At 33.7% G+C, this 56,579-nt stretch overlaps 4 protein-coding genes across 6 annotated transcripts in view; 2 read left to right on the top strand and 2 right to left on the bottom strand.

Annotated features, from left to right (window-relative positions):
• Positions 1-4,214: 4,214 nt before the first annotated feature.
• On the bottom strand, positions 4,215-26,169 carry LOC25497184 (uncharacterized). Of its 3 annotated transcripts, none has more exons than XM_039827193.1 (14): positions 25,927-26,169; positions 25,711-25,806; positions 21,386-24,228; positions 20,599-20,847; positions 19,784-20,506; positions 18,707-19,519; positions 14,558-15,298; positions 13,667-14,485; positions 9,610-10,350; positions 8,717-9,535; positions 7,786-8,529; positions 6,868-7,698; positions 6,280-6,349; positions 4,215-4,525 (listed from the first exon to the last, which is right to left on the bottom strand). In XM_039827193.1, exons 3-13 carry the CDS (start codon positions 24,182-24,184, stop codon positions 6,329-6,331), a joined length of 9,300 nt encoding a protein of 3,099 aa, XP_039683127.1. In that variant the 5' UTR covers positions 24,185-24,228; positions 25,711-25,806; positions 25,927-26,169; the 3' UTR covers positions 4,215-4,525; positions 6,280-6,328. The 3 variants fall into 3 exon arrangements, with proteins under 3 accessions (XP_039683127.1, XP_039683126.1, XP_039683128.1); XM_039827192.1 differs by having other exon boundaries at positions 25,931-26,169; XM_039827194.1 differs by having other exon boundaries at positions 9,898-10,350; positions 25,931-26,169.
• Positions 26,170-35,055: 8,886 nt separating this feature from the next.
• On the bottom strand, positions 35,056-37,044 carry LOC112422822 (titin homolog). Its single transcript, XM_039827050.1, has 2 exons — positions 35,775-37,044; positions 35,056-35,729 (listed from the first exon to the last, which is right to left on the bottom strand). Exons 1-2 carry the CDS (start codon positions 37,042-37,044, stop codon positions 35,056-35,058), a joined length of 1,944 nt encoding a protein of 647 aa, XP_039682984.1.
• Positions 37,045-47,607: 10,563 nt separating this feature from the next.
• LOC120576078 (replication protein A 70 kDa DNA-binding subunit B) lies at positions 47,608-51,804 on the top strand. The gene is made up of 12 exons (XM_039827049.1): positions 47,608-47,748; positions 48,384-48,654; positions 48,746-48,836; positions 48,921-49,045; positions 49,140-49,230; positions 49,472-49,604; positions 49,692-49,849; positions 49,956-50,076; positions 50,176-50,364; positions 50,476-50,565; positions 51,031-51,120; positions 51,461-51,804. The coding sequence occupies exons 1-12, from the start codon at positions 47,608-47,610 to the stop codon at positions 51,626-51,628; spliced, it is 1,668 nt and encodes a 555-aa protein (XP_039682983.1). The 3' UTR covers positions 51,629-51,804.
• Positions 51,805-52,906: 1,102 nt separating this feature from the next.
• LOC112422823 (uncharacterized) overlaps positions 52,907-56,579 on the top strand; it is a 6,068-nt gene continuing 2,395 nt past the window's right edge. Inside the window, exons 1-6 of the mRNA XM_024786502.2 lie at positions 52,907-53,039; positions 53,190-53,408; positions 53,496-53,585; positions 53,671-54,112; positions 54,295-55,223; positions 55,311-56,396. Coding sequence (XP_024642270.2) covers positions 52,907-53,039; positions 53,190-53,408; positions 53,496-53,585; positions 53,671-54,112; positions 54,295-55,223; positions 55,311-56,396 — 2,899 coding nt within the window. The remainder of the gene's footprint in view (positions 53,040-53,189; positions 53,409-53,495; positions 53,586-53,670; positions 54,113-54,294; positions 55,224-55,310; positions 56,397-56,579) is intronic.

Here is a 56,579-nt window from a genome sequence, read left to right as displayed (position 1 = left end):
GTAAGACCCGTTGTTTTATTGTATTTACGGTTAGGGCTTGCTATGTATTTCTTCTTCTGTTGATTGTAAAAAAAATTAAAGTGTTTGCTATGAAATATGCTTCAGAATGATTTTTTTTTTTTTTTTTTTAATGTTATACTAGTTTTAAAATTGATGTATACATGATAAGAAGTTGTAAGAATTTCAAAAATAATTTTATCCTATTTTTTATGAAAATGAACTAAATATACACATGTTTAAGTTTTCGACTCACTCAGATTGTCACAGGGTAATTAAACTACAATTTCTTATAATGAGGGTGGTGAGAATTTGAGCTAAATATACCCGTCATCTTCCTCTATCTGATTCTCTCTTATGTGGATCGGTAGGTTGAGTATAACGGGTAGGAAAATCGACTATCTCATTGAAGACCTGTTATGCCTCACGGGACCTCTAAAAGTTTTCCCTTTGTTAGCAAGGAACAACTTGTTGTTCCCTACGCTTCATCTTTGCGGAATTTGCACGAGTATTCTCCATCTTTGCAGACCGTATTTAGTCTTTACAACCAATTTCTTCTGTGTTTCTCATGTACGATTTTGTCCTTTGCCGCAAAAAGTCTTCCTTCCATTTAACAAATTTTAATTAGGTGTTCTAAACTAGTTGAAAGTTTTCCCTTCACATCTGCATCCCAACTGCTAGGAGGTACATGGTGACCTACGTTAGGGTTTGCGATTACTACCATGGAGGAGTCTGCCTTCGAACCTTCATATATATCTTCGATCTTATGTGGTATGTCAAAAACTTATTTGACCCCTTTGAAGAGTCAATAAAAAATTTCAAATATCATTATTGTTTGGTCAGGCCCCCTACGACCTCAACAGTGAGAATATTTTTTAACACCTTGATGTCCCTGCTGATGAGATTATGCCCCGACCCGGAATGTAAAGTATTCGTCGCATGTATGGTCCCTTGACCACAAATGGCCTACGAAAAGTGTTTGTCTAGTGGAATGATATTTCGACCCCCCAATAATATTTTTTTGTCAGAAAATCAATAGGTTTATCTAGACTTTTGAACCGGGCATGGTTATTTAAAACATAACTGGAGAAGTCAAACTTAACTAATGGGGTATTGACACAAAACACTCTTTGACTTTAGCAGCCGTGAGGAGGCCAAAGTTCCTCTTTATCTTCTCGCTAATTGTTATTTGCTTTATGTTTTAACATGTTTCTTTTACTTTGTAGAAAATATTTTGTCCCTCATCTTATTGGTGAATATGATTAGGATGTTATATCCCCTACAAAAAAATAATGACTAAGATGTTATTATATCCCCTAAAAGAAATGATTGTGAAGCTATATTATTTAAAATGGTCCTCTCCATACATCATAATTAAATGAAAAAATCTATAGAAAATAATGAACCAGAACATAAAATAAAAAAGGGACTGCCTTGAAACATAAACTATAGATAAGTGAATATATAAACATAATTTATATTGGATTATTATTATGTTTTTGCATGATACACATACAATTTATTGATATCTTAAATAAATAAATAAAACAAAAGTATAAAAAAAATTACAAGGGATTAATAAAATAATCAAAATTGATAAAATAACAAAGCTACACTCTTCATCATACAACACACAAAATCCTTGACACACCCGATGATCATGAAGAAGAACAAGTTTTTGTAATCGGAAATCCCTACGACTACGGTTGTCTTTTCGCCAATAAAAAACTGTCGGCTTGTAAATGTCTATGTTCCATGTCCGTATCCCGGTGCTTTATTGAGAGACCCAAAATATGAAAGAGAGCTATTAATCCAAAATACACTCAAACATAATTAATCAAAGAAATTACACTCGATCCATGAAACTATTTGTTTATGAATCCTTTAGACGGCATCGGATATGACAAAGATATATAGGTCACTATTGACCATCTTTGTAGCATCAGATGTCTAACAGATGCACTGATGCGGCATGGATTTGGTGCCTGGCTCATCATTTCAATCATAAGTAGGAAAAACAGATACATTAGCATGAGAAAAGTTGTGAGGATGAGATGAGAAGTGAAATTGCAGAGCAACTTTTGGTTACATATATAGGAGCAGTGGTGGCTAATGAAAGGGTTGGAGTGTGTAACCTGTGTGAGAAAGAGATAGTATATATAAGAGTGGGAGTGAGTGATGTAGGTTTGTGAAAATAGGGTTTGTTGATGTAACGTGTGTGATGATATTGTTTTGACAGAACTCCACGTAAGAATATAATATAATTTTTTATTGAAATCGAAATTGCACAATAAATAAGACGAGTGAATGAAATGAGATAATTTTATTCTTGTCTAAAAAAATAAGAATATATCTCATGCCCTTATACATTAATGTCATTTGTAAATAGTTGTTAGTACTGTTTTTGTGGGAGTCAAGTTTTCACATAAATTGTGTTTTTGAGGCACTTGATTCGATTCATATAACTCTAAATCATAGCATCCTTTGTCTCTAGTTGTTTGTGGTATTTTTACAATTTCAATCGATTCAGATATTCATTGAATATTTTGAATCGTATCATTTAACCTTTCAGTTATGTGTCCTCATTAAAATCGTATCATTGTTTTTTAAATCGTATCAATCTTCATCTAGACTTCATGATTTGATTCAAACTCTTGCCCATAGAGTTTTGAATGGAATCAATATTCAACTAGAGAAATTCTTGAATCAATTAAAATTACTTTTGAATCGTATCACACTTCATAGTTTCAGATGTCCTCTTTTTACAGTAGTTGAATCAATTCAAACTTATTACGATTCGATTCAAGTTTGTGATTTAGTGTCAAAATTGAATCCTTTCACTCACACCTATATATACCCTCTTATAATTTTTTTTTTTCATTATTGAAACAATTTGCAAATAGGCTATGAAATCTCCAAACTCTCTCTCTCTCTCTCTCACTACATCTTTTTTAGATTAAACACTTTTTCTAAGATCTTTGTAGAGCATGAGGTCTAGATTGTTAGAGTGTTATAGGAGTTGTTAGATTTGTTTCTCTCAAGGGTCTTGGTGGTGGATCAAGGACCTAATAAGAATAAGACACTTTTCACCTCCAAAGGGTTTTGGGGGGTTGTTACTCAATTACTCAAGGTTCAAGAGGATCACAGCTTCCGACATAGCAAATACGAATTCTCAGAGTAGCAATTCAAGGGATTGCATGGAAGCTTGAGATTCGAAGACCTTGTGACTGTTCAGTTTCAAGAGGACTTGAAGATTGGATCTTTAGTAATTGCTTAACATAAAAGATGAGGGAATCAAAGGAATCTTTATAATCATACACTTGAAAACATTTTCATGACAAAGGAATACCGTGATAGAGACTTTTTCTATCACCAAGAGAGGACATATCCCTAGTGAGAACAAAAAGGGAAAACCTTTATAAATCTCCGTGTCTTTATTGCCCTTAACTTTTAAATTTCTGCATTTTGAGAGAGAGAGAGAGAGAGAGATATGACATTATTGCTTCCACTGATGGAAATTCTTACCATCTTCACTTCACCTCTTTTGGGAATAGAACACAAACTGTGTTGCAACTCCAATGATGCCATTTCAATGCAAAGTTGAAGAGTACAATCAGAGCACTATCATTGTTTCCCTTCTGCGCATGACCGGTGATCAACGTCTCATATATACTCACATTTGGATCCAACAGTCGGCCTTTCATAATCCTTAAATATCTCTCCGCATCATCTCCCTGAACCCCACACATAACCATGTATCAAATGAGAATAAGTAACATCACTCAGCAAAAGAAAACCCACACTCAACATTTCCTCAATAACCTGAAGACTCAACAAGATAACCTTCTTACATACAGACAGAATCCAAGGAATCTGCGAGACCCAACTCTAGAGAGCAAGCCAATACAACACTAACGTGTGGAAAAAACATTTATCGAGTCTTTTTAAGATACGGTTTTCCTTGTATATGCTTATGTTTTTTATTAGGATTGATATAAGATTTAGTCTAGATTTATTTCCTCAATTAAGGATTCCTAATTTTGACATGTATGGAATGAATTATCATTAGATGCAGTTTGGAAGACATGGTGTAAATGCTCCATCTAAAATTGTTGTGATTGTTTTGAATTATATAGTTCCACTGATTCTAAACCCAAGTAATGTCTCCAATAGAAACTTTTAAAAAATATTTTACGAAACACTAACACATAGTCTAGTACATAGCATGTCCAACTAGAAATGTTCAATTTTTCAAAATAAAATTTTTCAAAATAAAAAGAGTGATCCATCAAACACTTAGGAACACCCCTAAAATGTCATGGTTGAATTTGACAATTAAACAAATTAGATAATAACACAATAAAAGAATCCCTCGACGTAACCTACCACAACAATGAGAATAAAATTACAATACAAGGTCCTTGACATGAAACCAATCAAATTACAACATAAATAATAAATAAAAGAAAGTCTTCCAAATACCAATATAAATAGCTCCTTGGAACTACTACTCACATGTTTCTTGCACCTGTGCGTCGTCGCAATCGTCAAACACGAATACATGAAAGGGTAAGTAATCAAGTTTCGTAAAGTATAAATAACAAATTAGACAAACATGTATAAATAACATCAATTTAATTCTTTTACAAGGCATAAGTTTTCTTCCAAGCGACACATTATCACTCACATGAATAAACATTTAAGAGTACATTACACTTCCCTTCCCTCAAAGAAGCTTGAATTACACTCTCCTCCCCTCTTATGTTAAAATTTACACTTTACTCCCTCAATATTTTATTTATTTATAATAATCTAGCAAGAAAATAATAATTTAACACACTTAAAAAAATAGTATTGCGGATCTATTTTAATATAATAAAAAATTGAATACATATTTTTCACTGTTTTTAAACCCTATTATAAAATATGAAACAACCCAAAATAAAATTAAAATATGTGAAAAATTACTAAAGACAATAAAACATGCTTATTTAAAATTTAATTTTATACTCTAAATTATAAAATCAATAGCATAATATTTAAATTTAATTATCATTGACATTTAAATTATAATAAAATGAATTGATTTTTCTTAAATGATGATTCAAAATTAATATATATCATAAAAATATTTATTTATGTTAAAATTGATTAAAGTATAGTGCATGTTTAATTATTAAGGGAGAGAGTTGTAATTCAATCACATCTTATAAGGGAGAGGAGTATAAATTGTACTTTTCCAGAGAGGGGAATGTATATTTTAACCTAAGAGGGAAGAGAAATGTAATTCAAGCATCTTTAAGATGGGAAGGGGAGTGTAATTTACTCAACATTTAATCACAATACACATGCATGCACAATTCCTGAACACTTTTATTTCAAATGGTACCATCTATCTAACTACAAACAAATGGCATGGAGCGTGGCACTATGCTCTTAGTAGCTCATGCTCATTTGGGACTCTACGGAGTGGCACTATATGAAAGTAATATTGTTATTATTCGTTTATTGAGAGGGTTGATCGTATCAATAATTGTGTTATCTTACTCGAAGGACAAAAAACAATAAGATATATATTTGGAGGACTAAAAATTATATAAAAAAAAATGGCTAAACTGCACTTTTCGTCCTCTAAGTTTCAAAATATTGCGATTTTGGCCCTCTATTAAAAAATGGCAAAAGTGACCCCTATGTTTAGGGAAATATGTTCTTTTGACCCTTAACATAAGGGAAATATGTTTTTTGACCCCTTATCTTTACAAAAAGTTGTGTTTATGGCCCCTTTTTTGGGACACGTGGCGTCTTCTCAACAATTTTGAGACGAAAGGGGCCAAATTTTCATTTTTTTTTAATAGGGGACAAAAATCACAACATTTTGAAACTTATGGAGCGAAAAATGTAGTTAAACAAAAGAAAATATAGTATTTTTTTTGTCAAGTAGGCTAGTGGCTAGAAAGTCACCCCTTAAGATGAATAAATAGGTGTTTGGGGTTCGAACCTCAACACCTACATATATTATACAATGTCCCTACCAACTAAACTTAAGGAACAAATAAAAAGTACTTTTATAGATATTAAAAGGAAAGAAATAGTATACTTCCAAGAACTAAAAATATTTCAACCTTAATAATATTGATGACCGATGATTTAAAAGAGAAGGAAAAATAAACAAAATGTATTCCAAAATATTTCAGTCAAGAATAAATAAAACACTCCACAATCAAATGATACTTTCCTATTGAAAAAATAAAATGTTTGAAAAGAGAATTTGGTGTTGGGTACCTTGCAAATGTGACGATAGATGATAGTCTGGTCATTCAAAATGTGTAACTTAACTAGAATGTGGGACTTCCTGTTCAAAAAATGTTAACATTAATTAATTAATAAATATATCAGCCACTAACTATTTGGTAACGTTTGCTCAAAAAATTCACTATTCACTCTTTTAATTTCGAAGCACTTAAAACAATTGCAACCGTAAATCGAAAATTATAAATTGATTTATATTTTTAAAATGCCTTAACAATTTATAGTTTGATTATCATAATCATACCCTCAGTTTTTTTTTTTTTTTTTTTTTTTTTTTTTTATAAATTAAAATAACTTATTTAGTGTAAATATAGAAGGCAATATCTGTTTCTCATATGTCATAGTATGTTTCATTAGACTTTGTTTATTTTTTAAACAGAAAATGAGGTATTTAGTTTAGCGAATTAGATCTCAACCTATTTAGTGCTAAACTTTGTAGTAAATCCATAACTAATTTCAAAGTCACTGTCCAAACATGCAACAAATTAATATTGTGAGCCTTGTTTAATTATATGAATAAAAAAGTAAACAATTCTCATCAATAATAACGACATTGTGTACCTTTTCTATGAACATTTGTTCAATAGTTGTGTTAAGATCACCTTTCCATCGCATGTTTTCTTCTTCCACCTCAATTGATGTGAGACACGGTGCTACTGTGAGTGCAGATGAGAAGATTTTCATTTGAGGGCATCCTTTAACAACGAAGTCTAGCAACGATGGGAATACGATTGCTTGTTTCCCACAGCAGAAGCTTCTCAAACATGACAATGAAGTTAATTCCAAGAATTCCAGGTTTTCAAATAGGATGTTTTCCTCTACTTTTTCTTCGTGATCAATTTTCACAACATCCAACATCTTCTCACAATTCTTTATTTTTAATGTTTTGAGTTGAACTAGACTTTTTGCTGTTGTAGATGTTATCAAACAGATTAGCTCTATGCAGTTGTCCACTACCAAATATGTTAAATTTGTGAAAGATGTTGACGATGATGGTACCAAGCTTATCAAACTTGGACAATTCACTACACATAAGTTTTCAAGATATTGTAACAGAGGATGATCCAATGGAAAGTCTACCTGCCATACGTGCTTGAGATTTTCCAAATCAAAAAGCCACAACTTTCTTATTTGCCTTGAAAGTTGCATACTGAGATGATCAGTGGTTCCTTTAGTGGGGAACAATATTTCAAAGGAACTATTACGCACTTGAAATGTTTCAAGATTAGGAAATATTGTATGGAAATCATTCAAAAGAATAGTTGGAGTTTCAACGAAGCATTGTAAACGAAGAAATCTGACTTTATGAAAGATATTTTCTTGACCATAACCATTCAATATCCCCAACATATCTGTGCCATTTACTGCACATTCCTCCACGATGGGACTCAACTGAAAAATAAACATACAAAATGAAAATAAATACTAGCGTATTACTACACTGATAAATAAAGAAAAACAAGGTATGTTGGGATTTACCTTTTCAATACAAAACAGGGCTTGTTGGAACTGTATATCATGATTTTCGTCCACCGAGTAAGGTTGTTGCAAGTCTATATTATTCAAAGAAAACATTCTTAATGCTTCACAATGATATACATTCAAAGTCTTCAATGAAGGGCACTCTAAAGTATGTTTTCCTTGATAGAAACTCTTAAAATTTGTCAAATGGTACAACTTCATAACTTTCAACCGGGGGAAATTAAAATTAATTTCCATGGACCCAGTTTCTTCCATTGCAACAATTTCTTTGACTCTGCAAGACTCTATCTTAAGCGTTTCAAGATGTCGAAGATCTGGGCATAGTGAATATGGAAAGATATATAACAAGCTTTGGCACATAGAAACATCCACCTTGCATAAGTTTCCAAAGCTGATAATTTCATGAGGATCCTCCTTCCATATGTGCGTCAATTTAGGTAAGTTAGACAAAGTCAATCTTTTCAGCTGAGTTCTTTGTTTAATCAATATTTCTTGTGACTTCATACCTTTCACCTCAAAAACTGCTTCTAGGGAATCACAATCTTTTACTTCTAGTTCTTCCAATGCAAGTAGAACTTGCATTACATTTGATGGAAAAAGTACATGTGATAAAAAATCACATTTTTGCACCAAAAGATGTTTCAAATTGCAGAACACATTTCGATGAAGTTGGCCATACCACAAATTCTTTAGCTCAGGATAGTCAGATAAGGCTAAGTATTTGAGTTTAGGAAATGCAACCTGATCAATAAAATTAGTATATCAACAGACACATCGTAATTATTTTAAAAAATTACTTAAATATCATATATAATGTTGTAATCAATTACACTACAATTTTCCACCTTCAAAATGATCACGAGAAAAAACGACATTTTAAAGATACCTTGGTGGAGGAAATAACTTGGTGAATGAAAGTAAAACATACCTTGTCATCAAACAGTCTCTTTACGGTTCTGTTGAGGTCACCCTCCCAATGATTTCCTTCATCAGTTTGTACATGTTGAAGATTTGTTGTTTTGGTCACTCCAAACGAAAAAAGTTCCATTCGAGGACATTCTTTGACAACTACAACTTCCAGCAACGGAAACATGATGGTGCATGAGCATGAGCAAAATCGAGAGAGCCTTTCTAAAGAAATTAGTTCTAGAGTTTGTAAACTACAAAACTCAATCTCGTTTGTCTCATCTTCTTTACCATTCACTATATCCTCAAGCCAATTACACATTTTAATCTTCATTGTTATGAGTTTGACAAGACTCTTTGCTGTTGAGTGTGTTATCAAATTATTCAACCCATTGCAGTTTGTTACCTCCAAAAAGGTCATATAACAAAAGGTAACAGAAGATGGAACCAACATTGTCAGACTGGAACACTGATAAACATAAATGCTTTCAAGAAACTGTAGAACTGGATCCATTTGAAATCCTTCTTTGCATATACATTGAAGCTTGCTCAGGTGCCGTAATTTCAACTGTTTGAGGCGCGGGCTAATTTGAGTTTCCTTTTCTCCTCTTATGATTTCTTCGCCTTGGAATATCTCTGTGAATAAACTGCATTCGACCAACCAGCTTTCTGAATTAGGAACATTTTTCAAGAACCAATATGGAAAATTAGCTTCTTCATTGTAGAATTCGCACACGGTAATGTGTTTGATGTTGTTGAATTGAACCCCTGAAAATTGGCTCTGTAGAATCATGCCAAAATCTTTATTGTTCAAGTTTAAGTTCTCCACATTGGCAAGTACCTGTAGCAAAAAGTAAATTAAAACAAAACACTCTTGAGTACGTATTAGGATAATATATTTAACGCTGCCCTTACCTCTTCAATCACAAAAAGAGGTTGATATTTTGAAATATTGAGCTCATCATTTCTAGTGCATACTTCGTGATTCAAAGGTTCTGCCTTAAAAAGCTCTATATTTGGACATGCAAAGAGATCGATCGTTTTCAATGATTTACATTGAAAAGAATGGACCCCAACAAAGAATGCCTTAAGTTTGGTCAAATAATTAAGTGTGATGGATGTTAAATGTGGAAACAGAAATTTAACTATCTCATCTGTTCCTTCTTCCTTGACAACAATTTCTTGAATCCCACACCGACTTACCCGAAGACTTTGAAGTTGCATCATATCTCTAGCCACTGAGAGTGGAAAGAGGCTCATCAAGCATTCACATTCCACAACAGATACATCACTTAAATTTTGAAACCTCATAGTGTAATGTGGATCCTCCTTCCATACATGCTTCAGTTTTGGAAGATTAGATAGTTTTAATTTCTTCAATAGAGTAGAATTCTGCAAAACAATTTCTTTTGCAAATTCACCTTTCAAATCAAAAACTGCTTCTAATGAATTACAGTCTTTGATATCTAATTCTTCCAAGTTGATTAGCACTTCTAGCAACTTTGGTTGAAAGAGCACATCGGATAAAAAATCACATTTATGAACCACTAGATACTTCAAACTCCTAAATGTGTTATGCTGAAAATGACCATACCACAACTCTTTTAACTCAGGATATTCAGATAGTTTTAAATGCTTGAAACTACCAAATGCCACCTGTAATAACAATAGTATTGCTAGTTAGTACAAACAAAAGTAGTAATAAAATGTAGTTAATTTAGAAAATCTATATTCATAGGTAATTATTTTGTTGAACTATCCTATTAAAAACTTAACTAGAGACTATTTATTTGGTTTGGCTGATGTAGGCTTTATTTGAGCTTATCAACTAACATAAGTTACTAAAATTTGTTACAAGCAATTCTTTATTATTTGGACAATTTGTTAATAAAATTTTGGTCGAGCCGTTATATGCAAGGTAGACAGGAACGAGTCCCAGCACGTAGGAATGTCCGCTCCTGCGTGCTTCCCACACAAAAACGTGCCTCGTTCTTACCTGGGTTCGTTTTTTGCGTCTTCACAGTCAGGAACGAGTTCCTGATACAGGAACGTAAGTTTAAAACGTGTTGGGCTTAGCTTAAGTGATTTGGGCTTAACGAACTGGGTCGGGTCAAAATATAACCCGATTTTATATAAAATATAAAACCTAGAAAATTTTCATTCTTCTGTTTCTTCTTCACCCAAACCCTAAACGCGAATGGCGGCCACTCCTCTTTTCCGGCGAATTTCTCGCCGTCGTTCTCTCTCTACCCTCACCTAAACGTGTTTTCTGTCGTTCTCTCTCTCTACCCTCACCTAATACTTTGTTTTCGTGTTTTCTCTCCATACCCTTATCAAGAATTTCCTCCTGGCATGGGAATGAATGATGTCTTAAACTTAGATGGGTAGTCTAGTTTCTATGATTTGTCCATTTAGAAACTTATTTTGAACTTGGTAGTTTCTATGGGTTGTCCATTTAGAAACTTATTTTGAACATGGTGGTTAACATGGTAGTTTCTTTTTGTTGTTACTTGTGAACTTGTATTTTGAGTACTTTTTTTTTTTTTTTTAGTACCTTGATGATTATGACTTATTAATTAAGTTTGATGTACTTATGATTTCAATGTTTTTTTTTTTTTTTTTTGTATTATCTTATATATTAAAGTTAACCCGGAAGAATATTTTAGCCCTAATTTTAACCTAAACACTATTGCATTAATTTACTGTTTTAACCTTAATGCTTAATTTCTTCTTATCTTCTTATATATTAAAGTTAACCCGAAGCATATTTTAGCCCTAATTTTAACCTAAACCCTATTGCATTAATTTATTGTTTTAACCTTAATGTTTAATTTCTTCTTATCTTCTTATATATTAAAGTTAACCCGAAAGCATATTTTAGTCCTAATTTTAACTTAAACTCTATTGCATTAATTTACTGTCTTAACCTTAATGCTTAATTTCTTCTTATCTTCTTATATATTAAAGTTAACCCCGAAGCATATTTTAGGCCTAATTTTAACCTAAACCCTATTGCATTAATTTACTGTTTTAACCTTAATGTTTAATTTCTTCTTATCTTCTTATATATTAAAGTTAATCCAGAAGCATATTTTAGCCCTAATTTTAACCTAAATCCTATTGCATTAATTTACTGTTTTAACCTTAATGCTTAATTTCTTCTTATCTTCTTATATATTAAAGTTAACCCGAAAGCATATTTTAACCCTAATTTTAAGCTAAACCCTATTGCATTAATTTATTGTTTTAACCTTAATGCTTAATTTCTTCTTTAATATATATATATATATTCTTATATATTAAAGTTAACCCGGAAGCATATTTTAGCCCTACTTTTAACCTAAACCCTATTGCATAATTTTACTGTTTTAACCCTAATGCTCACACCTAATCTCCTATTTTCATGAACAACCTTAATGCTCACACCTAATCTCCTATTTTTATGAACAAAGCAAATCGGCATCGCTTTATTTCCCCTATTTCTTCAAAACAAATCGCCCTATTTATTCAACAAAACAAATCACCCTATTGGAATAAAAGGGTTTTGAAAGATTATAGCAACATTTTTTTTGTTAATATTACACTTTTCATCCAAATTAGAACTAAACTCTCTTTGTTAAATATCTACCACAAAATGCACCTGAATTTTGCAATCTATATAAACAGGTGGAAGAAACATTTCAACAAACAGTTAAAGGGTATCATTTACGGTAAAGGTCAATTTTATTTATTACTTTTATAGTTAAACATAAAAAATTAATGCAGTTCATGGTTCCTAACAAATTATTTAAGGTAGCCGAGTTTGCATAGAAATTATGGGAACAAATTATTTAAGGTAGCCGAGTTTGCATGGAAATTATGGTATTTTGTTTGTAAATGTATTAAATAAGTGTACAACTATTTGTCAAAAAAAATAAAAAAAATCTACAGAAACAATAAGTTAAGTTGCTGCAGACCTAATAAAATTAATAAATAATAAGGATAAGGTCTAAGATATCTATTAAATTAAAAAAAAAATATCTACAGAAACAATAGGTTGCTACATACCTAATAAAATTAATAAATAATATGGATAAGGATTAAGATATCTATTAAATTTTTGCTTTGAAAAATATTCACGGTTATTAGAGAGAGAAATGAAAAACATATATGATGCAAATTTAGAGCCAAAATTTTAGGATAGAGTTGTTGGAAACCTAATAAGGAATTAGTGGAGGCAAAAATTAGGTTAAGTTGCTGCAAACCTAACAAAATTAATAAATAAGGATTTTCAAAAAAATAGCATATAATAAGATATGACATTTTGCATAAATTAAATCTAGGGTTAATATAGTAAAGTCACGCGAAAAAATTAGGTTAAATATAAGGTTGATATTGCGTCACGGGTTAACATTTAGAAATAAGAATAGTAAAGTCACGTGAAAAAATTAGGTTAAATCTAGGGTTAATATTGCGTCACGGGTTGAAATAAGATATGACATTTTGCATAAATTAAATCTAGGGTTAATATAGTAAAGTCACGCAAAAAAAATAGGTTAAATTTAGGGTTAATATTGCGTCACGGGTTAACATTAGAAATAAGATATGACATTTTGCATAAATTAAGTCTATGGTTCACGCGAAAAAATTAGGTTAAATTTGATTTCTGATGCATTTAAAAATAACATTTTGATTAAATTAAATAGGGTAATACAGTAAAATTAATCATTAAAGTTAGGTTAAATCTATGGCAACATCTAGCTTTCGGGTTACCTTTAAGGTATAAGTGAAAATATGACATTTTGCATAAATTAAATTTAGGGTTAATATAGTAAAGTCATGCGAAAAAATTAGGTTAAATTTAGGGTTAATATTGCGTCACGAGTTAACATTTAGAAATAAGATATAAGATATGACATTTTGCATAAATTAAGTCTACGGTTCAAGCGAAGAAATTATGTTAAATAACTTGGTAGATGAAAGTAAAACATACCTTGTCATCAAACAGTCTCTTTACGGTTCTGTTGAGGTCACCCTCCCAATGATTTCCTTCATCAGTTTGTACATGTTGAAGATTTGTTGTTTTGGTCACTCCAAACGAAAAAAGTTCCATTCGAGGACATTCTTTGACAACTACAACTTCCAGCAACGGAAACATGATGGTGCATGAGCATGAGCAAAATCGAGAGAGCCTTTCTAAAGAAATTAGTTCTAGAGTTTGTAAACTACAAAACTCAATCTCGTTTGTCTCATCTTCTTTACCATTCACTATATCCTCAAGCCAATTACACATTTTAATCTTCATTGTTATGAGTTTGACAAGACTCTTTGCTGTTGAGTGTGTTATCAAATTATTCAACCCATTGCAGTTTGTTACCTCCAAAAAGGTCATATAACAAAAGGTAACAGAAGATGGAACCAACATTGTCAGACTGGAACACTGATAAACATAAATGCTTTCAAGAAACTGTAGAACTGGATCCATTTGAAATCCTTCTTTGCATATACATTGAAGCTTGCTCAGGTGCCGTAATTTCAACTGTTTGAGTCGCGGGCTAATTTGAGTTTCCTTTTCTCCTCTTATGATTTCTTCGCCTTGGAATATCTCTGTGAATAAACTCCATTCGACCAACCAGCTTTCTGAATTAGGAACATTTTTCAAGAACCAATATGGAAAATTAGCTTCTTCATTGTAGAATTCGCACACGGTAATGTGTTTGATGTTGTTGAATTGAACCCCTGAAAATTGGCTCAGTAAAATCATGCCAAAATCTTTATTGTTCAAGTTTAAGTTCTCCACATTGGCAAGTACCTGTAGCAAAATGTAAATTAAAACAAAACACTCTTGAGTACGTATTAGGATAATATTTAAGGCTGCCCTTACCTCTTCAATCACAAAAAGAGGTTGATATTTTGAAATATTGAGCTCATCATTTCTAATGCTTTCTTCGTGTTTCAAAGGTTCTGCCTTAAAAAGCTCTATATTTGGACATGCAAAGAGATCGATCGTTTTCAATGATTTACATTGAAGAGAATGGACCCCAACAAAGAATGCCTTAAGTTTGGTCAAATAATTAAGTGTGATGGATGTTAAATGAGGAAACACAAATTTAACTATCTCATCTGTTCCATCTTCCTTGGCAACAATTTCTTGGATGCCGCATTTACTTACTCGAAGACTTTGAATTTTCATCATATCACTAGCCACTGAGAGTGGAAAGAGGCTTATCAAGCTTCTGCATCCCACAACAGATACATCATTTAAATTTTGAAACCTCACAGTGTTATGTGGATCCTCCTTCCATACATGCTTCAGTTTTGGAAGATTAGATAGTTTTAATTTTTGCAATTGAGTAGAATTATGCAAAACAATTTCTTTTGCAAATTCACCTGTCAAATCAAAAACTGCTTCTAATGAATTACAGTCTTTGATATCTAATTCTTCCAAGTTGATTAGCACTTCTAGCAACTTCTGTTGAAAGAGCACATCGGATAAAAAATCACATTTATGAACCACTAGATACTTCAAACTCCTAAATGTGTTATGCTGAAGATGACCATACCACAACTCTTTTAACTCGGGATATTCAGATAGTTTTAAATGCTTGAAACTACCAAATGCCACCTGTAATAACAATAGTATTGCTAGTTAGTACAAACAAAAGTAGTAATAAAATGTAGTTAATTTAGAAAATCTATATTCATAGGTAATTATTTTGTTGAACTATCCTATTAAAAACTTAACTAGGGACTATTTGTTTGGGTTTGGTTGATGTAGGCTTTATTTGAGCTTATCAACTAACATAAGTGCTTATAAAACTATCTGGGAGATAATATAATCAGAGTTTATGAGCTCCCATTAGCTGACCCAAACCACAAGTACTGAAGCAAATATCGTAAGATCCTAAAAACAACTCTCATGATCTCGCAACTTTAGTTCTTGCATCATGCTTCTTGTTTTCTATATCTTTACTCTTCAACCGAGGTATTCATCCATGTCTTTTGTTAGTAATAAATCTCATGTTGGGGAACTGCTAAACCGGACAGCTTTCACCAAGTTTCTCGGTTTCATTGGTTGAATGGCAATTAAAATGAATTTTCAATTCAAGTTCACAACCAGACAGGGATCTTCTTCCCGGTTAAACTGGTCAAACTTGTAGGTTTGGTCCAGGTAAATTTCACACTGATCTTTCCTTTTTTTTTTTTGCTTAATTGCACTTTTGGACTCCTATCTTTCCAAAAGTTGCGGTTATGGACCCCTAACTAATTTAAATACTAAACAGCCCGCTATGTTTTGATTCTTTGGCAGTTTTGGACCCCCAAGGCAAAAAAAAAAAAAAACTTGACACGTGGCACCTCACTTAGGATGCCACGTCAGCATTGACCGAGTCAACAATGGACTGGGGGTCCAAAACTGCCAAAGAATCAAAACATAGGGGGCTGTTTTGTATTTAAATTAGTTAGGAGTCCATAACCGCAATTTTTGAAAAGATAGGGGTTCAAAAGTGCAATTAACCCTTTTTTTTTTTTCTTTCATTTAAATTTGGCAGTATCCTTTTCACACATAACTATTAACTTTAAAGGTAAGTTATGTTTTTATCCTCTTAATAAGTTAATATGGTCACTTTTTGTTCTTAGTCATTTGAAAATTTGTTTTTTAAATTTTGTTATGGTAATATTAAGATTCTCATTTAGTCCTTGATGAAATCTTTTCCATGATAGATGATGTAGCACGATGACATGGAATGCCACATCAGATTTTGGGGTCACGTGGCATTATGATGCCTCTCCGGCATCCAATGGGTGGCTACCACATTGCAGAAACAAAAATCCAAACCAAACATCTTCTAGCTCCTGTAGCATGAACAATGATGGATATTATGTGAAGCATTAGCCCATGGAATTTCTTGATCCAGACAAGCATCAAGCTTTACCCCCTCCCCCCAACCTCTATTCCTTTACCGCCTCCTAAAAAATATTTCTCCAATGTATTCATTGGATTTCTCAGAGATCACTTGGATCAAAGATGCTTGAAGGAAGAATCGATCTCCATTAAAATTTCAGAGGAAGAATACCTAAATGAAGTTAAAGGTTGTAAGAATAACCTTCATGAAAGGCTAATTTTTAACGAGAAGCTTAGACATCCCGACTAGGTCAGGACCCCCAAAAAACCCTATCCTCTACTACTCACACATATAAATATTATTCGAACAAGAGGGAAAATATGTACAAGAGAGGGGACCAAACCAAAACCCTCTAAAAACAACGGAGAAACAAAAGATGAAAATCAAACAAAATTATGGAAAACCCTCTAATCACTAATTAATTATTATTATTAATTATTCTCCTAAAAGTGTGGGTCAAACCACTAATTAACCATTACTTCTATAACCTTCTAGAAGGTGTAAGAGTGTAACGTGTGTGATTTGGACCCAATCATTAGCCATCAAACTCATGGGACCCTAGTGTCCTATCAATACCCTCCCCTACAAAATTAGCCTTGTCCTCAAGGCTATGATAAGAATATTGATTCTGCAATTGATTTCCAGGCTCTCAGCTGATGATCTCCTTGTTACCTTCCCACCTTGTGACTTTCCTTGACTGCAAGGTGCCCACAACAACCCTGTTAAATTGTTTCTCCCTATCGATCTTCTTTTCCTTAGGAAAAAGACTGTACAACTTTATTTTTTCTCCATTCCAAAAGAAGTTAATTGCCCTCTCATTCCAATCAAAACTAACATCGGCCATTCTGATCTGTAACCAAGTCACGCCTAATACCATATCACTACCTTATAACTCAAGGACATAGGCTTCCAGCATGGTTGAAAATTTCCCAAATTGAACTTCGAACCTCTAACTCTTCCTCGTGAGCATGACACACCCTCCATTTCCCAGCTTTACACTCGTCGCCTTGCTCTTGTCTACCAAAAGGTGCAGATTTGCCGCCACATTTTCCGCCATTATAGGAGATATGAAATTGTGACTGGCCCCAGTGTCAACCAAGATCGTCAGATACATTCCCTTCACACTACCTGCTAGATGTAGAGGGCTAGGGAGAGCATTCTGGACTCTGTTTCCTCCCACTAACCCAGACAGCATCATAGAATTTAACCCAACTGTAATTTCTTCTTCACCTTTCTGCAGTTCCATTGCAAACGTACGTAGCTGCTTTTCTGCGCACTGATGGAGAGGTGTGTAACGTTCTCCACAACAGAAACACAATCCCTTTGTCTTGCGATGGATCAAGTCAGAGTAAGTGAGGTGTTTAACACCCCTATTGCATTCACTGGAACTTCCGCGTCGTTCGTCGTCACCATTTGCTCGTGAAATATGAATGAGCCTTCCCCATTCACTTACAATCGGGTTAGAACTTGACCGAGTTGGGTTAGCCCAAATTTCTGTTTCCTTTAGTTGGGCCTGGGTATTGGCCCGACCCGTTCCCTTCCTTTAGAGCATCCACAATAGAGACAATTTTTTAATAGTAGTACCTAATAAGCACTCAATCACTCCAACCTTGATCTCCCACAAAGTTCTTAAATGGGATTCACTAATCAACCATCAATAACTTTATATCATTATATTTCAATTTTTTAACATTAAAAGAGTGCGGGTGCCACTTAAAAGTGGGGGTCTTAAGTAAGACCCTAAAAAAAATTCTCTCCCCATTGGTATTTTTTTAACGGTATATATTTATTTATCAATGTTTTGCCATCCAAAAAAACAAAAAGACTACAAACTCTGGAAGTCATTGTTTGCCATTATAGCCTCAGTGTCCATTTCTATGATTTTCTTTCATTTGATACTATGCATCTCTTTTGCTTCCTGGTTTTTTTAGAATATATTGCGATATACTTCCAAAATCTCTAAATACTTATTTTTATAGAAAGTTTTTAACATTGTAAATTTAAAAATCAACAATTATGCATCCAAAGAAACACACAAAAATAGAAACGCAAATCATAATTTTTTTTATTTTGAGGGGCGCAAATCATGATATTGTTACACAGGAAATAAAGTGGTAAATCAAGCATACCTTATCTTCAAACATGTTGTATATTGTATCGTTCAGGTTTCCCTTCCAAAGCCATTCTTCATTTTCTGCAATTTTAACTTTTCGAAGAATTGGTGTACTTGTATTTCCTGCTGAAAAAATCTTCATCCGAGGACATTCCCTCACAAATACTTCCTCTAACGATAGAAACTTCAAGATGCACTTACTAGAGCAAAATTTGACGAGGCTTGGCAAACATTCCAACATCAAAGTTTCTAAATTAATAAAAGCAATGTCAAAAACATTTTCTACTCCAGTAATTATTTCTTCAAGTGAATTACAGTCTTTTATAATCAACACTGTGAGCTTGTCCAAACATCGTGCCGTAGGAGTTGTGATTAAATATTTTAGCCCATCACATTTTGTTACCTCTAAATATGTCAGACGATTAAGGGTGACAGAGGAAGGCATCAAATTTGTCAGACTAGAACAGTTACTAACATTTAAGTATTCAAGGAACTCAAGAACTGGGTCAATTTGGGATCCTTCCTCACATATATGTTGAAGTTTAGGTAATTCATTCAACATCAGGTTTTTTATTTGTGTTTGAGTCTTCTTCTCACTTATTTCTCCTTTATCTTGAAATATCTTCTTGAAGCAACTATCCTCAACAACTAATGACTCAAGAGTATGCACATTTTCAAGAAACCAATAAGGAAATCTAGCCTCTTCAGTGTTATAGCTAGCCAAACCAAGAAGGGTCATTTTGCAAAAGAGGGAACTTGAGTTTTGGATTTGCAATATCATGTCAGCATCTGCCTGTACGATCTTCAACTCCTCTATGTTTGGAATCACCTATAACATATTTAAACAACGTTAAAGAATTAAAAATTGTACTATTGAGTCAAATAATAATTACTATTGACTAAAATTTGTCTTTTCAATTTCTTTTAAACTCATATATATCCTTTACAGAAATTATCAAATACCTTTTTGAAATGGCCAATGTTGGTAATTTATGTTTTTTTTTTTTTTTGCTATAAAAATTATCAAGTACATCTATAAAAATAAAAAAAACAAGTTCTACGAACATGGTGTATATTTACATGATATGCATACCTCTTCAGCAATGAAAAGTGGTTGCTGCGTCAAAATAGAGTGTTTGTCATCTTGAAAATTGGAGCTTCTTGTAGATAGAGTTCTGAACAAATTCAACTTTGTACATTTGTAAACATCAATCTTCGTCAAAGATGGACATACTAGAGTGTGATTTCCAGCATAGAAGCTGTTGAGTTTATTTAAGCCCCAAAGCAATAAAGTAGTTAGTTGATTAAACTCAAATATGGGAGCTGCATTCACGCTAGATTCTTTCTCCTCTGCAACAATTTCCTTCATGTTCTGACAATCCTTTATATCAAGTTCCTTCAGATGTGAGCAACGAGTGGCTACGGAAAGTGGTAATAGATACTCCAAGCTTGGACATTCATTTACGATTGCACAATTAATAGCTTGAAAACTAAGAATTCCTTCAAGATCTCCACTCCATATCTTTTTCAACTTCAACAATCCATCTATAGTAACCTCTTTCAAATGTGTTGTAGCCTCTTCACTGTTATTTTCATTGAAATTCAATTCAAATATCTCTTCAACTAAAGCACAATTTGTAACCTCCAACTTCTCAAGATCATTATATGTGTTTTGCACTGAAGAAGGAAAAACAACCACAATTTTCTTACAATTGTTCACTTCCAACATCTTCAATGTTTTAAATTGGGGATGCCATATTGTCTTCAAGTTGTCCATATCCTTCAGTAAGATTTTCTCTAATTTCAAAAAATGAACCTATGAATTCATAAATACCACCATCAATATCAATAATTATTTAAATTGCAAGTTTAAAATTAAATTAATTAGAAGTATAAAATCATAAATACCTCTTTCAATGCATTGTTTCTGTCTTTTTTAGCTATTATCTCCTCCATCATAGGACAATTACTTATTTCAAGGTGTTTGAGGTTCATAAAACTTTCAACCAAAGTAGAGGGAAATAAATACTTCAATCCAACACAATTATCGACAATCAAGTTAGTCAAGTTGTACATAGATTGATGATTGTCATCCCAAACTTGATTCAAATTGAGAATTGAGCTCAATTTAACGGTATCCAATTTAGGAAATGCAACCTACGTAAAAACAAATTAACAGAAACATTATTGAAGGCTTATATATTTTCGAACTATTTGATTCAAAAATATTTAATATAGTTAGTTGAGTGAGTGTTCCACTAAATATCAAAAAGGACAATTTGGTAAATTTAAATTATATTTCACACAAAATCTAAAAAATTATTTGCTCTTAAATTAATTTTTTAATACATGTAAAATTAGTTTTTTTCCCTTATAATAGTAGCCGAATATAGTATATATTTGAAGATGCATTACACATTCCAAAATCAGTGCATGGTTTCTTGACATGTGCAAATTTGCACATGATAGAAAAACTCTTAATAATGTTGGGTCCATAATCAATCAAAACAAGGTAATAAAGGTTCAAATAGTTTTATTCATAATGTGAAATTAAAGAAAACCAGAGAGAGAATATGAGAGGTGATGAGCAATATGCTTCATCAAAATCTGAGAAATGATAATTTGTCTGGACATATCACAAAATAAAAAATTATATTATTTGTATCTAGAGAAGCTTAAAAACAAAGTAACATACCTGAGCATTGAAAAATGGTGTAGAAACATTCCGCTCTAAACCATGACAGTTTTGCTTACTTCTGGAATGTGTCAAACAATAAGAGAAGAAAGAATCAAGTGTCTCCAAATGTTCTAAAGTCAAAGAACGCAATAGAAGAAACTCAATTTTTTCATTAGTTATATCATTATTTGCACATGAATTGTTGTCTTCGAGCACTATCTCCTTCATAGAATTGCATTGACAAACTTCAATCTCACGAAGGTGAGAAAGTCCTTTTAGCATTGCAAAGGAGAAAAGATATTTTAACTGGACGCAGTTTTTTACTTTGACAACATTGAGACTTCCAAAAGAAGTAATTGAAAGTGGACCATGACATATATGCATCAAGTTTTTAAGATTAAGAAGTACTAGTGTTTCCAAGATGGGAAAGGACACATGAATTTGATTCCTCTCTTTAGAGTCAACAATGTGCTTCATGTTTGCATTATTTTGGACGTGGAGATGTTTCAGCAATGGAAATCCTTCCCCATTTAGTTGATAAAGCACATTTTGAATTCCATCTACATCATCTAAGTACAAGTTCTCAACACCTTTAACCAATGCTTTAATTCCATGCTCCAAATGTATGTTGGTACTAAGTTTGAGCATCAATGTTTTTAAGGTTCCATCCTTAATGTCAGACCAGTCCCATACATCTCCAATAGCTACTTTGTATCTTTCCAGCTTCTGAAACACCAATTGCAAGTCCCTTGGCAACATCCAAGTCTCACGAACTTGTAATTCCAAAGCTGTCAAGTGTGGTAGTTTTCGAAGCTCGGCAATGCTAGCATTTTCATTTTGAACTTTTGAATTCACATCTTTCCAATTAATAGAGGTATTGCCCATGTACAACTCCTCCAATTTAGTCAAGTTTGATATGATGTTGGGTGGGACTACTTCTATTCCTGAATGGCTCAAATCAAGCATTCTCAATTGAATCAATCTGCCTATTTCTCTTGGCAACTTGATCATTGAAGATTTCCATAGGCGAAGAATTTCTAAATTTTGCAAAGCTTCTATTGCATCCGTATTTCCCAAAACGCATTGATCCAAACACAATGTTTGAAGGTCTGTTAATAACCGAAACGATGTGGGTAATGATAGCAAGTTCAAGTGCGTTAAATCTAGCACTCTAAGGCTTCTCATACCCTCAAAAAAAGTATCAGGGATTTCTAAAGATTGATTCATACTGCCCAAATAGAAAAGCTTAATGTTTGGACAATCAATCATTTGAGGAAGCTCGTGAATACAACACCTATCGAGAATGATCTGCGTGCACCTTTTGAAAAAATCCTTGGTTGTCCATTCCTCATCAAATTGTTTTCTTAGAAACACATGTTTGTCCCTGCGTGCTATGGAGATGGCAAAATCACGAACAAAGTCATGCATTTGAATCCTTCCACCTGTTTTAACTTCAAGCAAAAGACAAGTCGCCTTCAAAGATTTGGTTATTGTGTAAAGTCTGTTTCTTGCATCATCAATGGCATTAATATGCTTCAATATGTCCAACCCCATTGCAACTTTGAGAAAGTACTCTATATCATTACCTAGCAGTAATGCAAAAAGCAAGAAGAGATCTTTCATTTCATCACTCTCCAAAGAGTTGTAACTCAATTCCAAAGCAGAATAAGTTATCGAATCCATCTCTGTATGATCAGTACTTTGTAATTTCCTTAGTGCGTCTTTCCAAGATTGGACATCCCTCTTATTTTTCATTGCACGTGCTACTGTCACTACCATAAGAGGCAAACCTTCACATTTTTTAGCAACTTGAACTGCTACATCTTTCAAATTTCTATCTTCAACCACATCTCCGGCCATAAATTGAAACAAGCTCCATGTCTCATTTTCACTCATAAGTTCAAGTTTGAAAGTGAACTCCATTGGAACATCCATTTTCAGTAACACATCTTGATTTCTACTAGTCATCAACAATTTGCAACCATTATGTTTATTTCCAAATGGAATTCCCACTTTCTTCAAATCAAGTATACTCCAAATATCATCTAAAATGACAAGGATATTTTTCTCCATCTTGATTCTCTGTCTTAGGCGATTTGCTCTGCCAAGAACAGTCTCCTCAACGAATTGCAAACCCAAAGAATCTGCAATCTCTCCTTGAATTGTTTTAAAGTCTGGGTTTTCAGATACATGTGTTGTAACCACTTTATCGAACATTTTGTTTTTCTTCGCTATTACAGCAACTTTCTCCACCAGAGTGGTCTTACCCACCCCACCCAACCCATAGACTCCAATGTTATGTGAATTAAGATCTGCTAGTGCCTTCACAATGTCATCCTTAAGCGACTCCCTTGTGTCATAATTTTCACCATCTCTTGGTGAGGAGGAGGCTAATACATCTAGAGGGGGAAGGTAACCAACTTGATCAAAAATCCCTTTTCCTTGAACTTGAACAACATCTTTCGCAATTTTTGTGGCTTTCCTACTTAGTTGATGACGTAAAATCAAGTTGGGGAACAACCATGTTGAGCACCTAACATTGGGACGACGAGGATCGTTTTGAAGCCCATTCGCCTTTTCAATGACCTCGTTCACTTTCTCCAACCAATTCAGAACATCTTTTTCAATTTCTCTACCATTTCCCCTTTCTCTTTCAACCGAATGGATCATTCTTTCTCTTGCAGCCTCAAGGTCTTTAACATGATCCTTTAACGTCTTGAAGTTACCTTTGTAGAATATCAAGTAACTTGCTTGACGTCCAATAGGCACAACAGTATATTCTGCTATTTTTGCAACAACAGAAATTAAAATTTCCATTGATTTTCGTTTCTTCTCCTCTTCCTTGTGACTTGAGTCAAAACCTGAAAGTGAAAGTAAAAGATACTATTTATGGATGAAGGCAAAAGAAACAAGGGAAACATTTGGAAATTAACACATTACTCTTATTTTCAACTTAAAACTGCAATTATTTAATAGAACATTTGCTTTGGTTTGAATTAGAAAAAAATGGATCGTAACTAATTCTCTCATGAGAGAGAGAGAGAGTTATGAAGTGAAAAATATAGTGTTATTACTTGAGTAATCAATGAGTACAAGGAGTTTATATAGCTTGCTGATGCTGTACACTAAGCAATCATAAGGTAGCAATCAGCATATCAAAAGTAAACTAAGCTAAGCTATGTTAATAAGAGTAACTTGTATGCTAAGCTATTCAGTCAACTGAATTGTTGACTTGATTATTGTGATCTGGTAATAAAAGGTAGACTCTGCAAATTGAATTTTATTACAATCATGTGTAACCTATAAAAAATATAAAAATGTTAACAGGTGTCCTTATGGCACTTCATAAGAAGTTTAATGAGAAATTTTATCTTAAGAATTGTGCATTCATTACATTGAAACTTTAAAAATTGACTTTGACTTCATTAAACTATTCAATTCTTTCTATTTTTATCTTCTTAATAAATGTCCTAAGCTCGGCTCGAACTTGTCTTAGCTCGGCTCAACTCGATTAGAATTGGTTCGGCTCGAAACTCGACTCGAGTTCGAAACAAACTTTTTTTCCGGCTCGAGTTCGGCTCATTTAAAATTCACGAGCAACTCGGTTCAGCTCGTTAGATTCATTTGCTCGAATCACATAATTTTAAAATTTATTTTTTTATTTAAAAATTGCATATTTTAGACCTATTAATATTTAAAAATAAAATAAAAACTAAGGCGAATAGGACTACATCAATGCCCCTTCTTTTATAGACAAGTATTGTTGTATCTACCTCAAATACTTTCCATGTGGGACAAAAACAAAGTAGTGTAGCTTTGCTAAAACACCATGGTACTACAAGCAACATATTTCCATTGCTAAAAACTATCCAGGTCTACTCTGTTACCATTGTTGTTTTATATTGCTTGTATTATTTTACTATTGCTATTAGTTAAATACTATATATATATGTATATATATATATATATATATTCGAGTCAGTTCATGAACCAAAAGAGTTGAACTATATATAACTCAAATTCAACACATTTACTTAACGAACTTAATCTTTAGCTCAAGTTCGGCTCGTTTGGTTCATGAACCAAGTTTAATAAACTAATTACTGAGTCGAGTTCCGAACTTTATTCAAGTTGTCTTGGTTCATTGGCAGCCCTACATCCAATTGATAGGTAGTCTAGCCCTATTAACAAAAAAAATTGAGATAAATTGTTGCTGACTCGAGGATTAGTTTCATTGCAGATACAATGGGCCTAAACAGTGGGCATACCTTGGAGTATCTATTGTGGGCAAAGATCCTAATGTGTTGAGCATGCATTAACATTGAAGAGCATGTACCTCTTACCTGAATTATGAAACAATGGAGAATCAATGGAACAACTCTGGTGCTACTGATGATGCGATCTACAAGACTAATGCAAATTGACTTCAAAAGAATGATCTGCAAAGAACAACAACAACAACAGCAAAATATTAAAACAAACTTCAATCTCAAATTGCAATGTTTTAGAGGATTTACTCTCTATTATTGAAGGAGAAAAAAAAATTAACTAATGCGTACCTACCTCTAACCACTGGTACAAAAATTCAGACAATTCCAACACTATTTTTGAGTTTTGATTTTTAGTATTTTTTATTTTTATTTTTTGCCACAGGAATGGGAAAATAACAAAAAAACTGAAAGACAATGAACAAAGCTCTTTTTTTTTTGTTTTGAGTTCAAAAGCAATAAACTTTGAGAAACTATGTTTGGATTTGGACTAGACTTTGTAGATACATGTTGGGAAGAGAAACTTGTGCTACTCTGCACGTTCTCCCACAAATATAATAACTAACCCATTGAAAAATCATCGGAAAAATAAATAATTAAATTTAGCCAGCGGAACTATACTACTGTACTTGTCGTTTTCACATCACATGATGCACATCTTCATATGAATATAATAGGAGTATTAATTTACTCAAAAAATAAAAATAGGAGTATTAAATTGATACACTAATAATCCCACAAAACATAATTGATGCATTAATAAATTAATAGAAAAATACTTCAAGATCTTTTATTTTATTTATTTGGAATCTATGAAGCTCGGATACAGGTACGGATGCGGATACCATACGATATAGGTACGTGGATACGCAATATTTTTTTTTTTTAAATTTAGGATATTCTACCGTAAGATACGTTAACAAAAAATTTATACTAAAACTTATACTCTTATGCATGTAAAATACTTGAAGAAAATGAACATTGATTACTCTTTATTGTTATATTATTATAAAAGTCGCAATTTTTAAAAAATAATACATGTGGGTGATCAAAATAAAATAAAAAAGTAAAGTTTTCTTTAAACCATATTATATTTTCATATGTTGGGATATCAAGATAAGCATTGTTAAAAGAACTCAACATAAATTTTATCTAATGTTGATTAACTGAATCACCTCTCTTGTTACCTTCATCTACAAAACATATCTAAAATTAAGTCATATACATCTCTATTGAATTTTTACAACGTTGTCTCACTTTTTTCCCTTCATCTTTTTTTATGATACGTTTCTGTGAAGTACGTTACAAGTATCCTTGTGTATATGTGGAGTATCATACAAATATCCGATAAAATATTTTTTTTTTAAATTAAAATAAGGGTCTTGTTAACCGGTACCCCTGAGGCACTGGTTAAAGAATTCAGAAGTAGAAAAATTGTCTTGAAAATATAAATCGTTACTTTTGACAAACTAATTATTACACCACTTTTAATAAAATTTTACTTCTTTTAGCTGCTTAACCAATGCCCCAGAGGCACTGGTTAACATTCTCTTTAAAATAATTAATTTCAATACTTCGTAAATTTCTATATGTAAGTATCCGTGAAATATCAATATTCTATGGTACATCTCCAATTTAAAGTGTATAAACTTCCTAGTTTAAAATACATAAGTTATTTATCGTCAATTCAGTCATTTATCTCATCAAATTTGTGCAACTTAACTTTTATTTTCAATTTCCTTCTAAAAAAGCATTTTTCTACGTGGAAAAGCCTTGTGTGTTTTCACCCCAAAAAAAAAAATCTGGATTTTTCTTCTCGTGTCATGAACCCAAAGCTACGGTTTATTTGCTAAATGGACAGTGTGAAACAGAGGAAGTAATTAACTAAATTATTATCAATTCATGATTTGCATGTGTAAGTTGTTTATCTTATCTTTAGATTTGTTTAATCCAATCTGTGTATCGGTTCCATGGGAACAGGATAATAAGTGACGTGCTTCTATAATTTAATCGGTCCTTATCTATCCATCCACGATACCCATGTCAAGTTTGAACAAACACTCAATTATTATTACCCATCAGCATGCAATGCGGATCCCACTTGGAGGTGGGAATAGGTCAGATCGTTCATCAGGAGCCTATAGCTCAGTCTATTGAAAGCTCGGTCCGACCTAACTTGTTTAATAAACAGGTCAGGTCGTTCTTCAGGAGCCTATAGCTCAGCCTATTGAAAGCTCGGTCCGACCTAACTTGTTTAATAAACAGGTCAAGCATGAGCTTTTCAAAAAGCTTATTAATTTAAATGGGCTAGGCATAGGTTTATAAAAAAGCCTATCAAACCTATCAGACCGACCTGTATATGAGTATATTACAATTTCCCATATTTATTATTTATATAGTAATATAAAAAAAAAAATAACAGTTACTTCAAATTTTCTTATTAAGTTGATAATTTTTTTATCACATTGAAGATTTTATGCATTTTTTTCTGTTAAAGTGCTGATTTTGTTTTTAGTTTCTTACTATTTGGAAACTTGTTAAATCATATCTAAATACTCATATTGTTATTTGATTTGTATGAACTTTTGAGGCTTGAGACTAATATGCCTAAGGTTAAGAATGATTATCAGATTAAGTTTGAAATCCTTCTTGTCATGAGACATGATTATTCTTGAGTTTCTATCCATCTTTAAATTTTACGATTGTACTTTATTAGTTTAATTTGTATCTAATTAATGTTTATCTCTACATTAAGTACCTTGCTCAAATTGAAAAGAAAGAAAAATGGATGAATAAACTCTATTTGAAATTTGTAACACAAACTAGACTTTTAGACAGGCTAATAGGCTAGACCAAGCTTTTAAAAAGGTCAGGCCAAACTTAAAATAAAGTATTTGACAGGTAAAAGGCCAAGGCTTAGGCCTTAGATTTTTCAACTAGGTCAGGCCTATTTAAGCAAAGTTCGGCTCGGCTCGGCTCATTCCCACCCCTAATCGAACTTCAGTGCCTTTAACGTGTGGAAAGGCATGTGACTTTGGATGTTTGTCGACCATTAGATCAATCATACACGTAATGTTTTGCCATGTGGTATCTTTTGTTAATAAAAAAGAAAAAGAAATTGCATTTTCATCTCCACGTGCACAATGGGTTCCTTCCACACACATCATCTTTCAAGTATTCACCAGACACCTTGGAATATGAACACTGCGGCCGGTTTGAAGGAGATTATGATTCTTCGACGGTAGGAACCCACCATAACCAAGATCGGCGTCGACGGGAGAATATGGGTGTATGAGAAATACCAATAAGACGGTGATGGAAGGAGATAGGTGTGATGACGAGGAAGGGGCAAAGTGCGGCAACGAGTCTGGATAGAGGTGGTCATCAGAGTAGATGACTAAGATTTGGTAGATGACCGGTGTTGGGAGGGAGAATACAACTTTTTGTAGTTTATAATCTTTTAATCTATACTTCTATAACTATTAATAAAGGCAATACTTGATTTTAGTGTAGCCTATTTTTTTACCTACTTTACCCTTACAATTTGATTGTTTTTCCTATACCACCCTTCATGGTTAATTAGCAGTAACCGTGACCGGTTGGTTAGACGGTTTACAATTAACTACTACCATCTCATCTAATTTGGTGTATATGTGATTCACAAAGAAAAAACTCATGAGAAGAGAGACGGAGAGAAGAATAAAGGAGTTTGGTAATCTTACTCATTCATCATCATTGTAAGGCCACAAATTGTAATTCTTTCCTACAAGAGTGAAAAACTCATCCTACAAGAGTGAAAAAGTCATACAATAAAAGTAAGGTCTATATATATTTTGATAAATTCATTCACACAAATATATACGTAGAAATTTTATTACAATTTGTAAAGTTATTTATTTATTTTTTGACAGAAATTTGTAAAGTTATTTTTTTTGTAAAGTTATTTTGAAGCCTAATTAACATGAAGTGTATATTGCATACACGACCATGCTTTTGTTGGTGTTGATGGCATGTCGCTTCTTTCTCTGCAACCTATCTTTTGTTCCTATCCTTGATACACAAATACTTTCAAATATGTTATTTTATTCTTGGTTCATTTGTATTTAATGTATTTTTTTTTTCTATATAAATTTATATGCATTCTTTTATACATAGCAAAGCAATGAAATGTGTAACCAAAAAAATACATAGCAATGTTAAAATATATGCACACATAGGACAGTGGCCGCAACAAGTTTTTCCTATCTCTTCTTGCTTTATAATTTGTTTCATTCTTGGTTTTCCCTTACCAATGTTATCCTTGGAAAGTGATCATTATTACACTTGGTTTTGAAGAGATGGAGAAAAGGTGAAGAAATAGGAAAGGGGTGGGGCATCAAGGACATTTTTTCATCTGCCAGTTTAATTTTGTTATAGGGAAATGGAGACATTTCGATGGCGCTTGAGAAGTTACAAATTCATCGGTGCAGGGGGAAATGGAGACATTTCGATGGCGCTTAAGAAGTTACAAATTCATCGGTGCAGGGGGACTAAGTCATCAATGGCGTGCTATGTCAACGTAGAGGAGCGAAATCTTCCATGTTCTTTCTTCTCTCTTTCAGGAAAGGTATATACTTCTATTCTCTCAATATGTAAATCTTTTTGTCTAGGTTACATTTTTTAACATGTTTATATTTGTTTTATTATGTCGGTGGTAGCAGACACGCCATTCTTGATGATGTCATAGGTATTGGGATCACATGGGCCAATGAAGATTTTATTGTGTCAACCTTCATATCAACTGTAGTGAAGGTAATTTTCATTTGGTAAATTGCAATGCTAATTTATGTAAATAAAAAGCATGAATATTAGAGTTCTCAAAAGCTTTTACTATTTTCTAGATTGATTCCACATCAGAAAAAAAATATCACCAGATTGACCTTCTTTTTTATATATACTTTTTGGGTGCCTTTGTTTAAATTGAACTAAAGTAGAGTAAAAATGGAGAAGATAAAGGCGTAAAAGAAAGCAAGTAGGTCGTTTGTAGCCTATGATTGAGAGGGGTATAGGGAGAGGGAGAGATAGTAATCGTGAACAGAGAGAATGAAAAAAGAGAGTTCCCATAAAAGGGAACTCGAGAAGGAGAATGGTGTTTTCCCCGCATGATCATCGAAAACATTGTTGGTGCGGCAAAATGTGTTTCATCCATGTTTTGATCAGTTTTACTTTTTTACTTGATAACTTTTCTTTTAATCGTTCCTTTATTCTTTACGGGGGTTGATTCTTTTATTATGTTTGCTTTCTTCATGCATGGGTTGTTTAATCTAAGGCTTTGTTTGGGAGTTTGGAGGGGAGGATTTTGGAAAAAAGGAAGGAGCAAGTGGAAGGGAGGAGAGGGCTTTGGAGGTTAATTTTTTACTCATAATAAAAAAATCCCCCTCATTTGGGAGAACTAAAAAATTGTATTGGGGGAGGGTTTTGGGGGGTTATGGAGAGTTTATATGAATTTTTCAAATTCAATCTATGTTGTTATAATATTCTTAAAATTAAAAGTATATTAATCATAAGTATTATTTTATCATTCTCTAAAAAATTGTTCTTTCAAAAAATGTGAATTTTTTGTCCATTTTTCTATATATTTCCAAAACCCCAAAGCCCTCCCCTCCCTTCCCCTCCAAACTCCCAAACAAAGCCTAATTATTTCTTCAATTTGCTTTCTTCCGGTGTAGCCTATTTTCTTTTACCCATTTAACCCCTTATTATTTGTAAATATTCCATATAAAATAAATGGTTGGAAGTAAAAAAATATTCAAGGAAGTTTGATTATCATATTTGAAAATAAAAATGTAACTTCTTTCCTTTACAACCTTTTTGTCATTGACCTTTATTCGATTACAACCTTTCATTACAATTTTCCCTTCCACCATTTTTTCCCAGCACTACCATTTCTTTTCATTGATATTCTTAACCTTCCCACTAGCGTCCAAACGGATACTCCCGTTCCCGTCTGTCCGCTCTTTCTACTGCGCTAACGCATGTATACTTTACTTTTTTTTTTTTGCATAAATTAAATTTTGTATAGTTTGCAATTCACAAATATAAGAACTAAAAATCTGATGAGTATAGATTTATTGGTGTCCTTTTTTGTTTGCGTGTTGCGATAGAATATGTATACAATATATTTACCCTTCTTTGTATATTTTAATTTCAACATAAATATATACGTATGTGGATGACATGAAATATGCATTCCCAGTTATAGCACATATTAAAACAAAGATAATATAACCACATATTAATATAAACACATATTAAAACATAGATGAAATGAAAATTATATTTGAAATCATATTCAACATCATAAATTCAGAAGCATTAATAATAACATTGTACTTTTATCATCACTAATATTTCATTTGTCGTCATTGATGGAATTTGATGGGAAGGCCAAACATGAAATTAGAATCAGAAGTATGTCTCATTTCCCTGCATTTTATTCGATAAAGGGATGTACGAAGAATTAGCTGCAATTCTTAAAAGGTAATCAACTATTTAAATTTTGAATGATATTTTATAGCCTTTTTCATGTACAATTTATTCTTTTCGGTTAACGACTAATAAAAGTCATCTGTATCAAATGAAATGCAGGGAAAGGAGACATGCTTCTGATGCTACTTTTATGTTTGGCCTTCCATCAAATTCCACCAATGACGACAAATGAAATATTATTGATGATAAAAGTACAATATTATTATTAATGCGCTTCTGATTTTATGATGTTGAATATGATTTCAAATATAGTTTTCATTTCATCTATGTTTTAATGTGTTTATATTGATATGTGGTTATATTATCTTTGTTTTAATATGTGTTACTTATCATGACCATATAACTGGGAATGCTTTCATGTCATCCACATACATATATATTTATGATGAAATTAAATTATACAAAGATGGGTAAATATATTGTATACATATTCTATCACAACACACAAACAAAAAAGGGCACTAATATTTGAGAAAGGCAAACTATATATTAATTTATTTTATGCAAAAAAAATAGGTAAAGTATACATTCGTTAGCGCAGTAGAAAGAGCGGACAGACGGGCACTCCCGTCTGGACGCTAGTATTAATAAAGGCAATACTTTTTTTTTTGTGTAACCTTTTTGTAAAAATCCTAAATTGCCCTTACACGGTTATTTATCACATCTGTTAGTGATACAAAAAACTGCTACCTTTGTACTACAAACTGCCGCTGCTGCACTAACGGCTATAAACAAGGCTTTATTCAATTGAATAGTTTTCCAAACACAAAATTTATTCAAATCTACAATTTTCGTCTACACTTTTTCATAGAAATTCCTCACAATCTAACCTTCTCTGACTGACATGGAATGAGGTTTGCCTATTACACACCTTCAATTTTTATTTCTTCTTATAATTTGGAATTGCATACTACATGTGTCATGCTACATGCCATTACTTTACTTCATCCATTTCGAGATGAAAATGCACAGATTAAAATATAAAAGGTTCAACTCATTACAATTTTTTTTTTTAAATAACAATGTACAACTTTCTATCCTTTTAAACCAACACAATTTAAGAATAGAAAGAACATGAAGGTGAGAAAAACACAAGAAGGGGGGGTTGAATTGTATTTTCTTCTTCTCTTAAAAATTCTTCTTCTGGTATTACTTCAGAAGCTAGTTGAGAGTGCTTCTGATGTAATGTTCAGAATCAGATATGCAGCGGAATAAAACAGAGCAGAGAAAAGAAAGAGAGACACAAGCAATTATCCTGGTTCCTTCCACAATCCGGAAGTAGTCCAGTCCCCCTTGCATTTCCAAGGAGATTTTCACTAATAATCTCAAAGATTACAAATGCTCAATACTCTCTTAGTATGAGACTTCTCAAATGCTCAAGCACGCAGGCGAGAGACTTCCAATGCTCAAGCACTAAAACAAGAGTCTTCTAATGCTCAAGCACGCAGGCAAGAGGCTTCTAATCAAATAGAAATACACAGAAAATGTTTGACTTTGAACACTTGATATACAATCAGTGGTGTTCACAATACAATGCAATAAAGACTCTAGACTTAAGAATTTCTAAGATGTATCAAATCAGTGCAGAAATTCAAAGTGCTTTGTAGAATCAAATTTGGCAGAGTTTTGGCGCTTTTTAACTTGTGTTAATGTCTCTCTACAATCTTCAAGTCTTCACTCCTTTATATAGAGGTGTGAAAGAGACGTTGAGATTTTTAGCACGTCTAAAGAGTCGTTGAGTTCCTTTGATCATCCACCAGTAATCTTTTGCCTGATTTGGGTGTAGTCCTTTGAAGAATCAACTTCAAATTCATTCCCATCTTGAAGGAACATTTCTGCAGGCAGAGCTGTTGTCTTGTCTTGTAGCGTAGACAAAAACAGAGTAGTGGAGGTAGTGGTTGTACACTTGTACTTTGTCAACTCTGATAACGAAGGACAATTACCCAGTGCTTTTCAAAAGACCGTTGATATATCCCTTTCAATTCTTCGTTCTCTTAGACAAGGTTGAAACGAAAAACAGCTCCTTTGAATCGTCAGTTTAAATTTACTGATTACTTGTAGCTTCTGGTGATGATATAACTTCTGATGAAATCTTGCTTCTGATGGTCTTCTGCTTCTGATGGTCTTCTGCTTCTGATGACGTCATTACTCCAAAGGCACTTGTTACTTCAGAAGTACTTCTTAGCTTCAGACACAGTTTTCTTCATATGCTTTGAATTCCTTTTGCTCTCCATTGTTCTTCCAAGAGCTATTGAAATTGAATGACTTTGCCTATGGTCCTGTACACTTGAACAATTATTAGCAATAACCAATTGACTATTTTTAATACCTTGTTATCTTCAAAACTCATTAAGGTTTATTGTGAAACACATTTTGTTCCAACAATCTCCCCCTTTTTGATGATGACAAACAATAGTATTTAAAATGTTCAATTGTTGTTGATCTAATTAACAAGTTGACTACCAGGTATGAGGTTTGTAAGCTCCCCCTGAGTTCTATACTCGTTAATTAAATTTCAATAAAATGCGCACAAGATAATGAAATTTCAGAAGTATTAAAAAAATACCAAAAGTTTAGAAAATGGTTCAGAGCAAAAAGTTAACTTAATCAAGTTAAATTAATGGGGCTCAGAGCCTAAAAATACTATACAACTACTCCCCCTTTTGTCATCAAGAAAAAGTAAATAAAACAAAAGAAAGAGTTTGTGCAATCAATGAGAAAAACTGTAAAGATACACATTTTAGTATAAGTATCAGAGCATTAAAGATTGACATAAATTGTTTCAGAAGCAAATGAATGATACATAACCAGCAAGTTAAGATACATGATCAGAGCAAGTTAATACTAATTTGAAAAACAAAATCTAAACAAGCAAAAAAAAATGGTGTGCTACTAAGGTTTGGCTAGTTTAGAGACTTGTTCCATCAAATACTTGATTTGCTCAAACTGATTCTTCAATTCTTCTGCTTGCTTATTCACAACTTCTTCCAGAGTATCAGACTTCTGCTTAACCTTCTGAACTTCTTCATTCTTAGCCTTAAGCCTCCTTTTCATCCCTTGAAGAATTATGTCACCTCTTGAGACATAGTCACTTTCTGGAAAGAAAGGAGCATTAGCTATCAGAAGTAGAGAGTCTTCCTCTGTCTCTTTCTCAGCTGAGTGAAGATCTTCCATATGCTTCTTAAGCACTTCAGCTTGAGTTGTGATGCATTTTTCACTTATTAGTTCCAGCAACTCAGCAAAATCTTTCTTCAAACCAGCTTTCAGATTCATCCATTGATCTTCATAGTAAATTGAAAGTGAAGGCACTTTTCTGAGAAGAATAAGTCCTTGAATTTCATCACTGATCTGTTGAAGCTCTTCATCAATGTATTCAGACTCTATAATGTTATCTGGGATGGGTATAGGTTCTGGAATGGGTAAAGGTTCTGGAATGGATGTTGTATGAGCTGGAGATGGTTGGTCAGAAGTAGTGTGTTGCTTAGGAGTTGTTTCATTATGAGTTGGTGATTGGTTAAGATTTTCTGTTTGTTGTTCAGGGTTAGTTTGGGGTAGGTCAGAGGCAACTTGTTCAGGAACAGTTTGTTCAGGAACAGTTTGTTCAGGAACACTTTGCTCTTGGTCAGAAGTAACTTGTTCGAGAACAGTTTGTTCAGGAACATTTTGCTCTTGGCTGGTTGAGATTTCAGGTTGGGGATATGATTGTTGATTTTCTAATACAGTCTTTTCAGGGACTGTTTTAGAGGCCTTTGTAGGGGTTGGTTGCATCTCACCTCCTAAATGTTTTTCTAGGTTATGAAGGGTTGAGTTTTGATGTCGGGGGTCTTCTGAAGTGGCTGCTTCTGAAGCTACTTCAGAGGCTTTTTGTGGTGTTGGATTGGTTTCTAGGTGTTGGATATTTAAAGGTTCGATGATAGGTGGTTGGAAGAAATGATCAGCAGACAATTTCTCACAGATTTTTATCCTCTGTTGAGAGAAATTGATTTGCATTTGATCATAGTCTGGGATATCAGAAGGGGTTGTTTTTGAAGGTTTGAAGTTTGGTAGACATTGTTTTATGTGCTGACTCAGAGAAATGTCATCTGAGTCAGTGGAGGATGATGATGAAGAGGGTGATGATGGAAGGTTAAAAGTCTGAACATTGAATTTAGCTTTTGGATCTGAAGAAATACCTGAAGGATGAGCTTCTGATCTAGTAGCTTCTGATACTGGTTCTGATGGTTTTGCTTTTGAAACATTCTTAGCTTTCAGTGCTTCTTTTAACAAAGCAGTTCCTTCCTTAACTGTCTGTTCTTCAATTTCAGCAGCTAGAGAAGCAATCACAGCAGCTTTCTCAGCATCCAGATTATACCCTGCTGCTTTGAGTTGTTCATCTCTCTTCTTCTTGTAGAGTTCAGCCATCTGCTTTCTTTTGGCTAACTCATTAGCATCAATTTCCTTAGTCATTTGTTCTTGCTCAGGGGTGAGTCTAAAGCAAGGCATCTCCAATGACACAGGCTTCGTAGCCTTCTTCAGACTAGGGTCCTCTTCTTCCCTTCTTAACTGTTCAACAGCTTCCTTGATATGCTCCTGAACACTTCTTTCTCCCTTAGCTCGTTTGCTTCTGATAGCTTGAAGAGCAGCTTCCCTAGCAACATCTTGAACCTCTGGCTCTTTGTTTCTCTTCTTCTGAATAACTTCCTCAAAAGTAGAAATAGTTGAACTTTCAGTCTTGACAGTTTTAGTCCTCTTGGGTTTAGGTGCTGCAACACCATCCTTTTCAGCAATCTTTGATCTCTTAGAAGGTTTTCTTGGAGCTTCTTCTTCTAAGTAATCTTCCTTGGTTAAAGTTTTGCTCTTTGTCTTCCTGCTCTTGGCAACAGGAAGAGCTCCTCCATACATCTGTTATGGTACTTCCTTCAAGCTGATTTTGACCTTAGTTCTTTCAAAATGCTCCCTGATGTAGTGCATTTGAACATCCAAAGGGTCTTGTTTGCAGATTGGAGGAAAATCAGTCATCAAGGCTGATTTAGAATCAGATACTGTCATATCTGTGCTTAGCGTCTTATAGTCCTTTACACTAATCAGATGCATGGACTTTAGAGTTTCTCCATTGATGATTTTTCCTGTTACAGTACCCAGCTGTTCATCAGTGAAGAAATCCACTTTCTTAAGAAGGTTGAGAAGACCTCCTTTATGAAATATTTCAGAGAGAAGCCTCCCATAGGGTACCCAGCACCTATTTTTCAACTAGCTTTCTCTGAGCTGTTGTACCATATGCCTGAAGATGTATCTAGGCACATTTGCAAAAACACTTGTTATGAAGAAGTGGAGGAGGATCTTGTGTTCTAATGATGGTTGATCACTACCACCACCTTTTGGTAACAGATTTTCATTCTAAATCTTCAGCATCAACTTGGTTTGAGTTGACATATCAGAATAAGTACCCTTAGTTTCTTTATTGTAGATAGTCTGATTTACAACTTCATTCGAAGGACTATCTTTGACTTTCGTAATACCAGCTTTGTATTCCCCTGTAGCTGGCCTTCTAAGAACAAAAGCAATAACATCCTCCGAAATGCGAACTGGAATTCCCATTATGCTTGACCTAATCTCTGTCTATAAGAAAGGTTCCAAGCCCATTTCTTCTCTGGACTTTCCTTTCAATTCTGGATTGAGAAGAACTTTTTCATCTTCTTCAATCTTTGCAGCTTCTCTATCATGAATGTTGGCCCTGACCCAGAAGTGACGCACCTGCGTTTGATAAGTTGGACCATTCAGGAAATTGAAGTAGCTCCCCAAACCTTGAACTTCGTAGAACTTTCCAATGTCACAGTTATGAGCAGCTAGTGAAACAAAATCCACCGGACATTCAGTCTGGATTTTCAAATCCCATTCCTCCAAGGACATGGTTCTTCCTTTTATCTCATAGGCAGGAGTTTCCTGTTGTTGCTTGTTAGATGATGATCCAGGAGCAGAACTTGATGAAGCCATTTGATTGATTGAAGGAAAAAGGGTTTCTAGGGTTTTAGAGGAAATGTGCTTACTTCGCAGAGAAGGTTGGAAAACAAATGAAAGTGTGAGTTGTGAAGTGAGTAGTGTGTGTTTGTCTAAGTGTTTTTAGTAAAAACGATTGCAATTTAAAAGGGGACAAACAAACAAAGCATTAATGACAAATTGGGGGCGCGTGTTAGTACGTTTAAAAGCATATAAGTCATCATTGCCCTTTTTGTTCTACTCCAATACAAATAGACAACGTCGGAGATTTTTCAGACTAATAACCTTGGTTAATGGGACAGGTGTTTCTAAAACGTAACTGCCAACGATCCCACTAACCTTGCTATTCAGAAGTAAAGAACACAGCTTCTGAAGTTTTAGTGCTGATGTCATCTTCAGAAGCACATTTTCCTCAAAACCTCAGTTAAGAGCTTCTGATGGACCAAAGCTTCTGATAAACTTCAGAACCAAACTTCTTATTCATAGGCAAGCAAATCTTAATCAGACACAAAGTGCATGTTCAAATTTTTCTTGATAAAATCAAATCTTTCAACAGTTAAAGGCTTTGTAAATATATCAGCCCATTGATGCTCAGTATCAATGAATTGTATATCTAAAACTCCTTTTTGAACATAATCTCTGATAAAATGGTGTTTGATCTCAATATGCTTGGCTCTTGAATGTAGAATTGGATTCTTTGACAAACAAATAGCAGCAGTATTATCACAGAAAATGGGAATACTATTAGCATTAATCTGATAATCTTCTAACTGATGTTTCATCCAAAGTAGTTGTGTACAACAACTTGCAGCTGAAATGTATTCTGCTTCTGCTGTAAACATAGCAATTGTTGCTTGTCTTTTGCTTGCCCAGGATATCAGATTCTCTCCCAGGAATTGACAATTTCCACTGGTTGATTTTCTTTCAATCCTGTCACCAGCATAATCAGCATCACAGAATCCAACCAACTGATAATCTAGGGATTTCATATACAGGAGTCCAAGATTAGTTGTTCCTTTCGGATACCTGAAGATTCTCTTAACTGCAGTTAAATGAGATTCTCTATGATCTGATTGAAATCTTGCACACAAGCATACACTGTATAAAATATCTGGTCTAGATGCAGTGAGGTATAACAGAGAACCATACCTCTGTATAGCTTCTGGTCTACTTTTGTTCCAGTATCTTCTTTGCTTAAGGTGCAGGTTGGATGCATTGGAGTGTTCATCACTTTACAATCTTCTAGCTTGAACTTCTTCAGAAGCTCCTTTGTATATTTTGTTTGATGAACATATACTCCTTCTTTGCTTTGATTAATTTGAATTCCAAGAAAGAACTTTAATTCTCCCATCATGCTCATTTCAAATTCATCCTGCATTAACTTAGAAAATTCCTTGCAAAGAGATGCATTAGTAGAACCAAATATTATATCATCAACATATATCTGCACAATCAGAATGTCTTTCTTAAGAGTCCTTCTGAAGAGTGTTGTGTCAACTTGACCTCTTTTAAAATCATTTTTGATTAAGAAATTACTTAGTCTATCATACCAAGCTCTGGGAGCTTGTTTCAAGCCATAAAGTGATTTCTTAAGTTTGTAAACATGGTCAGGATGCTTAAGATCCTCAAACCCAGGAGGTTGTTTGACATACACTTCTTCTTCAATGACACCATTAAGAAAAGGACTCTTGACATCCATTTGATATAATATTATGCCATGATTAACTGCATAGGATAGAAGTAACCTGATTGCTTCCAATCTTGCAACTGGAGCAAATGTTTCAGTGTAATCAATGCCTTCTTGTTGACTATAACCTTGCGCAACAAGTCTAGCTTTGTTTCTGGTTACCTCTCCTTGTTCATTCAGCTTGTTTCTGAATACCCATTTTGTTCCAATAATGTTCTTCTGAATAGGTTTGGGTACCAGATCCCACACATCATTCCTTTGAAACTGATTTAGCTCTTCTTGCATAGCTAATATCCATCCATCATCTGAGAGAGCTTCTTCAACAGTTTTTGGCTCAATTATTGACAGCAATCCTATCAAAGATTCTTCTTGTCTGAAATGGGATCTTGTTCTTCTAGGACTGTCTTTGCTTCCAATGATTAGCTCCTCAGGATGTGAAGATTTGTGCTTGAATTTTGGTTGAACTACATGCTGAGTGTTATCTTCAATATTCTCAGAAACATTTTCATTCTGTGCTTCTGGATTAGGTTCAGCTTCTGAACTTGACTCAGCTTCTGGATTAGGTTCAGCAACAGGACTTGATTCATCTTCTGAATTCTTTTCAGTATCAGAAGGTTGATCAGATTCTGATGCATCTTCAGAATCATTTATACCTGCATTACTTTCAACTTGCTCTGGAGTTTTACTTCCAGGCTCTCTATCATCAAATTTAACATGCATAGATTCTTCAACACAATGTGTATCTGAATTATACACTTTGTATGCCTTTGACCTTTCAGAGTAACCTAAAAAGATTCCTCTTTGAGCCTTGGCATCAAATTTCTTTAGATAGTCTTTAGTATTTAGAATGTAACAAGTACATCCAAACTGATGAAAGTAAGAGATATTGAGTCTTCTTCCTTTGAAGAGTTCATATGCAGTTTTCTCCAACATAGGTCTGATATAGATCCTATTTTGAATATAACATGAAGTATTAACTGCTTCTGCCCAGAAATGTTTAGCTAAATTATTTTCATGGATCATGGTTCTGGCCATTTCTTGTAAAGTTCTGTTCTTTCTCTCTACAACCCCATTTTGTTGTGGAGTTCTAGGAGAAGAGAATTCATGGAGAATCCCATGTTTTTCACAAAAAGATTCAAATGGCTCGTTTTCAAATTCTCCACCATGATCACTTCTGACTTTCAAAATTTTCATTTCCTTTTCAGATTGTATTTGAGTGCAAAAGCTGCTAAACACTTCACATGCATAATCTTTACTTCTAATGAATTTTACCCAAGTCCATCTGCTGTAATCATCAACAATGACCAATCCAATTTACTTCCATATAAGGATGCAGTGTTAACTGGTCCAAACAAATCAATATGGAGTAATTCTAAGGGTCTGGAGGTTGATACAATGTCTTTGGATTTGAAAGAAGTTTTAACAATTTTTCCTTTCTGACATGCACCACATAGTGCATCTGAATGATAATCAATGTTAGGCAAGCCTTTGACAAGTTGTAACTTGCTGATTTTAGAGATTAATCTCCAATTAGCATGTCCCAACCTTCTATGCCATACCCACTTTTTATCATTCATTGATAGAAGGCAAACTAATTTCTGATCAGTCAGATCAGAGAAATTAATCTTATAGACATTCTCAACTCTCTTTCCCTTAAAGGTAATGGATTTGTCATCCTTGTTGATTAGAGTGCAGTTGGTCTTACTGAACATAACATCATACCCATTGTCACAAAATTGACTGATGCTCAATAGGTTATGCTTCAGACCATCTACTAGCCAAACATTATTTATTGAAATGGAGGAATTACCAATAGTACATGTACCAATGATTTTTCCAGTTTGGTTGCCACCAAACTTCACTTCTCCTCCATCTTTCATGGTAAGCGTGAGGAACAAAGCTTTCTCTCCTGTCATATGCCTTGAAAACCCGTTGTCTAGGTACCAGGACCTTTGTTTCTCTCCTGCCCTTAGGCATACCTGCAGTTTTGATCAATTCAGACTTAGGTACCCATATCTTCATGGGTCCTTTTGGGTTACTTTTCCTCCCTTGTACCTTGGGGTGAGTACTGAGTAGCTTCTGATCATTCAATACTTTAGGTTTAACACCTTTGGGTATTGTTTTCTCAGAAACAATAACTGTTTTGTTCTTCTGATCTTTTGACTTTGAGATTCTAGATTCTGGTTTGATCAGACTCTGAGGAACAGGTTCTGATCTTTTCAGAATTTTGATCTTTGTAGTCTTTGGATCAGATTTTGTCATAACCTTAGACTTGAGGTTTTCTGGCTTTGATGTAATCTTAGCCTTAGAACATCAGTACAATCACAGGCACAAAGGTGGATTTCAATCCATCCTTAATACAATCACAATAGCTTTTAAGACTGTACTCTTTGGATTTCTCCTTAGAGTATCCAATCCCTTTGCCATTGTTTTTGTATATGCTGTAAATCATAGAAGCTACCTTGCTTCTGTCTATGTCAGCCATTATAAAATCATCCAAGGCAATTTCATGTTTATTGCCAGAACCTTTATCACATTTTTCTTGTAGCTTCTGACAAAGAATCTTGAGTCTGTCTTCATATGTGGTTGATATGAAGTTAAACCCTCTGAGTTCTTCTTCAGAAGCTTTCAGTTCCAATAGAGTTGTTTCTTGTTGTTTCATTAAATCAACATATTTTTCTTTTAAATCAGACAACTCATTGGTTCTGTGTTCAAATAACGATAAGAGTTCTTTAAGAGAATCAACAAGTTCTTGTCTGGGAATTTTGGAATATACCTCATTTTCATCTTCTAAATCTGATTCAGCTTCTGATATTGCTTCTGATGATACTGTTGCCACTAACCCCATGGCTGCTTTTGCATCATCATCTGCTTCTTCTTTATCAGAACCAGATTCACTATCCAAATCTTCCCAGGTCGCCATCAAACTCTTCTTGATTTGCTTTTTGAATTTGCTAGAGCTGAAGCTTGGTTTCTTAGGTCTGCTCTTTGACTTCTCCTTCTGAAGATCAGGGCAATCAGCAATGAAATGTCCAGGCTTCTTACAGTTGAAGCATCCCTTTTGATCTTCTTTCTTGGAGTTCTGATAAACACCTCTCTTGCTCAAAAACTTCTTTTGCTTCCTTGCCAGATATTCAAGCTTGTTAGACAGCATAGCCATCTTCACAGATTGATCTTCATCAGAATCTCCATCTGGTGATTCTTCTTCAGATTCACTGGCCTTATAAGCTTTGGAAGACTTTCCTTTAGATGGTAGAGCAATAGATCTATTCTTCTTAGAGGATTCATGCTCATTCAGACTCATTTCATGTACCTTGAGGGAACTGACAAGATCTTCAACACTCAAAGTGTTTAGATCCTTAGCTTCCTCAATGGCAGTTACTTTGGGTGTCCATCTAGAATGCAAGCTTCTCAGAATCCTGCTAACGTGATCAGAAGCAACATAACTTTTCTTCAGTATTTGCAGTCCAGATACTAAAGTTTGAAATCTTGAGTACATCTCCTCTATACTCTCATCATCCTTCATCTTGAACAACTCATACTGATGAACTAGAATTAGTGTCTTTGCTTCTTTAACCTTCTTGCTATCTTCGTAGTTAGCACAGAGTGATGCAAACATTGCCTTAGCAGTGGATTTATCACTCATCTTCATATATTCAGTGCGAGGTATAGAAGCAACAATGATCCCTTTGATCTTGTGATGCTTTTTGTAAAGCTTCTTCTGAGCAGGAGTGTGTATCCTTCTATCAATAGCAGCTCCTTCTTCATCCAAATCCAGATCATCAACTCCATCTTCAAGAATGTCCCATAGCTCTTCATCCAATCCCATGATGTAGCTGTACATGTTGGTTTTCCACCATGAAAACTCTTCTAGATCTCCATTGAACTTTGGAGCTTTTCCAGAATCTGATTTCCTGTCAGCAGTATCATAGTCATGTTTGACACTATTGCATTTTATAGATGTAGTGGATTCATCTTCAGTAGACATGTTTTTCTCGAATCTTGATCTGTCACACGGTTAAGTGCTTTGATAACGGCGCAAGCTCTGATACCAATTGAAGGTGAGAAAAACACAAGAAGGGGGGGGGGGGTTGAATTATGTTTTCTTCTTCTGGTATTACTTCAGAAGCTAGTTGGGAGTGCTTCTGATGTAATGTTCAGAATCAGATATGCAGCGGAATAAAACAGAGCAGAGAAAAGAAAGAGAGACACAAGCAATTATCCTGGTTCCTTCCACAATCCGTAAGTAGTCCAGTCCCCCTTGCACTTCGAAGGAGATTTTCAATAATAATCTCAAAGATTACAAATGCTCAATACTCTCTTAGTATGAGACTTCTCAAAATGCTCAAGCACGCAGGCGAGAGACTTCCAATGCTCAAGCACTAAAGCAAGAGTCTTCTAATGCTCAAGCAAGCAGGCAAGAGGCTTCTAATCAAACAGAAATACACAGAAAATGTTTGACTTTGAACACTTGATATACAATCAGTGGTGTTCACAATGCAATGCAATAAAGACTCTAGACTTAAGAATTTCTAAGATGTATCAAATCAGTGCAGAAATTCAAAGTGCTTTGTAGAATCAAATTTGGCAGAGTTTTGGTGCTTTTTGACTTGCGTTAATGTCTCTCTACAATCTTCAAGTCTTCACTCCTTTATATAGAGGTGTGAAAGAGACGTTGAGATTTTTAGCACGTCTAAAGAGTCGTTGAGTTCCTTTGATCATCCACCAGTAATCTTTTGCATGATTTGGGTGTAGTCCTTTGAGGAATCAATTTCAAATTCATTCCCATCTTGAAGGAATATTTCTACAGGTAGAGCTGTTGTCTTGTCTTGTAGTGTAGACAAAAACAGAGTAGTGGAGTTAGTGGTTGTACACTTGTACTTTGTCAACTCTGATAACGAAGAACAATTACCCAGTGCTTTTCAAACGACCGTTGATACATCCCTTTCAATTCTTCGTTCTCTTAGACAAGGTTGAAACGAAAAACAGCTCCTTTGAATCGTCAGTTTAAATTTACTGATTACTTGTAGCTTCTGGTGGATGATATAACTTCTGATGAAATCTTGCTTCTGATGGTCTTCTGCTTCTGATGGACTTCTTCTTCTGATGACGTCATTACTCCAGAGGCACTTGTTACTTCAGAAGTACTTCTTAGCTTCAGACGCAGTTTTCTTCAGATGCTTTGAATTCCTTTTGCTCTCCATTGTTCTTCCAAGACCTATTGAAATTGAATGACTTTGCCTATGGTCCTGTACACTTGAACAATTATTAGCAATAACCAATTGACAATTTTTAATACCTTGTTATCTTCAAAACTCATTAAGGTTTATTGTGAAACACATTTTGTTCCAACAGAACATAATCATGACCTTAAATGACCTGTTAAATAGTTGCATGTATGTATCCAATTCTATGCTTAAATGACCTCTTATTCATCCAATTGATGGTGTGGCCTATATCGGGCAAAGCATCTACTAACTATTTTAGAAAAATTAATCAGGTTTTTTTTCCCATTTTGCCCTTGAGGTGGCTCTTCAAGGGTATTTTTGTAAATATGTAATTAATGAGATTTTAGTGTGGACAGGTCATCCATTTTTCTCTATATATTGGCATGTTATACAATTTTCTTTCATTTTCATCTTCAGTTGGGTTAGTGCCTTTGGGTGTTGTTGTATGTTTCTTTCATCTTTTCTTTCGTTTGTCGCCGTCGTTTATCAAAGGTAGTGGTTTTAATTTTTTCTGCTCATGCATGTCTCCTTTTTCATGTTTTTGTGGTTTCTTTTCTTTTGTTCTTCATTTTGCCATCCGTGTTGATTGTTTGGCTTAATCGATTTCACAAATTGAATTTTGTGTGCATCATATGTTTGTTTTAATTGTTTGATTTTGTTTTTTATTTGGGTTTTAATTGATTTAGGTTTTTTTAACAAAGGGGGAGATTGTTTGTAAAGATTTTTGGTTGAAGGTTTTGGTTGAGAAAATTTCAGTGGATTTTGGTTAATTTTGATTTTCCAGCTTCTGATTTTCTTTGTTGTTGGAAGTTTTTGTTAAGTTTGTTTTTTTTTTTTTTTGGGTTGTTTGTGTTTATATGTTGATTAGTTTCTTTTGTAGGTTGCATGTGTTATGGTATGTTTTCTGGTTTTTTTCATTGCTGTTTTGCATGCATGCATGTTGACTTTGTTGACCTTTTGTGTTGTTAGCTGTTTTAAGGGATATGATTCTTACTATTTTGTAAACATTGGTATTTAATGATATTAGAAGCTAGAACACAATTGCACCAACATAATGAAGTTTGATATTTGTTGAGTTTTGGAGAGTAATTTATGAATGTAACATTGGTTGAGTTTTGGAGAGTAATTTATGAATGTAACATTGGTTGAGTTATGCTAAAGGAATAAAAAAGAAAAACCATCTCCTGAATTGTGAAAAGTTCAGAATTTGCACGGAAAGAAAATTGTTCATTCAATCTCTTATGAAAATCTAGCAAACCAAATCTTTGATTTGGGGAATGATAACAAAGATTTGTTGCCTGAAAGGAGCCTTATATTGTGTTTATTTTTAGTGAGTTGTGTATGTGTTGTTTTTAGTGTTAGGGAAGTGGTTTGTCGAGAGCTGGGCAGAGGCAGCTTTTGAAGGGTTGGATCTGGTTTTTCTGTTTCGGCGGGGTTTCTACTGTATTGCTGTGCTGTTTTTTCTGTTATATTTTGGTCTTTAGCAGCTGCATATCAGCAGCGTTTTCCTGCTTTTGCAGCAGCTGTTGTGTGGTTCTGTTACCGTGTATGCTTTGTTCGATTACCTGTTTAGCACCGCTTGACCAAGCGAGGTCGATAGGTTCATAGGGATGAGATGATACCAGTTCTCATTTGAATTTGTCTTAATTGAATTTCTGTTAATTTTTTTTTTATCTTCTCTGATGTTTGTAAGATGGGTTTGATATAATGTCTTATTTTGATGCTATCTTGAGTCTATTATAAGGTGCATGAGTCATTGGTGTAGTCAATAATTATTTTCTTAAATTTCACTTAATTTAGCAAATTGAACCATAGTATGTAACATGCAATTTCATTGATAGATTTTTACTGCAAGAGTTCTGTTCTGATTTGAATCATTAATTTGAATGAGTCATTTGTTAGTTTTTTTATGACATGATTTGATTATTTGGTCTGCTGAAAAGTGTTGTGCTATTAAAGAGGTGGAGTATCTTTTTTTATTTATTTGCAAGGCTGATAAAATATTAACAAAATGAATGAATTAGTAGAAGCATAATGAAATGATATAAAGGCATTAAACTCACATATTTATATGGTTAGGTACCCTGAGGTGCAAATTTTTCTCATGGCTAATACCAAGCTTGGCATGACATAATTCACATCTATAATATCATACTTGGTGTAGTAATTAATTGTGTTGTCATTTGTCCAATGATCAGAAGATACTCTTACAGGAATAAATGCAAATTCTGTGAAATAGTTGGCTAATTAAGTTGTAATTATATATGCCTTAATTGGTCTATTATATGTTTGTTTTTTCTTATTTGGTGTTGGAAGCATTTTCAATGGATTTTGGTGGGTTAAACTATGATAAAATTGTGGGTGAATGGGTTGTTAGAAGATTTGCATTGTGGAAAGTTAGAAACATTTGGTTACATTATGGATGTTTTAGGCATTTTGGGGTGCATTATGTAGATTCCAGATTTTTTATTCAATGATTTATTCAATCAACAATGTGATTTTATTTCAAAATGGTTTTATGGTGAATTGGTGTATTTTTCTATAGGATTCTCAATGTCTAGGGATTTTGACTGTATCAAGGATTTGAAAAAGGATTTGAATGTCTGGAAAATTCCCTTTAGGGTTCTTGACTCATGGATTGTTACGGCTAGCAATGGGAACCGACACATGGAGCTGATCATTGGCGATACGAAGGTTAGAGAAGTTATTTTTGATTTAGTGACTTGGTGTTTATGTAATGGATCAAGTGTGATATGTTCTTTTAGTAGTTCCACTATGTATTTTGTGTTTTCAGTATGATGGATTGTTGCGGTTCTGTTTGATGTAATTTATATGCGCCTCTGTGATTCTTGCGTGAGTAATTTTACTGTTTGGATTATTGCTAAGGATCTTATGTATGTCGAACCAGCTTAATATCAATTAGTATCAACTAGAAATATGTGACCACAATTTTCTTGATGCTATCTTTAAGTATATAACCAAAATTACATTATAATTAGATTTGAGCAGAAATATTGGTGTTTTTTTTTTGTTTAAGCTGTGATATCATGTGGCTTGAGCCTTTCAAATTGAAATTGAATTTACCAATACAAATTAAGCAAGCTCATAGTGGTTTAGCGTGTAGACATTTGATTTTACAGATCTTTGTTGTGCTCAAGGCAATCCAATGTATATGGTATTGAACTTCTAAGATATGACCATGATCCTCATCTTGATGATTTAGGGCCTGTTTTTTTTGTTTTTTTGTTTTGAAAAAAGAAAACTATTTTTTTCATTGTAGTTATTCATCTTGATATATCTTCACTCTTTTTTCTTGGTTATGGATTTAGGGCGATCGGATCCATGCTGTAACTCGGTACAAAGACCTTCAGCGCTGGAAGTCATTGCTTGAAGATAACAAGACTTATGTTTTGCACAATTGTCTTGTGTTTGATAATGACGATGCGTTCAAGCATGTAGATCATCCGTTTAAGGTGGTGTTTGGCGTTGGTTCGAAGGTGACAAGAAATGACAAGCTGACTGACATTCCGTGTCATGAATTCAGATTCAAGTCCTTTAAGGAGATTGAAGATGGGAATTTCAAACCGGATGTTTTGTATGGTATATGGATATGATTCTTTATTGTTTGAATTTCTTTGTTTTTGGTTTTTTAGCTATGAAGTTGCTAATGATGGTCATATATTTTTTTAAGAAATCATTGGCCTGATTCATGAGATTGTGAAGACCTCGGCTTTAGGCTCTGGAAAAAAGCCTTGCACTAATCTTGTGCTCAGAGATGAAATGTATGCTTTTATGGTTTTTGAATGTTGGTTTGTGTAATTTTCTTTTTATTTGATATGTATTTGAGAATCTTCTTGATGGCACAGTGGAAATTTGGTTGATGCGACGTTATGGGATAATTATTCTCTGGAATTGATGAAATTTCTGGCTGAACGAGACGATTCGGGCCCTGTTGTGTTGATTTTAACTCATGCACAGTGCAAGCTTGCAGGTTAATTTTTTTTGTTGTATATTCTTTCAATAGTTCTTTCTGGTCTTTTTTTTTTTTTTTTTGGGGTTTTAATTTGTTGGTTCTTATTGTTCAGATAACGGTAAGCCGGATATTTGTAACAATTGGTCCGGCTCAAAGTTGTTTATCAATTCGAAGCATCCAGTTGTTAAGAGATTTATGGCTACGTAAGTACATCATGAAATGTCCATTTTAGGTGTCAGTTTGTATATTTATTTTTGATGTTCTAGGTTCTGATTTGTACAAGCAAGTGTCAACTTATTCGTTTCTTGCGCATCAAATTGGATGTTTGTTGCAATTACTCAATTTTCTCCTTAAATATCTCATAATTGTGGCATGCATATGTGTGTTGATACAATTGTTTGAGATCATAAAGTGTCATATTAGATAAATGCCTTAATTTTGTAGTGTTCAAGCTCAAGGTCATGGCCTTGGTCGAAATCTGTGTGAAGGTTCGAGTTCTTCTCAGAGATCTCAAAACGATGAATTTTCAAATCTCTCTCAGGTTCGGCCAATTGGTGAATTTAGGAACTTCATGCAGGTTAGTTTGGTTTGGATATGAGTATATTTTTAAACATTTTGTTAATGATGCTTTTGTTTGCTAACTTATTTGTATGATTTATGCTAGACCACATTTTGCATTACTGTTGGGAAAACGAACAAGTTTAATCCTAACCAGTTTGGCTGGTATTATGAGAGCTGTCCTAAATGTCCAAGATCTTCAAGGTTGAACAATGGTAGCTATAAATGTGGATGTGGAGAGGATGTTGAGGTTCCGTTTACAAGGTTGTTTATTTGAACGTTTATGAGATTAATTGATGATTTTTTGTTTGGTATTTGTTTTCTTATTATGAAAATTTCTTTTTATCATAAAATATACCTTTTTTGACAGATATAGGGTGATTGTACAAGTTGTGTATGAAGGTGATAAAGCTGATTTTGTCTTTTGGGACAAGGAAGTTGTTCAGATTCTTGGTGTCACTGCTGATACTCTTAGAAAGACTATGCAAGAGGTAAATCTAATTGTGAATTTTTTTTTTCTTTCTATTTTGAATATATAGCAGCTCTGTTTGTAGGAGTTTTGGCTTTTACAATTATGTCTATTTATAAAGGTTGGTGAGGATGATCCGATGATATATCCCAAACATTTGGACAATTTACTCGGTCTTGAGTTGGCTCTACGTGTAAAGTATCAGCCGTATTATCAGCAGTCATCTGTGCAAGGATTTACTTCTGATCCTGCTGTCATTCAAAGAATCAAGCGTCACCTTCAGCCTAATGAGCAATCAGATGTGCAAGAGGTTGATGAAGTTTATTGCATTTGCTTATCATTTTTCTCTATGTTCAGTTGATTTATCTATTTATTCATTTAATTCTGACTTATATTTTTTTTATTTATTATGTTGTCATAGAATATTGTCCATAATAATCCAAGCCAATCACTTGAACCCGAGAAGATGAATTCTTCTGCTGAATGTTCAAAAACAGTTCCAGTTCCTGTGGTATGTCTATATTATTGCTTCAAATATTTTTGGTCAATGTATAGGATAGTGTAGGGTAAAATCTTCTGGTCTAAGTGATGTTATTATCAGTTTTGAAATAATGTTAAATTATTTTCTAAAAGTCAATTGGAATTGTTTATAATTTGTTTGGATTGTGTGATGTTAGGTGTTCATCTTACTCCTCATATTGATTATAGTAATGAGGACTAAAATGATGAGGACTTGAATTCAGAGGCAATGAACCTTTTACAATGCCGTGAGGCAGTTAGCACTAAAAAGACAAATATTCTACCTGTAAAGATGTTTTTACGTGCTAACTTTAGGATTAGGGTAAAAAGGAGTTTGAAATGGGTTTCATAATAGTGGCTGCATTCTCACAATTTGATGTGACTATGTGCGGTAGCTTAAATTTATTTGATAATGTATTTTCTAAATGCTATTTCCTTTTCCATGTTCTTGTGATAGAATGTGGTCCGTGGTAATCCAAATTTGTCAGTGAAAGTCAAAGAGTTGATTTCTCCAGCTGAATGCCTCAAATCAATTCCCATTCCCATGGTATGTTAGCATTCTTTTTTTTTTTTTAGATTATTTTAATCTTGATATAGAGTAGTAGAGGTATACATATCTAACATATGCATATAAAGGTAGGATAATATATCTTAATGAGAATAAAATTATGTTATGAATTGAAATAAAGATTCATTTTTCTGTTGGTTTAAATGTAAGTAGATTTTTCCTTTTGTGATGAAATGCATCCCAAAGATGTGTCCACATAACTTTGCACTTGATATTGCTAGGTCTTTAGAGAAATTCGTTTGTCAACAATAATATGATTAAGAAGGGTATAAGTTATATTTTCAGCATAAAATAATTAAATTTTTAACTCTTTTGTTAGGAGGAGTCTGCCTCTGTTTATGCTCAAAATGGTTCGGATCAAATTGCTAGCTTGACTCCTACAAAACGTTCGCTTGCTGAGAAATGCGAAGGCAATATTGCATCTAATGATCACAATCCCACATCATTGTCTTCCACTAAGCTGGCTAAATGCATTAAGAAGGAGTAATCAGTTCCATCCTTGCTTGTCTTTTTGAGGATATGCTGTTCTAATGTGCGAAGTTGTTTCATCCTTGGTCTATAATAGTGTTTTTAAGCTTCGTAGAATGGCTCTCGACTATGCAACAAATGTGGCTTATTTTGGTCGATTGTAATATATTATCTATAACAATGTAACTTGCCACAGTTAATATTTCTGTAATTAAATAAGTTGCATCTAATTACCCTAATATGTTTCTAAATTCTATTATCCTTGCAATGAATGAACTTTGTCTAATTTTGGACTCTCTGCACATCATCTTAATATTTTAGAAAGATTTGATAATGCTATTTGTATAGTTCTTTCTATAAGGTCATGACGATGATGATGACAGATGGCCATCATTGTTGAAAGAAGCTCTCTTTGTTCAATAAAAAATACATGTTGATTCTCACAAGAGTGAATGTGACTATTTTTGGATTCATAGAAAAAATTTGTTGGAAAATTGAGTTAATTAAAAGTGAATGTCATATTATTTCTGGATTCATAGAAAACATATGTTGGGAAGTTGAATTAATTTTGAAAATTCTCAGCTCATAATTATTGATTCCTTTATAATTCAAATATTAACTGATTTGATTTAAGCCCGCCCCCTTATTTTTTTTGTGTGCGTATGTTCAATGTTTGAAAAAGAATTTGTTTGTTATTTTGTAATGATTACGATTTTTTTTTATCACTGGTGTATCCTATCATCTATGATGAATCCATGTATTTAAACACTCTATTTGTAATTGTCATGTTAGATTAAGATAAAAAATAGTTTGTTGGTAACTATGATGCTGATGATTTTGTTTTCTTTGTCTGTTTTAGTGGGAGGATCCATGGTTCATGAAAGGGAACTAAAAAGATTAGAAGCAAAACATAGAAGAGCAAGAAGGATGGATATTCGACGAAACAAACGTCGAAGTAATCTCTCTTCCGTTATTCAAATTGAAAACAATGTTTTGGACAAAAGAAAGGGACCTGGCAGACCAAAAAACAATATTTGTCCAACGTCAAAAGCAATGAATTTTATACGAAGTGTCTCTCAATTCTCGGGATCCAATCAATTCATTAGTAATGACAGTAAGTATGGTGATTTAGTGAAAGTAATATCTATTTTGATGCTTTATTATTTCATATATTTTCATTTTGTAATTTAAAAAAAAAATACATGATAGTTAAATCTTTGTTAGAGCAATATTTAATTAATTGATTTATGTTGTTAATGTAGATTGCCTAAAACGCAAATCTTTGCATGAAACTGAAATGGTACAATGTGATGAAATGAGAAGCTTTGACCGTTTTACGAAAAATGTTGGTACAAGTTGTTCTATTGAGACTGATTTATCATTTCCAATGCAGTCTCAATTGTTGGGATCTAATCAACTGAGTGATGAAGGTATGAATGATTAAATAATTAGAATAATAACTATTTTGTGGTCTATTGCTTAATAAATATACATCTAAATATATCATTGTTTTAAAATATATCTAACATGAATCTTTCCTAAATCAATATTTAGTAAATTAGTTAATGTTTATAATGCAGGTTACCTAAAACGCATGCGTATGTGTGAAACTAAAGTGGTAGAGTATGATGAAATGAGAGGTTTGAATCATTTTGAGTATGATGTTGGTCCAAGTTGTTCTACTGAGAAAGATTTTTCAACTCAAAAATCGATTTCTCAAGTAATTGTACCAGAGAGCAATAATGTCTATGAAAGTGAAGATGAAAATGATTCCGATTATAATCCATGGGATAATTCAGGTAATTCAATGCATTAGTTGATAAAGGTTATTTTCATGTTTCATATATTCATATAGTTCGTTGATAGTTAAAAAATTTCTTTCACAGATTCTAGCAGTAACTATGACTCTACAAGTGAGGATGATGATGGATACAGACAATTTAAACAAAAAGAGAATAATGAATCATCTAATCGATGTAAGATTTTTCATGAATATAACTTGAATGAATTTAACAAAATTGCAATTACGTTATAATTTGATATTTTTGATAAATGTAACAGGTTATGAAGATCTTGGAGATCCTTTATTTGAATGCAGTTATTGTGGCGCCCGTTTGTGGTACAATGAGCGGCTCAAGAAGAGTATGCATTCGGCGAATCCAGAGTTTTCTTTGTGTTGCGGCAAAGGAAAGGTTCAACTGCCCACTTTGCCAGAACCTCCAGAGTTATTGAGACATTTGTTGTTTGATTTTGACGCACAAGACAGTAAAAACTTTCTAAGTCAAATTAGAATGTATAACATGATGTTTGCATTTACTTCGCCTGGGGCAAAATTTGATTCCGATTTTAATGGTCGAAGAGGTCCACCTACAGTTAGAATTCAAGGTCAATTTTGTCATAGGATTGGTAGTTTGTTGCCAAAGAATGGGGAGCCTCCTAGGTTTGCTCAGCTTTACATCTACGACACAGAGAATGAAATACAAAATCGAATTCAGGGAGTAAGGTAATCTTACCATTTACTTTTATATACATATTTAAGACTACTCAGATAATGATTGTTTTTTATTGCTATGACAGTGTGTTTATGCTTTAATGAAATTAAAGTCTAGGATTTATTAGTGCAGACGAATATATTATTAGTATATATTCTGATACACACACATTTTTATGCATTTTTTTTTACAGGAATAACAAAAATGTTGATCCTATGATTGTTGAAAATCTATCAAAGATGTTATATGAAAGTAACACTCATGCAAAGTCTTTCAAAATGGCAAGGGAAAGATTAAATTCTGATATACATGTTCCTGATCTTAAACTTAGGTTAATTTCGGATAGAAAAACTGATGGTCGAGTCTACAACCTCCCAACTGTATCTGAAGTTGCCGCATTAATCGTAGGAGATGTGGATGATACTGAAGAAAGAGATATTATTATTCAAGCAAGGGGCGGTCACTTACAAAGGATTGATGAATTTCATACTAGCTACCTTGCTTATCAATATCCTTTACTTTTCCCATATGGAGAAGATGGATATAGACCCAATATTGCACATAGAGATATTGACAAACTTCAGGATGTTATAAAGGTTAACAAACATAATAGGTTAACAATTAGAGAGTGGCTTGCATATAGAATCCAGATGAGAGCATTTGAGGCCAAAACATTGTTATCATCAAGAAGATTGTTTCAAGAATTTTGTGTGGATGGATTCACAATGCTGGAGGCAGAGAAACTGAGGTGGCTTAGAAGAAATCAAAAAAAGCTTAGAGTTTCAAAGTACAGTAATCTTAATAATGAAGGTCAAGAACTTGGTGTTGAAGGATCTACCAAAGGAAAAAGATATGTTTTACCATCTTCTTATGTCGGAGGTCGCCGTTTTATGGATCAACTTTACTTTGATGGAATGGCTATATGTAGCAAAGTTGGGTTTCCTGATTTATTCATTACCTTTACATGTAATCCTAAATGGCCAGAAATTTTAAGATTGTTGACTCCTTTACGTCAAAAAGCACATGATCGGCCCGACATTGTAGCAAGGATCTTTAAGATGAAATTTGATCAACTAATGTTGGATTTAACCAAAAAAGAGATATTAGGGAAAGTATTGGCATGTATGGTTTCTTTTATACTATTACCTTTATTATTTTCTTCTTTTTTTATTTAAATTTTACCTTGATAGTTTCTTTTGTTTTTGACAGATCTCTATACAATTGAGTTTCAAAAGAGAGGATTGCCTCATGCACATATTCTGCTTTTCTTGCATCCATCAAACAAATATCCTACTCCAGATGACATTGATAAAATCATTTCTGCAGAGATACCTGATCCTATAAAGGAGCCAGAATTATACGATTTGGTAAAGGCACACATGATTCATGGTCCATGCGGTATGGCAAATCAGAATTCACCATGCATGAGAGATGGAAAATGTTCTAAGTATTATCCAAAAAAATTTCAGGCATCGACAATTGTTGATCAGGAGGGGTTCCCTATTTACAAAAGAAGAAAAAATGGTCGAACTATAGAGAAAGGAGATATTCTTTTTGATAATTCTCATGTTGTTCCACATAATCCAACCTTGCTTTTGAAGTATCAAGCTCACATAAATATGGAATGGTGTAATCAAACTTCATCAATCAAGTATTTGTTCAAATACATTAACAAGGGTTCAGACAGGATTAGTGCTATGATTGAGCCAAACGAAGATCAAGCCTCATCTTCTCAGTATAGACAACTGGATGAAATCAAACAATATCTCAATTGTAGATATGTTTCGGCAAGTGAGGCATGTTGGAGAATATTTTCTTATTCAATACATGGTAGAAAGCCTGCTGTGGAGAGATTATTTTTTCATGATGAGGGTGAAAATTGTGTTTACTATAAAGATCATGAGCAAATTGGTGATGTTCTCCTTAAGCCAAGTGTAACTGAATCAATGTTTACCTCTTGGATGAATGCTAACAAGTTGTATCCAGAAGCAAGGTCATTAACTTATAGTGAATTTGTTTCAAGGTTTGTTTATGTAAAGAAAACAAGATCATGGAAACCTCGGAAAAGGGGCTACACGATTGGGAGACTCATTTGGGTGCCTCAAAGTACTGGAGAGTTGTATTATTTGAGGATGATGCTAACTGTTGTCAAGGGTCCGACATCTTATAAAGAACTGAAATTTGTTAAGGGAGTCCAATATCTTACTTTTCGAGAGGCATGTTTTGCAATGGGATTTTTACAAGATGATAGGGAATTTATTCAGGCAATAAAGGAAGCACATCTATGGGGATCAGGTAATTTTTTAAGAAAACTGTTTGTGTGCATGTTATTATCCGGATCAATGGATAGGCCTAATCATGTTTGGAAAAGCTCCTGGAAGTTGCTTTCTGATGGAATTCTTTATGATCAAAGAAGGCTCACACGAAACTCAGGTAGAATGTTGAAATCAATTTGAATTTATTTGTATTGATTTATTG

Source organism: Medicago truncatula, chromosome 6 (assembly GCF_003473485.1).
Source record: "Medicago truncatula cultivar Jemalong A17 chromosome 6, MtrunA17r5.0-ANR, whole genome shotgun sequence".
NCBI classification, from domain to species: Eukaryota; Viridiplantae; Streptophyta; class Magnoliopsida; order Fabales; family Fabaceae; genus Medicago; species Medicago truncatula.
This window is presented reverse-complemented; position numbering and strand designations above follow the sequence as displayed.

Excerpts from the sequence above, each read along its gene's own strand:
- LOC25497184 (XM_039827193.1), bottom strand. The coding sequence starts at position 24,184 with ATGGAAATTTTAATTTCTGTTGTTGCAAAAATAGCAGAATATACTGTT. Across the intron at positions 10,351-13,666 it reads AGAGACTGTTTGATGACAAG|GTGGCATTTGGTAGTTTCAA; the intron begins GTATGTTTTACT and ends TTGTTATTACAG. Across the intron at positions 9,536-9,609 it reads CTCTTTTTGTGATTGAAGAG|GTACTTGCCAATGTGGAGAA; the intron begins GTAAGGGCAGCG and ends TTTTTGCTACAG.
- LOC112422822 (XM_039827050.1), bottom strand. The coding sequence starts at position 37,044 with ATGTATGGAGGAGCTCTTCCTGTTGCCAAGAGCAGGAAGACAAAGAGC. Across the intron at positions 35,730-35,774 it reads TACTTCTGACCAAGAGCAAA|TTGCCTCTGACCTACCCCAA; the intron begins GTGTTCCTGAAC and ends TTCCTGAACAAG.
- LOC120576078 (XM_039827049.1), top strand. The coding sequence starts at position 47,608 with ATGTCTAGGGATTTTGACTGTATCAAGGATTTGAAAAAGGATTTGAAT. Across the intron at positions 50,365-50,475 it reads AGCAATCAGATGTGCAAGAG|AATATTGTCCATAATAATCC; the intron begins GTTGATGAAGTT and ends ATGTTGTCATAG. Across the intron at positions 50,566-51,030 it reads AAACAGTTCCAGTTCCTGTG|AATGTGGTCCGTGGTAATCC; the intron begins GTATGTCTATAT and ends TTCTTGTGATAG.